The 72089-nt window shown below is 45.6% G+C and overlaps 4 long non-coding RNA genes across 12 annotated transcripts; 3 read left to right on the top strand and 1 right to left on the bottom strand.

Moving 5' to 3' along the window:
- Positions 1-763: 763 nt before the first annotated feature.
- LOC127315602 (uncharacterized) lies at positions 764-6305 on the bottom strand. Of its 3 annotated transcripts, XR_011747891.1 has the most exons (4): positions 6176-6305; positions 5666-5998; positions 3905-4729; positions 764-1386 (listed from the first exon to the last, which is right to left on the bottom strand). It is a non-coding gene; the product is annotated as an uncharacterized lncRNA (long non-coding RNA). The 3 variants fall into 3 exon arrangements; XR_007860143.2 differs by having other exon boundaries at positions 3905-5998; XR_007860142.2 differs by lacking the exon at positions 764-1386 and having other exon boundaries at positions 1873-5998.
- Positions 2404-7334, top strand: LOC127315601 (uncharacterized). The gene is made up of 2 exons (XR_007860141.2): positions 2404-2541; positions 6142-7334. It is a non-coding gene; the product is annotated as an uncharacterized lncRNA (long non-coding RNA).
- Positions 7335-27969: 20635 nt separating this feature from the next.
- On the top strand, positions 27970-31686 carry LOC127315599 (uncharacterized). Of its 2 annotated transcripts, none has more exons than XR_011747893.1 (3): positions 27970-28223; positions 30241-30357; positions 31236-31686. It is a non-coding gene; the product is annotated as an uncharacterized lncRNA (long non-coding RNA). The 2 variants fall into 2 exon arrangements; XR_011747892.1 differs by having other exon boundaries at positions 30315-30357.
- Positions 31687-48013: 16327 nt separating this feature from the next.
- On the top strand, positions 48014-50401 carry LOC127315593 (uncharacterized). 6 transcript variants are annotated; one of them, XR_007860133.2, is made up of 5 exons: positions 48014-48669; positions 48795-48885; positions 48999-49587; positions 49742-49780; positions 49949-50401. It is a non-coding gene; the product is annotated as an uncharacterized lncRNA (long non-coding RNA). The 6 variants fall into 6 exon arrangements; XR_007860134.2 differs by having other exon boundaries at positions 48014-48172; XR_007860136.2 differs by having other exon boundaries at positions 48015-48669; positions 49043-49587.
- The last annotated feature ends 21688 nt before the right edge of the window (positions 50402-72089 follow it).

Below are 72089 nucleotides of genomic sequence, written 5' to 3' on the forward strand. Positions count from 1 at the left end.
GGAGATCCGGAGATCCCCCCAGCCAGAAGTCCTCGAGAACCACACTACTCCCACAAACTTCTCGACGTCGCCGCCGAGATGGGGCTGAAGCCGGGGAGACTTTATTGGAGAAGACGCTACCGCCGCCATCTGAGCGCCACCACACCAAACCTTAACCCTAAAACCGAAAAAATGGAGCCCTCCCATCGATGGAGACCGAGATCCAGCCCGCATCCATGGCCCGAAGGCCACATAATAGGGCCGATCGGTGGCGCCGACGGGAGGCAGTCGGGAACAGAAGCCGCCTTCTTGATCACCTGTGAGAGGAGACGTACGGATTGTTTGTACTCTTTTAAACAACTTTAAAAAAATATTGTTCAGACCGGATGCAGCAACGCCACCCTCGCATAAAACGTTTATATAAAATACATGGAGAGAGGTTGTCGATCAATGGCATGATCAAAATTTCTATACAATACACCTAAGAGAACAAGAAAGTATATAAAAGTGTAATAATAGGCATTGCCTCGAGTTTATTCAGATTTTCTTTGGGGTGAAAACCCACGATCTAATGATCACGCGACCTCCTTCCTGTACACGTCCTCCTTGGAGAACTTTTTTACAGTTCGGGCGTGGCTATTGGTGGTGGTAGTAGTTTATGCTTCTTCATTGACCAGTTCAGCAGGGTTATTTTCTTTTCTTTTGGCAGTGTGCGTCCAGTGGCGGACCTAGAGCCAAAATTACGTGGTGTTATCTAAATGACCACACATAATTTTTCACTAGGATGCATTGGCGCGGCGGCACGCCGCGCCCGTGGTAGCACCTTTTTAGCATGGGCGTGGTTAACTTTCGTAGTTGTTTTGAGTGTTTGCGGAACGGTGACAATTGAGAAATATAGTAGGATAAATTTCTGATACCGATCTAGATATTTGTTTGAAGTAAGATAAGCTAGGTGATATAAAGGGATGATCTAAGAAAGAGGATAATATTTACACTGGATTAAATGGTGGATAGTACGTGTTAGACGATGCCGACGCATATTCACACCGGACTGAGAGACAGGATGCCTATACATGTTCCTGCTGGAGTGAGCCAAACTGCATTGGTGCGAATTCCTACTGGACTGAACCAAACAATGTTGATGTTTATTCATACGGCACTGAGCCAGACAACAGGGATATATACATGTTCCTACTGGATTGCATTGTACAGTGGATAGAGTTGCATGGGGATAGATTGTCAAGTGGTTTTAGTCTACACGCTTGTCCCTGGAAAAGTGAGAACATATCAACGATGGCAGCGTTGTTGCTCCGTGTCTAGGGCTGCACAGGAAAGTCGAGAGCCAGGATGAGCTCGACTTGTTCATCGGAAGGAACCTAGGGCTCGGGCTCATGGCCGCGTACAATTCTGCAAGAATTTCACAGCTGTAAATAAACAAATAAATTTGAAAGAAGTACATCCATTTTTATTGCTGACTATTCATTGCTAACGTAGATAGATCTTATTTTTCAATTAAATGCACCACAATAAGATAACTGCATGTTTATCCTGAAACTCATTTTGTCTTCGCAAATCATGTTTGTTAGACTGAAATAAGCATTCTTATTTTACACACAAGGAAATTGATATATTTATTATAGAATCATAATTTACTTTTGGAGAAATGCTATAGCTATCGCAGAAACACAATTAGAAGGTACATTTATTTAAAAAAATTGAATAATCATTTTGGAAAATCTGATAGGCATCACACAAAAAAATTGTTGGGATTTTATTAACAGAATTTAAGAATCAGTGCAAGCAAATTTATCAATGGATTTAGAGTGGTTTATCATATCTGAAATTATAATTTTGATTTTAACATTTGAAACACATACACATAATATACACAAATTACACGCGGACCCTATCCTTTTCTCACACAGGGTGATCCGGAGACATGCATCAGCATCACAGTCTCACACGCACGAATGGTTTTTTCTGATACATTGGACTATAGGTCTATAGCACACTACATTGAAAAGAAGGGCATTGTCCGCCTGTACAGATAGGCCCCTTAAAAAGAATAGAAAGACCAAACAACCCAGGAGCAATCCTTTGCCAAACCGCGACACAAACACATAGCACTCATGGTTCCGACATCTGTTTGTAAAAAAAAAAAAGTCACCTCCGTTCCCCTTTCTCCTTGCTCTCTCCTGAGGCTACTGCCCCCGAGTCTGCTCCTCGATTCCGTCCGCCGGAGCTGCCAATTGACACAGGCGAGCACAAAATCGTACTCTCTGTAGCTTGCACCGCAGATTCGTTCCCGCCAACATGGCCTTCTGCCTTTACTCGCAGCCTATGTGCCCCTGTATGTCCTGCGCCCGTTGCTCAGAGGAAAGCAGTCACACATCGGCGGCGGCAGCAGGTGGGCAGAAGCTGAGGGGCAGCGGAGCCAGAACTGGAGCTCGATCTGCCACCGTGGCATCCTCAGTGATGGTAACTGCGGCCATCCATCGGCCATGGAGTCGCTGACTGCCTGACTCCCTAGGCGCAGTGGCTGCAGCAGGCTTGCACTTGCAGGTACACCACCCTGCTTGCACTTCTAACTTTTAGTTTTCTTAGATGGCGCTTCTAACTTCTTTATTATGTGCTTGATCTATCATCCGTTGGTCCCGAATGTATGTGTTCATGTGCTGCCCCTTTCTTTGCATTTTCTAAACGTTAGGATATGATTAATTAGTTGTAGCTACCTGCTTGGTGTACGCTTTATTTAGTAGTTGAGAAAAGGGCTAGATGGGTTGTGTGATGCGCATGAGGGTGGACATCATGATCTGCTTGCATATAGAACTGTAGATCATATAAGTCAATGCCATTGTTATTAAAAACTTGTGAACTGTAAGTCCATTGATGAATGCTTTTAGTACCCATTCTCATCACTTGGTAACACTTGAACAACTAAGCAAGTGCTCTGTTCGGATCTTGAAATTAATTAACAAAAAATGGCAAGAATCTGCTAGAACTGACATTTTCTGTTCCTTAATGCCAAAAGTCCAGAACTACAATTCTTATCTATGCAATAGCATAGATTTAGAAAAACCTGGCGACTGTCTGTGCTACTATTTTTGAGTGTCCAATATCTTGTCTAGATTTGTAAAAAGAACAAAGAGGTAAAATCAGGCAGGAAGCTTTGCACAGAGAACAAAATATGACATTAGTTCACATTTGTATGGGAAATATAGGTGTTGTGATAGAGAACTATGTTAGCTTCGATACCTATGGAGGAAGATATTATTGAAGTGAAATATCATTAGCCTGTGTGCTGCCTATTTAGCCTAGTTCCACTTTCTTCAAAATTTTCTTTTATGTCATAATGTATGTGCTCCTGATGGTTCCAATCAATCGTATATCACGACTGAAACGGAAATCTTAACTTGAGTATCTTTGGTACTGCATGTTGTAAAGTATTGTGTAGGTACATGGCTATTTTCCCACTTCTTGTTTCGTATTTGGGGCACAATTAATTAAGAACTATGGCTAAGAGTAGCTGACTAAATGATGCCGTGCGTGTCACCGTGACCAGGGAAAGCCAGTCGGAAGGGAATAAATAAATAAAAGCCATGCGTCTATGTGTCGCCAATGCTTACTTTCCACCGTGAAAGGAGGAAAAGCAAGGTCACCAAACAATCTGATGTCCCCGTAATTATGAAGTTCCACTACTTCTGTGAATTCTAAGAACACATGGAAACAAAAATTTCAAAACTTGATCATTGGAAAAAAATCTTGAGCTTTTTTGTAGATAGGTAATGTAGTCTAACTGGGTGAACAGACCAAAGTCCCTATAAAATATTATATAATGGACTAATGGAAGCTTAAATGGGCACAAACTGCATTGTTCAGTTAGTAAGTCAATGGTAGGTAATTATGCTGCAAGAAAAAAATGCACCTTCTTTGACTTCAGATCGTTTAAGTTCAACGCAATTTCTTCGAGCATAGGCAGTGGTTACATGTAAACTCCCCGGAAAAGTTAACCCCAGGATTAGCCTGGTCAGTACTGAGTAGTATCAAGGAGGCTGATGACCTATGTTATAAATACAATACTTCCTTATATTCAAACATAAATATTACTACACATGACCAAGAACATCAGATAATTATGAATAGAGCTTCTATGTTGGAGACAAATAAAAATTAGAGAGAACTGAAAATGATAGTCAAAAGTAGTCTTTACTGGCCTCTCAACACATGTGATTGGCTTAGATATCAGTTTATCCTTGTACATAAATGCTCTCTAAAATCCCACTATTATAAACAGATATATAAAAGGTTATGCTATGAAAAATATTAAAAAGGCTGCCTACTAAGCATTACCTACATATCGTGTTGCATCCTGTTTGCCAGTATTGCAATAGTAAAATTCTCCAATGAAATGGATGCCATGACATGTACTCCTCCCGATCCAGAATAAGTGTCCGGGTTTTAGTTCATTTCTGGATAAATTTGAACTAAAACTCCAACACTTATTATGGATCAGAGGGAGTAGATCAGTTTGGCACTTGATATTGGCAATTTTGATACTGGCAATCATATGTTGGTCTCAAGATTGTTGATGCACATGTATCTGTATGAACAGTAAAATCAAAGGATACCTTGCAAAATCTCCCTGAAAATCATCTTGTCATCAGTAATTAATCTTGAATGTCTTCTTGTAAATTCATGACAGTTCGGCCTATCATTGACCCCATATTTTCCACCGCTGCCTTCTATAATACTATGTTGAAGAATAACAATGCCTGAGACAGAAATACCTCTAAAACTAACTCTCTATCACCAAAAGATAGGAAATCCACAAAAAAATATTAGTGGCATCTTAATTGACTGGCAGCAACTGCTAACATGATTTGAGTCAAGAAACTAATAATAGCATGCTTTTGCAGCTTGTAGCAATGGGCTACAAAAAAGAATTCACTGCTCGCTGAAAACGCACAATTAAGTTGTAGGGTTCCCACTTTGGAAATCCAAAGGTCTCTTAATACAAAGATACTATCTTTGCTTACACTACGTGATATTTGAAGAATAATGAACTAATTACCTTTCTAGAGCCGCTTAAATCATTAGTGAATGAAAATTTTGTGAAATAAGAAGCTCTATAGGGGCACAAAATTACAGAAGATAACACAATGGTTTCTATAAATAAACCAAATCAAAAAAATCTCAACCATCTGAAGATAAATGATTCAGTGTGAAACTTAACTACACAACTTAGCATCTAACCTTGCTGTTAGGGTTGGGGTTCAAGATGTGTATTCTTCTGTGACAGAACGATTGGAATAAAGAACCTCAATTGTACATGATACAGATTCCACCAATTTCTCAAGTTCAACATAGTGCAGAGAAAGATTAGAACCATGCATCCTCTTGGCGAACCGACCGCAAATGAACAAAGTAGTGAACCCACAACTATATTATTAATAATACATATAAGCTCATATAACTATTTTATTAGTAGTACATATAAGCTTGAACTGGCATATATCCTTTTTCCTATAAACAGGGGAAAATTCAAAGTAATACCCATGATAGACTGGAATAACATGTACGATAGCATCCTCAGTGACAAAGATGAATTACATCAACACATAGCTAGCATTTAATAAGAATTTCCAATTTTCAAAAAAGAATGTTTTATATCAAGCAGAGGAACTACCTGCATGAAATTCGCAGAGAATTATCCAGCATATAAGGTATGTGACCATGGCACCCTAACCCCACCTCTTTGCTTTTTCAACAGTTTCCGTTCCTGCTTGCTCTTATGGAGGGTCTACACTTTTCCTTTCTTCCTTGTAATTTGTTCACTTGCATGGAGGCCCAGAAAGGATATTTAGGTTTGGCAAAATAAAGAAAATCTGTTGTACTTTACAGCATGAATAAGAGTTGTTGATTGACCACTCAGACCACGAGGTCACCAAGGAGAAGGGAGAGTAGCTAGCTTTTCATGTAAGAACCAATGGCTTGGTTGGTTGCTGGTTACGCCTTGCTCCTGTGCAAACAAATCGTTTTGGCCTTCTGAATAAGCTGATTCTAAAGACTTCTCATATCATATGAAATAAAGACTCTAATTTCCAAAAAAAAAATGCCCAGAAGCTCATATGTCCCTGTTTTTTCATTCTTATTTGTATACAGGGACCGAGAAAGACCCAAGAAAATGGCAACTTACTGAATCGTTTCGTTGCTGGCAGAGAAGATGAAGCCGGACCTCCTTAGCTGGCCACTGCTGCCTCCAACTTATGGGAGGGTGTTGGAGGCCGTGTAGTGACGCACTAAGGTGTTGCCCATGGCCAAGTCGACGCGGATGGCGGTGTGGGATATCTCCCCATGGCGCCCTCCATGAGTGTGAGATTGCCGGCGGCACTGTGCGAAGAGCCCTGCACGGAGCCCAAGTCCTCGCCGAAGTGGCTGAGGCGCACGTACAGCAGGAGGAGGCAGGGATCATAGCGGCGCACAGCGGCCGCTCCATCGGCGACGATGCACACACCCTTCCTCCGCTTAAATCCACCAGAAAAAACCTGGAAGAGGAGGGCGCCGAGGCCTCCACCACGCCGCCATCTTCCTAGGGAAGGAGAGGATAGCCCCGAGCCCTTCCTCCACGGCGGCTGTAGAGGAAGACGCCGAGGGGCTCGTTGTGCCGCCATCTGCCTCGGGAAGAAGAGGAGAACCCCGAGCTCATCCTCCACAGCGGCTCAAGAGGAGAGTGCCGAGGTCCCCACCGCGCCGACATCTGCCTTGGGAAGGAGAGGAGAGCCTCGAGCTCTTCCTCCACGATGGTTGAAGAGGAGGGCACCAGGTCCCCACTGCGCCGCCATCTGCCCCGGGAGCTCTTCCTCGACGCCGTCGGCCGCCTCGGTAGGTGGCATGGTGGCCAGAGAGGGAGAAGAGGACGACGACAATAGGGAAAGATGTGAGGAAGAAAATTGGGGCAAAACGACCCCTGGAATTGTTCGATGGTGGGGATCGTGGGGCGCCGCTTTGACCGAATCAACCAGAAGGCAATGGATGTAACCAGGAGCGATCCGTGAAAAGAGGAAGGAGAGAGGCAATAACCGGTAGCCGGTTTCCTATCCATCCAAGGAAAAAAAAAGATGCAAAAAGATTACCTGAGTGGATCACGGAAGGGGCAAAATAAATAGGTACGTGTCAACCAACAATGGAAGGAATAAATAGCATATCTACAGTGCCTCAGTTGTGCAGATTGCGTGAAATCAGCTGTCCTTTATATAGTGTATAATTTCGAGTATGGGGTCACTCACTATAAATACATGTAATATATCAAAGGAAAGTGATTTGGACCCGGTGTCCTCTGACACCTGGTGGCTGAACCTAGGTACGCCCGTGTGCATCCTTATGTCTTTGTCATTTTACGGTTGCATAGGCTAGTAATAGTTGATATATGTTGGATAATTAGGCACAATTTCCATGATTAATTCCAGAATATAAAACATGATAGCAGCAACTACTAACATGTGAAACTCAAACATACTAGATGCATTAATCAACATGAGTAGCAGCAGCGCAAACGGTAAAGCATCCATCGCTAAACAGATCGAGATATGTCGCACGTACCGATCTGGTGGAGGTGGCGGTGGAGGTGTAGCAGATGATGTCGCAACAGTAACGTTGTTGATGACAACGTTGTTGACGACAACGTTGTTGACGACGGGGACGACGGGTCGAAGTAGACGGCGTTGAAGACGACGGTAGGCAGCACCGCTCGACTTGGACGGAAGGCGACCCGTGATGAAGAGCTTGAGCAGTCGCGCACAGCGCTTCCCAAAAACCTAATTCGCCCTCTCCCGTACAGGATCGCAAGGACGAGTGGTTCCGGAGTCCTGCTCTCCCGTTCACCGATGCACGTCGGCTCGCGGGATGGAGTAGGCTACGATGGCGGCTCAAGCAGAGAGAGGTGGAAACCCTAACTCGTGTATTGGATGTGTTTCTGCGGTAGCCGGGCAGGAGATTATATAGGCTCGGGAAATCCTAGGCAACGTGGGCCACGCCCACGTCGCACGAACGTTTCGAGTCGGTTACAGATAGCCCACGATCCGGGAGCGACCCGAACCGACTAACTGCGACGCGTCCGTCTAGGACTCTGTTCGTTTTCCTGAGCTGCAAAAAGTAAGGAAAGTCTCGGCTCGAGGCTCAATCCACTCACCACGAGCGCGGCGCGCGTCGTGTCGTGTCGAGTCGAGACGAGACGAGCGAGCGAGGAGGAGGAGGAGGAGCGCGCGTGTAGCACTCCTATTCTCACTCACTTACTAGTGGTGGAACAACCCACCTTATAAGGTGGTCTAACTTCCTCCCAACTTTCCATGTGGGACTAAACTTCCCACCTCTTGCCACTCCCTAGTGAGCAGCCACCAACTTGGGCTCAAACTCACAAGGCTGCCACTATGTGGGCTTTGAGATTTATAGGAAAAACTGAAATCTAATTTGGGCCACTAAAAGTGGGCCCAATATTTCAACAATCCCCCACCAGATCTCAAATCCCATTTAGAGATTTACCAATACTCGCTGCTTGTTTATATACCAGTGTTTCAGCGGAGACTGTTAAGTTGAACTTCCGCCTAGAACCTTAAGCTACATCCACTCACACTTGAACAATGGACTAAGCCTTGAATTGCAAGTTTTGCGTGAACAGGGTTTCACTCAAAGTCATGACCAGTACATGGCTGCCAGTAGCCTACCCCGCAGGTGAAACATATGCGTCATACTTCATGGTCTCTTCATGAGTTTACTAGAGATCACCCAAATCTCATAGATTGCGACGTTTAACAATCGGACTCATATAGGTGTGTTATTTCAAGAATGCTCTGTAGGACAGCATCTTTGCTAAAATAGCCAACATAAACACATTAAGGCTTGTTGCCAACCTGCCTTACAGCAACTGAGAGTTGTGCATCTTCACATAGAGAGGGTTACATAATACTCTCCTCAATTAAACCACTAGTTTGTTCTTCCCAGGTCCTAATTCACGGGATCTCCGATCACAAAGGTTGGGTTACCACTATGGCGTAACATCAACGGGTCTCAAACCCATCTCCTCGATGCACTTTCTATCACATTACGTGATAGTCCCTTTGTAAAGGGATCTGCGAGGTTTTTGTCTGTTTGAATATATGTAACGATTATTATTCGGAGTTTCGCAATTTCTGACAAACTTCAAACGTCTCTTGACGTGTCTTGATGACTTCGCGTTATCCTTAGAATTGTTCACTTTGACAATTACGGTTTGATTGTCACAATTCAAAAGGATTGCCGGAGCAGGTTTTTCAACCACGAGCAAGTCCATCAAGAGCTCACGCAACCATTACGATTCAACAGTGGTTGTGTCTAAAGCGATAAGTTCTGCTTCCATAGTTGACCTCGTCAATATGGTTTGCTTACAAGATCTCCATGACAACTGCGCCACCTCCAAAGGTAAATACATACCCACTTGTGGCGTACGAGATCAGCTACATCGAGATCCAATTCGAATCTCTATATCCTTCAAGCACGGTGGGTGCCCTGAATAGTGAATCCCATAACTCATTGTACCACATAGGTAGCGCATGACCCTATCAAGTGCATGCCAATGATCGGTACCGGGTTTGACATGAACCTACTCAACTTGCTAACGACAAAAGAGATGTCGGGTCTACTCGCGCCGCTAAGTACATGAGTGAGCCAACGATCCGAGAATATCTCAATTGATCTATGGCAATCCTCCGGTTCTTGCGTAGTGTCACACTGGGATCATAAGGTGTTGAAGAAGGCTTGCTATCAATATAGCCGAACCAGGCTCAAGATCTTCTCAACATAATGGGATTGCGTTAGAGTAATCCCACTCTCGTTCTTAATCAGCTTGATGTTGAGAATCACATCGGCTTCTCCCAGGATCTTTCATATCAAAGCTCTTTGACAAGAAAGACTTGGCCTCGTGTATTACTTTCATGTTTGTACTAAAGATCAGAATATCATCCACATACAAACATAGTATAACACCTTCGCCCCCACCATGGCGATAGTAAACGCACTTGTCAGCCTCATTGACAACAAAGCCTACAGAAGTTAAAGTTCTGTCAAACTTCTCATGCCATTGCTTAGGTGCTTGTTTTAGGCCATATAAAGATTTCAGCGACTTGCACACCTTTCTTTCTTCACCTTTTACTACAAACCCATCGGTGATCCATATAGATTTCCTCTTCCAACTCTCCATTAAGGAAAGCTGTCTTTACGTCCATTTGATGAACGATAAGACCATAGGAGGCAGCCATGGATAGTAGTACTCGAATGGTGGTAAGTCTAGCGACAGGTGAATAGGTGTCGAAGTAATCTTCGCCTTCTCTCTGTGTGTAGCCTTTCGCTACAAGCCGTGCCTTGTACTTTTCAATAGTACCATCGGTCTTAGCTTCTTCTTGAACACCCATTTGCGACCCTGCGGCTTGCATCCATGGGAGTCGTTCGACAACTCCCAAGTTCCATTAGAAAGAATCGAGTCCATCTCATTATGGACAGCTTCTTTCCGATCATCTGCATCACGGAGATGCATATGCCTCCGCAATGGACGTGGGAGTATCATCCACAAGGTACACAATGAAATCATCACCAAAGGATTTTTCAATCCTTCGTCTCTTGCTCCGTTTAGGAGCTTCATTGTCATCCTTCTGATTAACATTCTCATGTGATTGTTCAAAATACTCATTAGATGTCTTGGACTCAGAATTATCTCGCAGAAATTCTAGCAATGCTATGCATATCTTTCATAGGAAACATATTCTCAAAAAATGTTGCATCACGAGATTCCATAATAGTATCAACATGCATATCAGGTACCTCGGATTGAACTACTAAAAATCTATATCCTACACTCCGCGGAGCATAACCTAGAAAGATACAATCCATTGTCTTTGGTCCAAGTTTGCGCTTCTTAGTAATTGGAATATTGACTTTCGCCAAACATCCCCATGTGCGCAAATACGAAAGTGATGGTTTTCTCCCAGCCCACTCCTCGTAAGGGGTTTTATCTTTATTCTTGTTAGGAACTCTATTCAGGACATGACATGAAGTCAGCAAAGCCTCCCCCACCATGCCTTTGATAAACCAGCGGTGGCTAACATGGAATTCACCAAGTCGGTCGGCGTGCGGTTTTTCCTCTCGGCAACCCCGTTTGATTGGGGTGAATAGGGAGGCGTCCTCTCATGAATAATGCCATGTTCCTCACAGAATTCATCAAAGATTTTAGGAAAATATTCTCCACCACGATCCGACCTAAGACGCTTGATCTTTCTCTCTAGTTGATTTTCAACTTCGGCTTTATAAATTTTAAAGTAGTCTAAAGCTTCATCTTTAGTTCGCAACAAATAAACATAGCAGAATCTAGTCGCATCATCAATCAATGTCATGAAATATCTCTTTCCACCTTTTGTCAACACACCATTCATCTCGCATAGATCAGAATGTATGAGTTCTAGAAGTGCGAGTTTCTCTCCTCGGCCGCCTTGTGAGGCTTCCGAGGTTGCTTTGATTGCACACAACTATGGCACTTAGAACCTTTGGCAATGGTGAAATTCGGAATTAAACTTAAACTGGATAGCCGAGACATTAAACCAAAATTAATGTGACATAAACGAGAATGCCAAACACTGGTATCATCACTAACATTGCCACAAATATGGTTCACGGACTTATTACTGAAATCGAGAAGCGAAAAGCGGAACAAGCCTCCGCACTCATAGCCTTTACCAATAAATTGTCCAAACTTGGAAACAACTACTTTATTCGACTCTAAAACAACCTTAAACCCATCTCTGCATAGAAGGGAGCCGCTAACGAGATTCTTGTTCATAGTAGGGACATCTTGCACGTTCCTCGGTGCACGATCTTCCCGAAGTGAACTTGAGATCTACCGTGCCAACACCACGAACGAAGCATGTGACCCATTCCCCATCAAGACGGAAGAATCCCGGGCGACCTGGTAAGAAGTGAACATGGATATGTCGCACACACATGAACATTAGCACTGTATCAATCCACCAACATGGAGATTGAAATACCGAAAGAACGATAAAGAGATTACCGTACCCATCGGCATTGCTAGCGGTCACCGTGTTGACTTGCCTCCCCTTTTTCTTGCGGTCCGCCCTATCTGGACAGTCCTTAGAAAAATGGCCAGCCTCTCCACAGGTAAAGCGGCTGCAGATCTGCTTTGTTTATCATCTTCTTCTTCTTGAAGGTTGTAGTCTTCATAGGCTTATTGAAGGAGGGCTTGTTATTCCCTTTGTTCTTGCTTGTAGGGTTTCTTCGCACCATGTTGGCGCTAGATGACCCTCTCCTTTCTCGGTATTATCCTTAGCCCGAGCTTTCTCCTCAACATCAAGAGACGCTATCAGATTTTCAACCGATATCTCTGTCTCTTGTGTTTGAGGGTTGTGGCAAAGTTCCTCCATGAAGGGGGCAACTTAGCAATGATGCATCCACCACAAACTTGTCGGGTAAGGCACACTTAAGGAGTTCGAGCTCTTTCGCAATGCACCGTATCTCATGAGCTTGTTCGACTTCTGAACGGTTGTTTACCATCCTGATGTCATGGAAGCTCTCCATGATGTACGATTCATTGCTGCATCGGTTGCCGAATTTAGCATTCAAGTGCATCCCAGCTCTTTACCATCTGTTATGTGCATGTACACATCACACGGACGATCGGCAAGAATACTCGAACGCATCCGACGAAGAGAGTATTGTTTTCCTTGAACTTGTTACGATCTTGGTCAGATATAGTTCCTTCAGGTAAACCATCACTAACTTCGAACACTTTCACATGAGTAAGCCAGAGCGTGGCCTTAACCTGCCACCTCTTAAAGTGCACACCGGTAAACTTATCCGGCCTCAGTGCATCAGCAAAACCAGCCATTGTTAACTCAGGAAATTGCCTACAATTAGGTTTTTGGATTGTTGGATAATTAGGCACAATTTCCATGATTAATTCCAGAATATAAAACATGATAGCAGCAACTACTAACATGTGAAACTAAAACATACTAGATGCATTAATCAACATGAGTAGCAGCAGCGCAAACGGTAAAGCATCCATCGCTAAACAGATCGAGATATGTCGCACGTACCGATCTGGTGGAGGTGGCGGTGGAGGTGTAGCAGATGATGTCGCAGCAGTAACGTTGTTGATGACAACTGATATGGATATCCGGGCCTGGTACTCTAGGACAGCCATTGATATGATATTTGGGTCTAAGGTTGTACCAGTAGTTTATTATAATCTTGTTATTAGGAGATAATAATGTAGCCAGGTCATGCTGTGGGCCATCTAGGGTTTTAATAGAGTCTGTTTGACTTGGGCCTGTCCAAGTCGAACTAGGTTAGGCCCAATAGGGGGGCCGGCCGGCCAGCTCTCCCTCTCATATAAGGATATGGCACGTCTAGGGTTAGGGTAGTTCAAGTTTAGTCTAAAAGATTAGGGTTTCCCTATTGCGTGTGATCACGTGTATCATCCCTCCGGGGGTACGGCGCTGCCGTTATCTATTATATCCGCTGCGAAGGTTCTTGTGTTCATCAAGGATTGTCTAGCTCTTGGTTTGAGGCGGTCGTTCATCGATCCGTTGCCTGCTGGATTCGTTCCCTCTTCTCCAGGCTGCGTTCATCGCGTTGTTGGGAGGATTCTCTACCCCAGGTTCTCGCTGTGAAAGATCGGGCATCAACTAAGGAGGATCCAGTGGGTCGATACCGTATCATCTGGTATCAGATTTCTGGGTTGCTCACGGCGAGGTGTTGTTGATCGATCTCTTTGATCGGTTTGCATCGGAGAAGATTAGCTCTAAGATCGGAGGAGTTTGGCTCTCGGTCGAAGGAGGTTGGTTTGGTGAAGTTTGGAGGTCATCCATGACTGTTTCGGAGGTCAAAATCGCGAAAAATCGCGACCAGAATCGGGAAGAAGACGAAATTTCGCGACCAGGAAAAACTTCGTATGAAATCCGGTCAACCGGGCCGATGTGGCCGGGCTGCTCGGCGTAGAACCCGGTCGGCCAAGCGGCAAACCGGGAAGTTCGCAAAAATTCGTCCGGTTGTGTTCGGTGCGATGCATCCGGTTGGCGACCGGTCAACCGGGCCCGTGACCGGGCAGGCCGGTCTGGAGGCCGGTCTAACCGGGCCCTGGGCCGGACGGGCTCAGGCTACTGCGGTTTTTCCTCCGGCGGTTTCTCCTATTGCTGCGGTGGATTCTCCAGTGATGCGGGCTCATGTTGCTGATGTTGTTCCGTCTACAAAAGGGTTAGCTGATGCTATCGCTGTTCTTGCATTGTCTTCCGACGATAAGCTTGGCATACGGTGTTCGCGTGACATGAAATCTAGTAAAGTTTTCAATGACTATCTGGATTGCTTGAAGGGAGAACAACGTCCGCCATCCAGTCTTCGTTGGTATCTACACCCTCTTGCGACAGTTCAGGAGTATGAAGATTGGGAGAGGAACATGGAGTTGGGTTTTGCTCGATGTCGCACATACAAAAAGAAGTTCAATAGTTCTTATGCATTCTATCTTGCTATCCGGCGTGTGGACGAGGCATTGGAACGTGATTGGCAGGATGCGGTGGAGAGAGGTGAATTTGCTGAAATTTGGGAAGATTACAAAATTTTTCTTCGTAGTGGTTTCGTATTACCATATGTGGAGGAGAGTGTGCAGCCGTCCAAAGTTGTGCATACAATGAAGGAAGTGGACAAGTGCATAGTTCCTATTCAGGAGGTTGTCCCACTACCAACGATCATCGAGGACAAGGTGATATCTTCGAAGAGATGAAACCTGGCTCGATACCAAGAGCACTACTGTGGCTGTTGAGGATGATGTACCATTGAGCGGGCTGAATATGCAACTCAAGAAGGTACAAGATGATGCTTGCAAGACAGTTGACAAGGTTCAGCGGTGGAGTTTGTTTCAGACTCAGTGTATTATCAAGGGCAAGGCTTGCAAGTTGATGATTGATGGTGGTAGCTGTACTAATGGCATTAGCAAGGCGATGGTGGCAGCATTGGGGTTGTCTACATGGCGTCTTCCTGAACCTAAACGTCTTGAGTGGTTGAATAGCTGTGGTATGCTAAAGATTACTCAAAAGGTGCGTGTGCCATTTACAGTTGATGATTATGTTGATGAGATCGATTGCGATGTGTTGCCATTGGAGGTGTGTGGATTGCTACTTGGGCGTCCTTGGCAGTATGATCGCAATGTGACACATGTCAAGGCGAGCAAATACATATTCTTTTATGCATGGTGGCAGACAGCGGACTTTGAAGCCTATGGGTGATGATCATATCAAGTCCGATGTGGAGTTAGTGGTGCGTAAAGAGAAGTTGCACAAGCCTAAAGTGCAGCAAGAAGTGCATGATGTTCCGACCATTGATGTTGGTGTTGTTTCAGCCATGCCTGTAGATGACAAGACGATTCTTGTTGGTGACAAGCCGGATGAAGCTACACTTGTTGTTGATGTGGATGTTGCGGCATGTGCTACGATTCCGGTTGTGTTGATGCCAAAGATATCTGATCGATGATATTTGTGCGATGATACTTCAAGACATATGGCGCTGATGCGCGTGGGAGGAGTGGGAGGCGAGAAGGTTCGAGAAACCAGTGTTGATGGGGTTTCCGCCCGGTGCCAGGGCCGGCCGACCGGCTCCAGGACCGGCCGGGCCGGTCAGCCGACCGGTCAACCGGCGCCCAGACCGGCTGTGGCGCAGCGTGTCAGTGGAGACAGTGGGCAGCGGCACTACCGTGCTAGGAGTACTGCAGTCCAGTTTTCCGCGACACCGCGGATGCATCGAGGCAAGGATGGATGTGTGAGACATTTATGTGGCCCAGGCATTACACAACTTATGCAGGGTCATGTTCAGCGACACAGGGTTCCATCAAGACCTCAGAAGAAGAAGGAATTGGCGCCAATGTCCAAGCTCATGTGGAGAAGAAAGGAGGCGCCAAGTGCTGTATCAAGTCGAGAAGGCCGCGAGGGAGGATGTGGTGTGGAAGGCAAGCAAGACTTGAGGACGGCGAGGACGTGTCATGTTCATATCACGTCACCTTTTTCCAGAAGACCCTCACGCGTTGGGGACAACGCTTCTTGAAGAAGGGGAGAGATGATATGGATATCCGGGCCTGGTACTCTAGGACAGCCATTGATATGATATTTGGGTCTAAGGTTGTACCAGTAGTTTATTATAATCTTGTTATTAGGAGATAATAATGTAGCCAGGTCATGTTGTGGGCCATCTAGGGTTTTAATAGAGTCTGTTTGACTTGGGCCTGTCCAAGTCGAACTAGGTTAGGCCCAATAGGGGGGCCGGCCGGCCAGCTCTCCCTCTCATATAAGGAGATGGCACGTCTAGGGTTAGGGTAGTTCAAGTTTAGTCTAAAAGATTAGGGTTTCCCTATTGCGTGTGATCACGTGTATCATCCCTCCGGGGGTACGGCGCTGCCGTTATCTATTATATCCGCTGCGAAGGTTCTTGTGTTCATCAAGGATTATCTAGCTCTTGGTTTGAGGCGGTCGTTCATCGATCCGTTGCCTGCTGGATTCGTTCCCTCTTCTCCAGGCTGCGTTCATCGCGTTGTTGGGAGGATTCTCTACCCCAGGTTCTCGCTGTGAAAGATCGGGCATCAACTAAGGAGGATCCAGTGGGTCGCTACCGTACATTGTTGACGACGGGGACGACGGGTCGAAGTAGACGGCGTTGAAGACGACGGTAGGCAGCACCGCCCGACTTGGACGGAAGGCGACCCGTGATGAAGAGCTTGAGCAGTCGCGCAGAGCGCTTCCCAAAAACCTAATTCGCCCTCTCCCGTACAGGATCGCAAGGACGAGTGGTTCCGGAGACCTGCTCTCCCGTTCGCCGATGCACGTCGGCTCGCGGGATGGAGTAGGCTACGATGGCGGCTCAAGCAGAGAGAGGTGGAAACCCTAACTCGTGTATTGGATGTGTTTCTGCGGTAGCCGGGCAGGAGATTATATAGGCTCGGGAAACCGTAGGCAACGTGGGCCACGCCCACGTCGCACGAACGTTTCGAGTCGGTTACAGATAGCCCACAATCCGGGAGCGACCCGAAAGTCTCGGCTTGAGGCTCAATCCACTCACCACGAGCGCGGCGCGTGTCGTGTCGTGTCGTGTCGTGTCGTGTCGTGTCGAGTCGAGACGAGCGAGGAGGAGGAGCGCGCGTGTAGCACTCCTATTCTCACTCACTTACTAGTGGTGGAACAACCCACCTTATAAGGTGGTCTAACTTCCTCCCAACTTTCCATGTGGGACTAAACTTCCCACCTCTTGCCACTCCCTAGTGAGCTGCCACCAACTTGGGCTCAAACTCACAAGGCTGCCACTATGTGGGCTTTGAGATTTATAGGAAAAACTGAAATCTAATTTGGGCCACTAAAAGTGGGCCCAATATTTCAACAATATATGCTTGGTATTAAAAAAAATTTATTGCCGCTAGAAATAATGAAAAATATTGGACCCTAGGTTGCTCCACAAGCAACAGATAATGGATACTATCATATAGTGTACACTAATGCAATCCATCGATGCTACAAAGTCGCTTTGTAAATTGTACCAACAATCTCAATTAAATTTGATACCCTCATTTTCCACCCAAAGGTCCAGAATTCATGGGTTCAACCGATGCATAGATACGTTCTCGGGTTAGGAAGTGGTGCGCCAAAAAATACCACTTTTATCAGATGTCTTCTTAAAAATCATAAAATTTATTTTGATTTTTTTGGAATAACAAGATCATTGGAGCTCGGGAGCCAAAAAATACCACTTTTATCCGATGTCTTCTTACATAGGATCTTATTATGTTTGCCCGGCAGATTTCAAAGTTCTAATGCCCATAACACTTCCTTCCTTCCTCCACGAGGTGTGGGACATGGCTATTGCATTTCATCAGCAAGATAGCCCCACGCAACATTTTATTTTTCAATATAGACAAGCTTTAAATAGATATTTATACTACTTCTACTATAATTCCCCATCACCAAAAATATGCAAAATCACAGTCGAGGACATCTTCACCATTTGAGACCTGATGGGCATATCCTTAAAGAGCTCTAAGCTCCCAGGGTTGTGAGCCCCTGGGAGTGATCGACAGAGTCTCGCTATCATGGGCTCTACTAGAAGCAATTTAGCGATTGGCTCTGGTTGATTTTTCGGGTCGGTTTGGGTTTGAGAGGCGGTTAGATGGAAATAGGCACACACCATCACTACAGGAAAATCAGGCGCTGCCGTGCAGCATATCATTGCCGTGAGGCACCGCACGGCAAAGAATTCTTTGCCGTGCGCCGCAATAGGCACGCACGGCAAAGAATATGTTCACGGCAAAGTTACAGGGTGGCGCACGGCAAAGATAAAGAGCACGGCAACCTCACCCATGCCGCACGGCAACGTTCCCTCGCACGGCAAAGTTCCTCAAACACGCACGGCAAAGAAACCATGACGGCAAAGCCAACAGAGGCCGCACGGCAAAGAAACTGTGCTCGGCAAAGGACTGGGACATTGCCGTGGGCTTCCCTTTGCCGTGCGGCCAGATAAAATGCACGGCAAAGACGCCTTTGCCGTGCACTCCTTCTTTGCCGTGCGCCATACTTCATTTTATTTGTTTTTCTTTCTATTTTATTTCATCTAATACTTATATTTATTTTTTTATTAGTTTTACTTTTTGATGACTATTTATTAGTGTTACTTAAGACAATGTGCAATACAAAATTAGTCTCCATGCTCATCCCCCACAAATATCAGGGTTCCGGTGCTCGGCGGCCGTCCCCCTCCTTCCCCCAAAAGCAAGCGGGACGGCGGGTCTACCCCGTTGATTTCTCCGCGAGGGTGCACAATGTACTTTTTCATTCTCTTAGGTTTGTTAGGGTAGGTTTTAGGTCCAGTTGCAAGTTTTGGTTGCATTTCGGTGCTCAGGGGGTCATTCCCCCTAAAGCATTTGTCTGTGGGCCCCAGGATGGTCTACCCCCTAGATTTCTCCGCGAGGTTCCACCAATATACCTTTTCATAGGTTTAGGTTTGTTTAGTCCATGGACATATGGAAAACCATGTGTGGCACCCTTTGGCACAGTCTAGCCCCGATATACCCGCGGCGGGACACTTCACCGTACACGTCCGGGAATACGGTAAGTGTTATCGCCCGAAGGTGAGGGATGTCGACCGGGGATCCATGCCATGCACCATTTGGTGAATTACACCTAGCATCACACTTTGACACATATCATAGGTCCACATGCAAGGTTTGGTGGGGTTCGGTGCTCGGCGGTCGTTCTCCCCCTCCTCCCCCAAAACAGCGGAACGCGTGCCCGGCGGGTCTACCCCTAGATTTCTCCGCGAGGGTGCACCAATGTAACTTTTCATTCTTTTAGGTTTGTTTAGTACATATACACATGGAGAACCAAAGATTGGGACCCTTTGGCACATATACCAGCCTAGAGCCATTATCACACGATCGACGGTGTGCTGGTCTCTTGGTTAGGGTTAGGTGTAGGGTTAGGGCTAGGGTTTAGGGGCTAGGGCTAGGGTTTAGGTTAAAGGGAAAGTATTTATGGTTAGGTATAGGTTTAGGGTTTAGGGTTAGGGTTTATGATGCATGGTTCTGCAGCTACGGCGTCGTGGTTTAGGGATTTAGAGGGGTTTAGGGCTCGAAGCCTCCCGATTTAGGGTTTAGGGTTTAGGGGAGCTACTTTTGCACCATTAGACCTTGCATCACACTTTGACACATATCATAGGTCCACATGCAAGGTTTGGTGGGGTTCGGTGCTCGGCGGTCGTTATCCCCTCCTCCCCCCAAAACAATGGAACGCGTGCCCTGCGGGTCTACCCCCTAGATTTCTCCGCGCGAGGGTGCACCAATGTAACTTTTCATTGGTTTAGGTTTGTTTAGTACATGTACAGATGGACAACCAAGTGTTGCACCCTTTGGCACAGTCTAGCCCCCGATATACCCGCGGCGGGACACTTGAGCGTACACGTCCGGGAATACGTTAAGTGTTATCGCCCGAAGGTGAGGAATGTCAGACCGGGGATCCATGCCATGCACCATTTTGTGAATCACACCTTGCATCACACTTTGACACATAGAATAGGTCCACATGCAAGGTTTGGTGGGGTTCCAGGTGCTCCGGCGGTCGTTATCCCCTCCTCCCCCCAAAACAATGGAACGTGTGCCCCGGCGGGTCTACCCCTAGATTTCTCCGCGCGAGGGTGCACCAATGTAACTTTTCATTCTTTTAGGTTTGTTTAGTACATATACACATGTAGAACCAAAGATTGGGACCCTTTGGCACATATACCCAGCCTAGAGCCATTATCACACGATCGACGGTGTGCTGGTCTCTTGGTTAGGGTTAGGTGTAGGGTTAGGGCTAGGGTTTAGGGGCTAGGGCTAGGGTTTAGGTTAAAAGGAAAGTATTTATGGTTAGGTATAGGTTTAGGGTTTAGGGTTAGGGTTTATGATGCATGGTTCTGCAGCTCGGCGTCGTGGTTTAGGGATTTAGAGGGGTTTAGGGCTCGAAGCCTCCCGATTTAGGGTTTAGGGTTTAGGGGAGCTACTTTTGCACCATTAGACCTTGCATCACACTTTGACACATATCATAGGTCCACATGCAAGGTTTGGTGGGGTTCGGTGCTCCGGCGGTCGTTATCCCCTCCTCCCCCCAAAACAATGGAACGCGTGCCTGGCGGGTCTACCCCTAGATTTCTCCGCGAGAGGGTGCACCAATGTAACTTTTCATAGGTTTAGGTTTGTTTAGTACATGTACAAATGGACAACCATGTGTGGCACCCATTGGCACAGTCTAGCCCCGATATACCCAGCGGGACACTTCAACAGACACGTCCAGAACTGTAAGTGTTATCGCCGAAGGTGAGGAATGTCGACCGGGGATCCATGCCATGCACCATTTTGTGAATCATACCTTGCATCACACTTTGACACATATCATAGGTCGACATGCAAGGTTTGGTGGGGGTCCGGTGCTCCGGCGGTCGTTATCCCCCTCCTCCCCCCAAAACAAATGAACGCGTGCCCGGCGGGTCTACCCCCTAGATTTCTCCGCGCGAGGGTGCACCAATGTAACTTTTCATAGGTTTAGGTTTGTTTAGTCCATGGACATATGGAAAACCATGTGTGGCACCCTTTGGCACAGTCCAGCCCCCGATATACCCGGCGGGACACTTCGCCGTACACGTCCAGGAATCTGTTAAGTGTTATCGCCCGAAGGTGAGGAATGTCAGACCGGGGATCCATGCCATGCACCATTTTGTGAATCACACCTTGCATCACACTTTGACACATAGAATATAGGTCCACATGCAAGGTTTGGTGGGGTTCCGGTGCTCGGCGGTCGTTATCCCCTCCTCCCCCAAAACAATGGAACGTGTGCCCAGTGGTCTACCCCTAGATTTCTCCGCGCGAGGGTGCACCAATGTAACTTTTCATTCCTTTATGTTTGTTTAGTACATATACACATGGAGAACCAAAGATTGGGACCCTTTGGCACATATACCGGCTAGAGCCATTATCACACGATCGACAGTGTGCAGGTCTCTTGGTTAGGGTTAGGTGTAGGGTTAGGGCTAGGGTTTAGGGGCTAGGGCTAGGGTTTAGGTTAAAGGGAAAGTATTTATGGTTAGGTATAGGTTTAGGGTTTAGGGTTAGGGTTTATGATGCATGGTTACGCAGACTCAGGCGTCGTGGTTTAGGGATTTAGAGGGGTTTAGGGCTCGACGCCTCCCCATATGAGGGTTTAGGGTTTAGGGGAGCTACTTTTGCACCATGAGACCTTGCATCACACTTTGACACATATCATAGGTCCACATGCAAGGTTTGGTGGGGTTCCGGTGCTCCGGCGGTCGTTATCCCCCTCCTCCCCCAAAACAATGGAACGCGTGCCCCGGGTCTACCCCCTAGATTTCTCCGCGCGAGGGTGCACCAATGTAACTTTTCATAGGTTTAGGTTTGTTTAGTCCATGGACATATGGAAAACCATGTGTGGCACCCTTTGGCACAGTCTAGCCCCGATATACCCGCGGCGGGACACTTGGCGTACACGTCCAGAATACGGTAAGTGTTATCGCCGAAGGTGAGGAATGTCGACCGGGATCCATGCCATGCACCATTTTGTGAATCACACCTTGCATCACACTTTGACACATAGAATATAGGTCCACATGCAAGGTTTGGTGGGGTTCCGGTGCTCCGGCGGTCGTTATCCCCCTCCTCCCCCCAAAACAATGAACGTGTGCCCAGTGGTCTACCCCCTAGATTTCTCCGCGAGGGTGCACCAATGTAACTTTTCATTCCTTTATGTTTGTTTAGTACATATACACATGGAGAACCAAAGATTGGGACCCTTTGGCACATATACCAAATAGCCTAGAGCCATTATCACACGATCGACGGTGTGCCTGGTCTACTGGTTAGGGTTAGGTGTAGGGTTAGGGCTAGGGTTTAGGGGCTAGGGCTAGGGTTTAGGTTAAAGGGTAAGTATTTATGGTTAGGTATAGGTTTAGGGTTTAGGGTTAGGGTTAGGGTTTATGATGCATGGTTCTGCGACTCACGTCGTGGTTTAGGGATTTAGAGGGGTTTAGGGCTCGAAGCCTCCCGGTTTAGGGTTTAGGGTTTAGGGGAGCTACTTTTGCACCATTACACCTAGCATCACACTTTGACACATATCATAGGTCCACATGCAAGTTTTGGTGGGGTTCCGGTGCTCCGGCGGTCGTTATCCCCCTCCTCCCCCCAAAACAGCGGAACGTGTGCTCCGGCGGATTTATGGTTAAGTATTAATGTGTTAGGATTTAGGGTTAGGGTTTAGGGTTAGGGTTATGATTTAGGGTTATATGATTTAGGGTTAGGGTTATGATTAATGTGGCTAGATCAATGGGTTAGGATTTAGGGTTAGGGTTAGGGTTATGGTTAATCACACATTTCTTGAAAAACATGAAACATATAGTATTAAATAATACACATTTTGAAAAACAAGTTTAATATAATTTACAAATAAAACTTAATGTTATTGATAATTTACAAATAAAATTCTTAGTGTTATAGAAGTGGTAAAAAAATGCTTTGTCGTGCGCAGCGCATTAAAGAATTCTGCCAAGACGGCAAAGGCCGCCATGCGCACGGCAAAGAGTGCCCGCACGGCAAAGGCCCTTTGCCGCACGGCAAAGAACGGCGCACGGCAAAGTGTGGGGATAAGGTACCTGGTCGGGGCACCTGAGCCACAAACGCATCGACCTCGCCCTTCACTGCATCCACGCCGCGCCGCCTCGCCCGCATCCACGCCACCCCGCGCCGCCCATCGCCGCTTCTCCCGGCCGCCGCGCGCCCACGCACACCGCCACCCCTCCCCGCCGGCTGCCGCCGACCACGGACACCACCGCCCCTCCCCAACCATCGCCGCCGACCACGCACGCCGCCATTCCCCGTCGCGCCGCTGCTGCTTCCCCGCCCTCCCCCCGCCGGCTGCTGCTGCTCCCTCCCCACCGCTGCTGCTCCCCACCCCCACCCCCACCCCGGCCCAGCTAGGGAGCGAGGTCCCGCCGCCGCCCCCGCCGCTGCTCCGATTCCTGGCGGGATACGGAGGTCCTCCACCCTGCGCCTCGACCCGACGGCCTCCGACCCGAAACGACGACCTCTTGCCCATTCCGCCAATCTGCCAATCTCTGCAGCAAGGTGTGTTTGTGTGTTCCCGACCCGACGGGTTGTTTGTGTGTTACATTGAAATGAACGCTGCTAGATGTAGATAAATTTGAAAATCTGTGAGCTATTTGTGTGATATTTTGACATGAGCTGGTATTTTATTCATATCATGCATGAAGTTAAAATACTTTGCCTTATGCCTTTACATGGATCAAGATAAGACACGTAAAGCACATTGAGATGCATTGATTTTGTGAAATTTGCATACACGAGCGTACGGAAAAATTTAGGTCTCGGTAGGTCAAAATTAGGGCCATTTAGCAAATAGGAATTTGAGGCAGAATTTAGTCTTGACTTGAATGACTAATTTATTTTTCTCGCTATGCAGACGATGTTTCGAGGTGGACACAGGGGCCGGCGTTGTCGGGGTGCTTGAGGAGCGTTGCCGGAGGGTCATTGGTCTTCTTCGCCGCCGTTTGGTCACGCTTCGAGGGTGAGAATCCGTTCGCCTCTCTTGTACCTAGGTTTTTTCTTTATGTCTAGATCACCAAGTCTGTCGCGATACCTAGGCGTCTCTTCCCGACCGTAAGGGTTACGCGGATAAATATGCATTAGTGGTCTCCCCGGCCATTTCACAATCGGCTTGCCGACTATCGATGACATGGTCGTAGACGATGAACAAGAAGACGCGGGCATGGATGGAGACAATGCAGAAGATGAAGCTGAGGATGTCTGTGCCCCGGAAGACCTGAGTTTGCTCGAGGCGTTCAAAGCAGGGATTGACCTCGATGCAGATGGACCACCTCCAGGTTTCATTGATGATTATTGGTTCGCCGAGCCTGATGACGATGAGGAGACACGCGGTCCAATCACGGATGGCGACACAAAGCACGATCTATGTAGTATTAATTGTGAGGCTAGCCTATTTGTAATAACTCCGTGTAATAGAGATTGTCTAGCTAGGTTATTTGTAAGAACTCCGTGCTATATTTGAGAGAACTCTATGGTAGCTATTTGTTGCTTCCACTAATTAATTAATGTTCATCCTTTTGCATTATTTGTTGCTTTCATTAATGTTCATCTACTTATATTTCTGTTGCTTTCACTAATATTTATCTCTTTACAATATTGCGTACTAATAAACCACTCTCTTCATTTGTGTTTGCAGGTGATTGAAGCATGCCGCCAAAAAAAAGGGGTGGCGGTCTTAAAAAGAAGCTCAAGGACTTGGTAGGTGTAGGGACTTCGAGGCGGGGCCCCCACCTAGCCCCCTCCTAGCCCCCTCCCCGTCGCTCCCACAGGGCGGCCGCGTAGGAAGAATGCGACGCGGGTACTCACTCCTAGTCCTAGCCCCCCTCCCGCAGCCGATGATGATGACGAGGAGGAGGAGGTGGGTGGGGAGGACCAGGAGGAGGAGGTGGGTGGGGAGGACCAGGAGGAGGAGGGGGGTGGGGAGGACCAGAGGAGGAGGGGGACGAGGAGGACCTCTCGGAGGATGAGGGGTTGGGGAACTTAGTGTTCGATCTGATCCAAGCCTAGAGTGGTGTGAGCGGAGGATTACGATGCGTTCCGGCTTTGGAGAGGCCGAGGCCACGTGATAGGAAGCCATATCGGCGTGGGATAACACAGCTCCCCTCGCCGAGAAGGCGGCGCTACTGAGGCACGTTGTTCTTGTGCCCTATGGAAGGAGGTACATGTTATTTTTGGCATTTCGTTATCGCAATTTTGTCATTATCAAAATTATTATCACATACATATTGATGTTGTCGTTTCATGGTGCAGCTCGTTCAGTTTGAAGACCCGACGCAGAGACCGCCACGTGGGTACTCGAACATCCTTGGGGGCCTACTTAGGTGGTATTTCCACAGGGATAGTCAACTTCCCTACCGGTGGGCTGCGACGTAGCTTGGAGGTGGGCGCACTACATGCCTCGCGGAAGATCCTCTTGGCCGCGGCACCGCGGCGGATATGGTTGTTGCCAAATTCTCGGGTACGTGACTTTTGACTTCTTACCATTCATACACTCTCCTTGGTTCACAATAATTGCACTAATGCCCCTTGTTTTACCTATGTGCATGGTTGCGAAATACTTCAAGAGGGCCGAGGGCAAGGAGAATGCGTGCGATGATGTCCTACACCGGCTTGCAAGGAAGAGGGTGGCGGCATGCACTACGAGGCACGTATTCAATGCGTCCGCGATCGGGCACGCCGACCGCTTCGTCCACATGAGTAAGGAGGACGCTCGCGACACGCTCATGCGGCCGTGGCGATACTTGCAGGTATTTGCATTTATGTGTTATTGATTTCTTTATCGCCATGTAGTTTATTTTACCATAATGGGTTTATCTTGTGCATGTAGAACCCTCCTCAAGACGTCGGCAACGACGATAGGTGCTTTCGTGCGATGGTCATGTGGTGGACATGCCCCGGTACCTCAAGAAGCACGAGGAGGGCAAGGCGAAGCGGGCAGAGATGCGAGGTGGATCGCATATCCAAGGCGGCATCCCCATCTCTCTTCACTGCGAAGGAGGTGAGCAAATTAATGGTTCCTTCATTCTTTGAATTCATGTTATATATTTGTTAACTCCGCAAGGGTGTGTCACTTCACTCAATTACATGTTCTCTTTTGCGGGAAGTCGGGACGGAGCGAAGCCTAACGTCTTTGCCGTGCTAAAGAAGATGAAGCAAAGGAAGACGCACGATCCTCGAGACGGGGTCCTTGTGGGTTAACCCGCAATCCGAGACCCGAGTGCACGGCGTATGTCTCCAAGTTCAAGCGAAGCACGGCGAGGACGCCAATCCAGAGGCCGAGGACTTTGACCCGAGGTCGCGGTGCTTGCGGGAGAAGGCTTGAAGCATGGCCGCCTATGGTTTGGTGACGGGTGCGTCGACCCGGCCGAGGGTTCCCTCTCTCCGCGAGATCCGTCGTGGTCGTAAGAGCGGCCAGCCCGAGGTAGAGCCCCGGCCACGGGCTTCGGATCTAGTGTCGAGCGGTTACGGGTATGTTCTTCCTCGGGTCTCTACATTTCCTTTACATGCTTTCCATTGAAATGTTAATGACATCGCGGCAACACAACGTAGGAGGAGATGGCAGCGAAGGAGCAAAGGCCTGTGAGCAAAGGCGCGAGATGGAGCAGCAGATTCTGCGGTACCCGGCAGCAGCAGACACGGATGATGCAAATAGATGCAACAAGAAGCGAGATGATGCGGCGGCAGCGAGCACGGATGAGCTGGCTCATGAGCCGACGGCTCTGTCTTCTCCACCGGGGAGTATTCTGCTCCTCCACCTTACTCCATGCCGTGGATGCCGCCACCGCCCACTCGAGCCCGGGGACACCTCTCACCGTGAACAACTTGAACATCATCGGAGCATGAACCGCGGTGAGTCCTCTTGTGCACAACCCGGTACTTGTACTTGTTCAAGTGTTCAATATGCAAATGCAAATGTTCATTCCATCAACCTTATAGATTATATGTCACAAGGAAATGACGATGAGGCCGGCGGAAGCGGAGGAGGACAAGGTTGATGGCATGGTCTTCGTGCACTTTGTCGGATTGTATGCTTGTAATGGATTGTAATATTGGACATTGCACTATGGACTCTATGTAACTTGTGTGGATGGACTATGGACTCTATGTAATGCATGAATATGTGTGTTTGATGTATTTGTGGTGTTCCCGTAGTGTTTGGTGATGTTATGTTGAAGATTATATGAGTATATGCTTTATTGTCAATTGCTATATTTGAAATGCGGGGAATAAGCAAAAAACAGCAAAAAATTGAAAAAAACAGGGCCCTTTGCCGTGCGTGTGCACACGGCAAAGGACATTTGGTCACTTTGCGGTGTGAACCCGCACGGCAAAGGGGCCACGTGGCGACCTGTAGACCTGGGAGGTCCTGGGGGTGTCTTTGCAAAGCACTTTGCCGTGCGAGGCGGCAAGACGGCAAAGCGTGCGCACGGCACAGAGCAGCCGCACGGCAACGTATGCGCGCCGCACGGCAAAGTGTTGGCCGCACGGCAACGCACGTGCGACGGCAAAGCATCCAGCGACGGCAACGCTTGATGCCGCGACGGCCTGATTTTAGGCGCACGGCGAAGAATCGAGCGACGGCAGAGGGCTTTGCCGTGCGAGCGAGCTGCGACGGCAACGTTGGCTTTGCCGTCGCTACCTTTGCCGGGCAAACTTTACCGTGCGCACGCGCACGGCAAAGCCTTTGCCGTGCGTATAGGTGTCTTTGCCGTGCAAAGTGGCGCACGGCAACGCCCTGTTCTCCCGTAGTGCATGTAGGCACGGCGGGCGGTAGCACAATCCAATCCAACAGCTCAATCTGAATCCCCATCCACTCTCCTCTTCCGCGATGAGGAAGGCGGGGACGCGCCGGAGCCTTGAGGAGCGCGCGGACGGTGCCGGAGCTACAGGAGGATGCCGCGGCCCTCGCCGTGTATCGCGCCGCCGGATGAGGGCGCTGCAGTGGCGTTGGACGGGTCGTCCGCCTCTGTAGGGCTAGGTCTCCTATCTCGACCCTGCCAAGATCGACAAGGTGTGCGTTCTGTCCCCTCCACCATTCTCTCTCACACAACTAGATTTGATCTTCGAGGATGAACCATATTATCTCCAAAATGCCTTCAGCGGCATGGGTCGTCGTACGCGGTGGTTCCCGTTTTGTTTCTGTATAGGCTGACTATGCGGTGCGCTTTGCCGTGGCGGATGTTCTAGAGGTGGGCTCGGGCGTGGCTGCGGTTTGCGTTTTCTTATTGATCTGGGGGCAGATGGGGACGTGTTTAGTTGTAAATTTAGTTAGATTGGTGTGATTATGGGTTTCTTATGGCAAAGTGACAACTGTTATCTGGTTTGGGTTAGCTGTGGACAGTGGTGGCTCCTGTATCTTTTACTTACGCGATGTTGCGATTGCTCGCTTTTCAGTCGCGTTGTCGTTTGGCTAGGTGATGCATCCATGGCGTGCCCGTGGGCGGGTGTGACCTATGCTTTGGCTGGAAGGGGTTTGCATGGTGTTTCCTCAGCGTGCTTCTCTTGGAATTCTATTTTGGTTGTTAAGTTTGTTCAGGTGAGTTTGTTTCGGATGGAAGGCTGGTAGCACCCAGAGGGGCATCGTGGTCTGATAGCCTGGTGTAATGTTTGATGCATGCTCAAGTTTTGTTTTCAGTTGTGTTTTTTTCAGCTGGGTACCTTTGCTTGTGTTTGACAGCTTGTTTGTGCGCTATGTCTTGTGGCATTGGAGTGGATGCCTCTGTCCCAACACCTTGCTCTGTCCTCTGAAATATTGCTTTAACCCCAAGTATAGGAATCTGCGAAAAGCTAGCTGTTTAATTGAGGATTCAATTCCATATCATGACTACACCTACAAAAGCTAGAAGCTTATGCAAGTTTTGGGAAACCCCTGCCCTGCTATCCTTCTATCGAAATCTGGGTGGAATGAGAAATCCATTCTTGTTTATATCCAGAAAGTAAGAGGAAACATTGAGTGTTGGGAGCTTAATTTAGTGGTTTCTCTTAGGTCTCTATTTGGATAAGTAAAATGAGGGCTTCTTCAATGTATCTACCACACATTGTTGTTGGTTGTCCCGTGAGCGCTTAATTTAGCGCTTCTTCACTGATATGGATAGTCACACCTCACACGTTAGGCAAAACAGTGTAGTGGTTGGGCCAGGTAGCTTGCAGCTAATGGTTTCAGAACAGTAGTTCTTGAGGGGCATTTAATTATTAATATCTAAACCTATATATTGTATGCAACGTTTGTTTAATTTCCATGGTACAGTTAGGTGCCAGATGGGAGCAGTAATAAAGAAATGGGAGTAGCTACCTAATATAATTTCATTAACTTATTTGAAGTTCTCAACCATTCTTTCGTGTCTTTGCTAGCCGCAAATCAATAGTTCAACATTTGCCGAACAGTCGCAGTTCTTTTTTTGTAGAATGCTAGAGATGGAAAAAAATTATATTGTTTTTGTAGTTATGGGAGTAAAGAAGGATTTCTCATGCATACTTTTGAGGTAGCGTTTCAATGCAGAGAGTGGCCTTACTAATCTGGTACATTTACATGCCTGACAAAGGCCGCGGTATGGATGCCTTCCCCGGTGATGCAGTTCATTCATCACTGTTTCGAGGCACTGAAAGCGAAAACTTTAAAAGGACTACATTATTTTGGAACAGTGATAATGATTACAACCGCAAGATACGTGCCGAGCATGTTTCACTGTGATTTTGGTAATTCAAAATAGTTTGAAACACAAGCTTAGTTCAAAATTCAGTCCAGCTGCCGTCATAATTCTTTTCATGTAAGCATGTTTTGCCTAAGGTAATTCTCTAGCTTAGTTCAGTGATAGTCTAGCTTTCATGATATTTTTTTCTTTAATCATCTTTACCTGTCTGCAAAGCGCTAAGCCTAACTATTGTATTTGCTTTTTCATGCAAAACCAAGTGTAAAGTATGTGAGCAATATGGTTGGAGCATTTACCTTTCTCGGCCGATTGTCCGTCGATTTGTTGTATCACAGATGGTACACAATACTGGCTTCTAATTTACATGTGTGTTTGTAGGGAGGATGCAGGCATAATATGTAGGTTTAGCACCCAAGACTTAACTGATTTCATTTCATGGTGGCCTGGTGCAGGATGTGGCATGATGCTGTGTGAGGTAGGAGTGGATCATCTAAGGTAACATAGGCCTCCCCAACACTTGCTTCATCCTAATTCTTAGCCGTCTTTGCCATTTCTTTTGCGATTATGGTTGCATTATAGCATGTTCATTTGGCGCCAAAATGCGCTTGGAGTATCAATTTTACCATCCAACTCATTTTTGTGCTCAAAATTTTCTATTTTACAATTCCTGGTTTGTACTGTGTAAACAAGAAGAACGAAGATGCACTTACCTGTGATGTATTTACAAGCAGCGGCAGTAACCAGAATCTGAAAAAAAATCTTTGTACCTTTTATTGTTTCGTTTATAAGTAATCACATTTAGAGATTTGTTCCAAGAAACAACATGAAATATATTATTACTGCACATAAATACAGACTCAAACATTCTATAGCGGGGGTTCTCTCCTATTGATTCCTTTGAATTTTATTAAATTACACCAGTTTGCGATGCTTATTTATAATTTTTTTATGAAATCTATTTGGTTTTCTTTTGTTGTGTTAAATAGTTACACCTCTTGAGTATATTATAATGTATGTATTATGATCTATATCAGGTTAGAAAAGCAGGTTGAGCAATGTAGATAAATTCCATCGTTGTATTACTATGTTCTTTAAACAAAAAACTTCTGATTAGTAGTTTCGTTTACCTTACTTATAATGACACAAATGCAGAAGACGATATGTATAGGGAAGTTCAAATTATTATATTTCAAGAGCGTATAGTGTTCAATATTGTTTGGTGCATCTACTGTATAAACTGCTGCAGATAAATTTGTACAAATTTGTATGTATGTTCGTCCAATAAAAAAAATGAGATTACTGATATTGTTTCGTATTTTCCGCGTGTGTTGTATGGACTGATATCTCAGTCCTGCCTTTATGATTAATTGCAGTGCACCTGGAATCGCAACTAATGGTGCGCTTTACTTCTCCACATGGTTTGGGTGCATGTACCATGTTGTTAGAGCATCCATGACGCAAGGCGCTTACCTAGGCGCTGAAGTAATTAGTAGTATAAATAGAACAAAATCAATTATGTAGCAAATTACGTATCACTGCAGCGCTGGGCTCTTATTTGCGGTGCTAATTCCGCCTATCCTTCCACACCACAAGCCAGGGAAAGCACCCGTCAAAAAAAAAAAAAAAAAAAAAAAACAAGCCAGGGAAAGCAAGATAGCGTCGGTGCCATCTTTTTGCATCAATCGGGATTGAAGGCATCAACCGCCAATCATCCAAGATTCTGATCACCCTTTTTAGCACCGTGTTGCGGCTGCTCTTAGAGGCTTGTGATAGTTTACTTGTTCACACGTTGCATGTGCAAAGAATTGAGAGAGTTGGTTGCTATGCTGGGCTACCATGATGTCGATCGCCAACTCATATCATCTCTTCGACTCTTCCCCACCGACCACATGACCCCCTATCAGCCACCTCTTCTCCTTCCTCTCCATATGTGGCTCTTTTTGTATTGACCCGAATGGCTGCCGCTAGAATAACATGTTTCTTCTCTTGAAACACATAAGGGCCACTACTAATATTGTTTGGTGCATCTACTTATAAACTGACGCACATGCATTAATGTTGACTTACAAAATCGATCTCACTATGTATTTTTTTCAAAGGGAAACTCACTATGTATGGGAAAGAGAAAAAGAACGCCAAGAAGAAAAACGGTGCAGCAACGCGCGCCAGGTCCTTCTAGTAGTAAGTGTTTTGCGGTGTCCCCAAAATCACAGTTATTGCATTTTTGCCTCCCAATGTGTTCTCTATGTATGAATCACTAGGATGTCGAATAAGAACCTCTCCACGCATGAATTGCAAGAGCTATAAGAACCAAGCAATGCTTTGTTAAACACTATTTTATCAAGCACATAACTATTCACCACCCCCACATCAAAATAAACACATATCCTCGACTACAGGAAAAACGCTATGCATCACAGCAAGCATTGTAGTTAACATCATACAAGCATATCATGTTATCGTATGTGGAGAACTTTATGCACAAACAATTGTTAGGGAAATATGCTTGTTGTATTACCAGGGGGCCAAAGGCCACAATATATAGTACATGTACAGGTGCACATATGCAGAAAGCCCCCTAACATATGGGGAAACTACAATATACAGATATATACATCTAACACCCCCCCTCAAACTCATGGTGGATCCACAACACTGAGTTTGGAGAGTAAGAAATCATGCTGCGCTCGAGTCTGGGCCTTCGTAAAGAAATTCGCCAACTGCAAATCTGAAGGCACATAATGAACCGCAACAACATCATCCTGCACCTGAGCACGTGTGTAAAAAGCATCAACACCAATATGCTTGGTCAGCTCATGCTTGACCGGATCACGTGCAATACTGATAGCACCTGTACTGTCAGACAAAAGTGGAGTGGGTGTCGTAACAGAGACCCCAAAATCTGCAAGCAACCACCGTAACCAGGTCACCTCAGCAATCAACAAAGCCATAGCCCGCAACTCAGCCTCAACACTCGAACGAGAAACTGCGACCTGTTTCTTCGTCTTCCAAGCAACAAGCGAACCACCAAGAAACACACAGTAAGCAGAAAGTGAACGACGATCCGTAGGATCACTCGCCCACGTAGCATCCGAGTAGCACTGGAGCTGGAGAGAGCTGGAATGGGGAAAGAAAAGGCGACGAGTGATCGTGCCACGAAGATAACGAAGAACACGGAGGAGATGACTATAGTTAACAGTGGTAGGAGCGGAGACAAACTGACTCAGAATATGAACAGGATAAGAAATATCAGGACGAGTGACAGCAAGACAAACAAGACTCCCAACAAGATGGCGATAACGAGTGGGATCAGGAAGAGGATCACCATCAGTAGGACGAAGCTTAACATTAAGCTCCATAGGAGTATCAACCGTGCGCTCATCCCCAAGAGCAGCACGAGCAAGAAGATCCTGAATGTACTTTTCCTGAGAGATAGAAAAGCCATCAGAAGTGGAGGAAACCTCAATGCCAAGAAAATAGCGAAGAGGACCAAGATCAGTCATAAGAAACTGATCGCGAAGACGAGCCTTAACGAAGGCAATATACTCAGGATCATCACCAGTAATGATCATATCATCAACATAGAGAAGAAGAAGAGTACGTCCACGAGGAGAAGTGTGAACAAAAAGTGCTGGATCATGAAGACTAGGAGAGAAACCAGCAGCAGTCACCACAGAGGCGAAGCGCTCAAACCAGGCACGAGGGGCCTGTTTGAGACCATAGAGAGAACGTCGAAGACGACACACCATCCCATCAGGAATAGAATACCCAGGAGGAGGCAGCATGTAAACCTCCTCACTCAACTCGCCATTAAGAAAAGCATTCTGAACATCAAGCTGGGAGACAGACCAGCGGCGAACAGAAGCAACAGCAAGAAGGGTACGCACAGTAGTCATATGAGCCACAGGGGCAAAAGTCTCGTCATAGTCACGGCCGTGCTCCTGCTGAAAACCACGAGCCACAAGACGCGCTTTATAGCGCTCAAGAGATCCATCAGAGCGAGTCTTAATTTTATAGACCCACTTACACGTGATGGGACGAACACCAGAAGGGGGAGAAACAAGATCCCAAGTGCCAGTGCGCTCAAGCGCAGCGATCTCCTCAGCCATGGCAAGCTGCCATTCAGGATGACGCTCGGCATCCCGATAAGAAGTCGGCTCGGAAACGATAGAGAGACCATACTGACTAGGAGAGTAACGAACTGGAGCACGATGCTGACGAATAGGCCGTGAAGGGGGAAGCTCATCTGCAGAAGACAAGTCATCAGAAGAAGAGGAAGAAGGGACACCATCGGAAGGAGCCGAAGCCGGAGAATGAGGAGTACTAGGTGTACTAGACGAACGAGAGGATGGCGCCGAAGGGGGCGCATCAGAAGTAGGAGGGAGGGGAGGAGGGACAGCAGGGGGTGCATCCGGAAAAAGAAGAAAAGAGATATCATCCACCGGGTAAGTACCCGAGGTGGGGCGAGGATAGAAGGGACGCGTCTCATCAAACGTGACGTCACGAGAGATGCGCATCCGACGACCAACGGGGTCCCAACAGCGATAGCCCTTATGCTCATCACTGTATCCGAGAAAAACACACTCAACAGACTGAGCGGTCAGTTTGGTGCGTTCGCGAGGAGGCAGAAGGACATAGCAGACGCAACCAAATGAACGGAGAGTCGAGTAGTCTGGAGAAACACCAGAGAGACGCTCGAGAGGAATGCCACCCTGTAGAGCAGCGGAAGGCTGAATGTTAATGAGGTGGGCCGACGTAGCGACAGCCTCAGCCCAGAAATGTGGCGGAAGAGAAGAAGCAATCATCATAGCACGGGTGGTCTCAAGAAGATGACGATGCTTACGCTCGGCGACGCCATTTTGAGCATGCGCGTCGGGACAAGAAAACTGAGCGAGGGTGCCCTCCTCAGCAAGGACACCACGAAGGTGCTGGGAGATATACTCACCAGCGGAATCAGCATGGAACACGCGAATGGGTGAGGAATACTGAGTGCGGATCATGGCCGCAAAACGCTGATAAATAGAGAGCACCTCACTGTGAGAGCGCATGAAAAACACCCAGGTGTACCGTGAAAAATCATCAATGAATAAGATATAGTATCGATGGCCCCTTTCGAAGCGAAGGGATCCGGACCCCAAATATCTGAATGGACTAAATCGAACGGTCGCTGAGAGACAGACACACTAGTAGGATAGGGAAGCTGAATCTGTTTGCCTAACCTACAACCCTGATAGTGTAACGACCCATCTCCAGAGACAGACCCCAGAAGGCCACGATGAACCAAAGACGACGGGCGAGAGTCACAAAGGTGACCAAGACGATGATGTCACTGCTGAAAAGAGCCGGTGACAGAGGCAACAACCGGAGGAGAACTGGCAGATGAAGTGGCAGCGGAAGGAACACGAAGCCAGTCTAACTCCCAAAGCCCCGGAGACTTACGGCTACGAGGGCCAGCTCCAACCAGGGCCTGTGTGCGACGATCCTGAACCGCACAAGACTCAGCGTCAAGAATGACGCGACAACCAGAATCGGTGAGCTGGCTAGCAGAGAAAAGGTTCATCTGAAGGCGAGGAACATGAGAAACATCAGGGACAGAGAAAGAGGGAGTAGAAAGGGTGCCTCTACTAGAAATAGGAATAGAGGTACCATCAGCCGTGACAACACGGACAGGAGAAATAAGAGACCGAAGAGCAGACAGAATAGAGGACTCAGAGGTCATATGAAAGGAAGCTCCAGAATCCAGATACCACGGAGACGTACCTGACTGTGTAGAAAGTGGTGGTCGCGCGATGCGGAAGAGCCGATCCACAGAACCAGCGCCCGGCGAGGAAGAGTTTGTAGTAGCGAGCAGACCACGAAGACCCCTGAGAATGTCCTGATCAGAGAGTGCAACTGCAGAAGATCCTGAAGAGCCAGCCTGCTGACGATCCTGGAACTGCGGACGTAAACTGGGATCCCGCGTCCAGCATGTGGAGGAAGTGTGTCCAACCTTGCCACAGTAGGTGCAATGAGGACGAGGGCGGAGACTCGGACCGCGAGGCTGCTGACGTAAACTGGAATCCCAAGCATCAAGCAGGCAGTGAAGCTGCGCTATCTCATGCGCAGAGAGGGGCGCGACTGGAGAGGAGCTATCACCCACAAGCACAGAGGCCACCAAAGGGGGCGACAGAGAGCAACACGCCGATGAAGACAGAGTCGGCAAAGCGCGGTCATAACTGATACGTCTCCAACGTACTTATAATTTCTGATGTTCCATGCTTGTTTTATGACAATACTTACATGTTTTGCTTGCACTTTATAATGTTTTTAAGCATTTTCCGGAACTAACCTATTAACGAGATGCCGAAGGGCCAGTTGCTGTTTTCTGTTGTTTTTGGTTCCAGAAAGGCTGTTCGGGCAATATTCTCGGAATTCGACGAAACGAAGACCCAGCATCTTATTTTTCCCGGAACCTTCCAGAAAGTCAAAGGGGGACCAGAGGGGAGCCCTGGGGGCCCCACACGTGTGGCCGGCGCGGCCCAGGAGGGGGGCGCGCCGCCCTAGTGTGAGGTGGCCCCGTGGCCCCTCCGACTCCAACTCTTCGCCTATTTAAGCCGTCCTGACCTAAAACTTCGAGACCAATTTACGAAACTCCAGAAAGACTTCAGGGGCGCCGCCACCATCGTGAAACTCCAATTCGGGGGACAGAAGTCTCTGTTCCGGCACCCTGCCGGGACGGGGAAGTGCCCCCGGAAGCCATCTCCATCGATGCCACCGCCTCCATCATGCTCCGTGAGTAGTTCCCCCATGGACTACGGGTTCTAGCTGTAGCTAGTTGGTATTCTCTCCCCCATGTACTTCAATACAATGATCTCATGAGCTGCCTTACATGATTGAGATTCATCTGATGTAATCGGTGTTGTGTTTGTTGGGATCCGATGGATTGTTACATTATGATTAGTCTATCTATAAAGTTTGTGAAGTTATTGTTGCTGCAATCTTGTTGTGTTTAATGCTTGTCACTAGGGCCCGAGTGGCATGATCTTAGATTTAAGCTCTATACTTATTGCTTAGATTGTATCTACAAGTTGTATGCACATGTCTATGTCCGGAACCAAAGGCCCCAAAGTGGCAGAAATTGGGACAACTGGCGGGGAAGGCTTAGATATGAGGATCACATGTTTTCACGGAGTGTTAATGCTTTGCTCCGGTGCTCTATTAAAAGGAGTGCCTTAATTTCTAGTAGATTCCCTAGAGGCCCGGCTGGTAGGACAAAAGATGTTGTACAAGTTTCTCATTGCGAGCACGTATGACTATATATGGGAAACATGCCTACATGATTAATAATCTTGATGTTCTGTCTTAATGCTATTTCAATCCTATCAATTGCCCAACTGTAATTTGTTCACCCAACACTTGTTATTGGAGAGTCACCACTAGTGTAGATAGCTGGGAACCCCGGTCCATCTCTCATCATCATATACTCGTTCTACATGACATTGGAAGTAGTATCAACTATTTTCTGGTGCCATTGCTCTCATATTATCGCTATCGCTGTGTTACTGTTACTACTGCTCTCATATTACTGCTGCTTTCACATCACCCCTGTTACTAGTGCTTTTCCAGGTGCAGCTGAATTGACAACTCAGTTGTTAAGGCTTATAAGTATTCTTTACCTCCCCTTGTGTCGAATCAATAAATTTGGGTTTTACTTCCCGCGAAGACTGTTGCGATCCCCTATACTTGTGGGTTATCAATAACCACGTGAAGAGGCCGCGAAAGTCGATGTAGAGCGGCAGGCCGACGTCGACGAAGTCGACGAAGCGCGGCCATAACCGCGAGAAGAGGCCACAAAAGTCGAGGTAGAGCGGCGGGCCGACGTAGACGAAGTCGGCGAAGCGCGGGCAGAACCGCATGAAGAGGCCGCAAAAGTCGATGTAGAGCGGCAGGCCGAGGGAGACAAAATTGGCGAAGCGCGGCCAGAGCCGCGGGAAGAGGCCGCGAAAGTCGGTATAGAGCGGCGAGGCGACGTAGACGGAGTCGGTGAAGCGCGGGCAGAGCCGCGTGAAGAGGCCGCAAACGGCGACGAAGAATGGCTAGCCGTTATACACGGAGGCAGCGGACAAAGACCAAGTACCGAAGGGAGGCCCAAAGATAAGGCGGGATCAGCGGAAGAAGACATCGGAGAACAACAGCCGTCGACAGTAATTTTTTTTCGCTCCTTTTTTTTAACGGGCCGGCGCTCCAAGGAGATCGAACGAGGGAGGGCGTCGGGCGGCGTCCTGGCGCTCGAGATCGAGCGAGGCGAGGGCGTCGGGCGGCGCTGGAGATCGATTACTGGCGCTTAGAGCGGGTGCTGGAGGCGGCCGAGCGGGGCTGGAGGCGGCCGGTTGATTCCTGGCGCTCGAGAGATCAGGAGATCAGGAGATCGGGTGAGGCGGCCAGCGTCGGGCGAGAGCAGAGGGAGATCGGCAGCAGCCACACGCGGGCGGGCGGAGAGCAGCCAATCAGAGAGCAGCAGCGGGCGGAATCTGGAGGGCGGGCGGAATCGGGAGGATGAGCGGACGGGGACGAGAACGGCCACACGACGGCCGGGAAAAAGAGGTCTGTACGGAGAGGAGAGAGGAGGATCAATTTCGCTCTGATACCATGTTAGGGAAATATGTTTGTTGTATTACCAGGGGGCCAAAGGCCACAATATATATTACATGTACAGATGCACATATGCAGAAAGCCCCCTAACATATGAGAAAACTACAATATACAGATATATACATCTAACAGCAATGAGGTTCCTTCAGATGATTCAGTCAGTTTCTTAACACCATTCAGATTGTCTACAAACTCTGATACATGTTGGCGAAATACAGAACCATGGTACTAAGAACTAACATATGTAATAAACCACAAATACTTTTCCATATGCTATCAATCATCCAATTCTGAGTCACAATACGTGTTCCATGTCCACTCATGCATGCAACGACCTCTGCATAAATGACAATCGTTTCCCCAAAATATAGAGTATTAAGTATGTGTCATACAAAATTATATAATATCCAGGACATAACCTATAAGCTTTAGAAGCAATGTACGAACAACCTAAGCTCCAGTTCAAAAAAAAAAAAAAAAAAAAGAACAACCTATGCATCCATGACTAAACATATAATAGTAGGGGCTATCACAATATAATAGTGATGCCGGGTTGTCGATGCAGTCTTAGACGCGGTCGATGTCATCATCGCTGTCATGTCGTAGGACGCGGACAATGTCAGCGTCGTTGTCGATGTCGATGATGACCATGATGATGTAGACCTTGGCGGTGATATGTCGGCGATGAAGCAGCAGGCGTTTCGCTCATGATTTTCGCTTGAAGGCGTCCCTCGCGGTGACGATGATGTCAATGCCATGTTGTCGAAGAAGTCGATGAAGTCCACACCGGCTTGTGTGTGGTTGATGTCGCTTGTCGAGAATGTGCTCGACGAAGATCTCTTTATTGTACGGCAGATGTCGTGATGTTCAGCGAAATGGTGTCGGTGCAGGCAAGTCCGGCTCCGTAATCTCCTGAAGATGCAGCGGCACTATAGATGGTGTGTCGCGATGCAGGAGATCGCCCTGGCGTGATCGGTGCCGTGTTGAGAGTGGAGACGCGGGTGAGCTGATGAAGATTGAACCTTGGCCTTGACGCACAAGGATGGCGCGATGCAAGCAATGGTCATCCAGCTCATTCGTACTATGCGTCTATGCCTGTATGCATCCGTTTATTTTGAGTAAATTACATAAAACTATCACAACTAGCACATTAGCCCTCGCAAATGCGAGGGCATCACTTTAATATATTAAAAGTATTTTTTTCATCTTATGCATATATTTTGTTCTTTTGGTTATATCTTGTACTTAGAAAAAACACGACCGTTCAAACATGGATAGGTCCATACATATATAACTTTGACTTTATGTTTATGAAGTTGCGATTAGGTTGATATATAAGGAAGAAAAAAAAATTAACATTTTCTTAAGAAAAATCTACCGATGTGGATCTAATTTTCTCATTAACGGATTTGTTGTGGACGTATAAGAGCACAGACGAAACTAATGCCAATGCACACCTCCGGTAGATCGATTGTTTGGTCAATAACATATTTCTACAACTATAAACCCCTCAATAATTAAAAAATATATCCACATTATATCGTTCTTCAATCAAGGTGACCACATGTATTTTTTGTGTTTCATGTAATATTACTACGTGACCAATATCATAGGTCCAACCTCTTGAGCAATTGTCCCTTCCATTGTGTAATTTAATATTTTAACAGCATGTGCTTTTAAGTTGAATTCACTCCATTAAATGGTTAGGCTGGTGCCAATGCACCACCCCACTCTCACCCGCCACGTCAGCTTTTTCCCTCACTCTCACCCCACTCTCACCCCACGGTGCCAGTGCACGGGCTATAGTACCAGCTCTCACTTCTCTCTCCTCCACATCAGCTTTTCTCTCTCCGCGACATCAGCATTTCTTTTTGAGATTACAACATTAAAAATAATGCAAGAAAATTATTTTATTGAACTAAAATTGTTACCGATTACATCATAAAAAAATTACATAAAAATTTGCACTAAAAAGGTTTGCAACAATGTTGCCAATGTGGTTGTTTGCTCTATTTAAATTTTTGTGCAAAAAGCCCCTCAAAATTTGGCTCAAAACACCCTAAAATGCCAAATCCTACCATGTTTTTATTTTTCCTAAGCAAATCCTAAAGTCCAGGGGGTTTTCTGCAAAACCCCCTTTGTCTTCTTCTCCACGCACGCAGCCAAGCTGCTGCTTGTCGACGTCTGCGCCGCCGGTCTCCGCCGCTCGCCGGCGATTCCGGCCCCCCCCTCTCTCTCTCGCCCCGCCTCTCGCCCCCCTCTGCCAGCGCGCCGCCCCGCCTCTCGCCCCGCTCTCGCCCCCCTATCGCCTCCAACGCGGGCGGGAGCGGGCGATACCACCGGGCGCCCCCACCGTCACCTGCCGCTCTCGTCCCGCCCCTCTCCCGCCCGCCTCCCGCCCCGCGCCGGGCGATACCGCCCCGCCTATCGCCCGCAATGGCACCAGCCTTAGGAGGGAAGTGGTAACCCCAGACCATCAAGGATAAAACCCTAAGTTTGACGTTTTGGTGTCTCGTAGAGATGAAATATTCTATTAGTAGAGGCGACGTTTTCATTGATAAAGAGTGTGTGGTGACTTTGTCAGTCTCAAGACCCATCGGCTTAGTTTCTCAAACTCGATCTCGCGATGGTGCTCACATGGGTAGGATGTGACTGCGTTCATAGGGATAAGTGTTTGTACATATTACAATTTTTTGTGTATGTACTATACATTTTTGAAAATGACACACAAAAATCCAAAGATGTTTATCATACAAAACAAATAATATTTGTGTTGGCAATTGTAAGAGTTAATATTGTACACTTTCAAAATCCTCTAAATATAAATATTAGTGAGACCCGCTTGTTCTTTTGTAGGCACATAATACATTGAAGGCATGCTCTACAATGTGTATGTCTATCGTTGTGTTTCACGTGTAATACTAAGAGCTAGTTCTAAAAAATAAACTTTAGGCCCCCAAAAAATATATATATGTAGTAAAGGTGGACGTTGTTCCCTTGTGTTCACTTAAACTACACGCATTGGTTTTTTTTATATCAACAATAAGTAGGAGAGAGGGACTCTTATCTCCTCTTTTATTTGAACTACACGGACATAAGACTTTTATTTTTGTGTGTGGCGGCTTTTGTACATGAATGATTGCAGTCTGTGCTATGTGAAACTGAGATGACTAATTATTCTCATTATATCTTAGGCATAAATTTCAGATCCAACACTTCAAAAAATTAAGATGATGTGGATTTTCCTGGTGGCGCGTCTAGCTATTTACGAATTTAGACAAATTCGTCATACTTTTTTTCGAACTGATGTTAATATATTATAAGTTTAAATCATAGTAAATTTTTCAGAAAATTGATCATATTTTGAGCTTTCTATCTAAAATACCAGTTTTACCGTGCAAAGAACTCGGCTATTTTATGGAGGTAGCAAGGCAGCCCAATTTTTTTTAATGAATCTAGCTAGCAACGTTTGGGGTATGTATCGATCGGATTTCCTGGCAAATTTCCTTCCGTTCCTTTGAGTGGTTATGTGCAATGAAAGGAAAATTTTAATGGGATACAATGGACAGCAAAGGAAACAAAGGAATGACCATCTAGGATAGAAAATATTGGGATTTGTTGGGAGGATGGTATCTTTCTTACGGGCTAGCAATGAAACAGATATGGAAAGCAAAGTCATATTATTTTAGCATAGGTGGATTAATTTGGTGTCTCTAAAACAACCTTATTTTGCTTTTAGTATATAATAGATTCGAGTTAGGGTAACAACTCAGTACCTTTTTGCTACGGAGTAATTTTTTCAAAAATGTACTAACTTTGAAACTGTCGACTGATAACAGCAGAGGGCACACTGCCAGCGCTAACTAGGACAAGGAAAATGCTTACGATCCGGCGACCGATCGATGGCGCGGGATCGGTCGTCCTCGCTCGCAGGCTCGCGGGTCCTTCATGGGCCTTATTTTGGCCCATATTCTCTTGCTTGCATTTATCACCACGTGACAAGCTGGGCTTTGATTATAAAAGCAAGGGCCCGCGCCGCCGCTGTAGATCACCACGCCGCTGTCCCAACCTTACTATTATTGTAAATGCCCAAAAGAATTATTGTTTTTGTTGTTAATATTATTGTAAATACATCTGTGATTTGTTGTAAATATATTTTTTCCCATGTATTTTTTTAGTGTTGGAACTGTTTTCTTGTTGTAAATGAGAGTATTGTTGTGAATACCCATTTTTTGTTGGTTTTATTGTTAATATATTGATGCTTTGTTGTAAATATATTTTTGGCATGTGATTTTTTAGTGTTGGAGTATTGTTGTGAACACCCAAAATTTTTATTGGTTTTGTTGTTTATTATTGTTGTAAATATATTGGTGATTTGTTGTACATATATTTTTAGTTGTAATGGTATTTTTTGTGAATATATTGGTGAATTTTGTTAACTCTGCTGATGATTTTTGCTGTAACCAAATCTGTCGTGAAAAATATTGTTCTTTAAACTTTTTGTAACAATACTTTTCAAAAATATTACGTCAATTATGTTGTAATATTACATATATTTTGTACGCGGGAGAGAGGATTTTGTTGTAATACTCTTCACATTTAGGGGAAATCAAGAGTATGGCTAGGCCCAAAGGGATATGCCCAGTCATTTTAAAGTGGAGTAGCTGGACTGCGGATTGATTTCCATAAAATAGAGGGTGGTAAATGTAAAACTACATTTAAACTAATTCTGGACATCGGATCTCGATCGGACGGCGCGGAAACAACCGATTTTGGATCCAATCGGTTGGCCGACGCTGAGCGTTTGCCCCGCCCCAGCGGGGTCAAACAAATACGCGGACACGAACGCAAAGCAAATTTTCCTCGGCGGCGAGTCACGGGCCGAACATGAGACATATGGAGACAAAATACAGAGCCACATGCCACAGCAGACCAGAAACAATACCCCTACGAGACCCATATGATTTGCAAACTAGACCCCACGCAGCCATTGTTAACCAGCGCCAAATTACCTAGCACGTGAACCAGCGACACTATTCACATGCACGGATCTACGGCGCAGATACGCGTGCGCGGAGCGCACCTGCGCTGAAAAACCACTCTCTTCCTAATATCATCGCCCACCGGCAGCACCTGTAGCTCTATGCGGCACCAGACTGCCAACCCTGATGGATAACTAGCTGGCTATTGGAACACCGCCGCTAGATATGGATACGCGCATGAGCGCACCATTGCATGCAGAGGAAGAAACCTGCATGCCCGCCGCCGCCCGCCGCCATGGAACATGTGCATGATACGATCTCAAGGATGATACCTAGCAGCCGATGGGTATCTATCTAACGGATATATGGTAGGTGTACTTTTTGTTGTTAGATTTCACATGTGCGTTGGCTTGTATGTGCTTGATAAATCTCCACCATTCCTAAATCTTAGTTTTAGGGTGATAATTTTTTTGTATTGCTCTTGTAAGATGTTGCGAATAATCTAATAAAAAAAAGTTGTGTGCATCTCTTGGATGCAGAAGTTGGGGCGATTTTTTCCCCATTTCAAAAAAATAATTCTTCACCATTGGTTGGTTGTTGTTTTAATAATATAATAGATAGATAAGAAACCAAATAGGATGTCAAACATCAGCACTGGTTTTTCTGTTAATATATGCACTCTGGGGATAGATGCAAATTAGCACCATGAAGCCTCAGTCCTGAAACATAATTATTTTTAAGTGAGCTTTGGTTGGTTATTATGTTCAATGGAACAAGAAGAATTTTGTAAACCACTCGCAGATCCATCTATTGTGGGCACTCCAGGTTACCTACAACCTACTTGGGCCATTTCCTTCTCGTACTCATTCAGTTTCGTTGACAACCTTGTTTGCAGCCCTATGCCCATAGCTAACCTAAGATGCGACCACACGACATGACCCCCTCTGTTTGCTTTGGATAGATACTGTGTCCCTGTTACCAACTACTATCTCCGTCCCAGTTCATAGGGCTTATATGTATCTCTAGGTTCTCAATTTAGCCAACATAGTATTAGGTATACAATATAAAAATTGATTATTAGAATCAGAGCATTCTTTGACTGTGTTTTGGAAGCCATTTTGGGTTCTAACCCTTCCCAAGCTATACCATATACTTATGTCAAATATAAAGCTTGTAACTAATATTGATTTGCAAGTTACAATGTCGGCTATTGTAAACCAAATCAGAGAAACTAATGCTTTCTTGTCCTTTCTACGATGCATGCTTTCTTAGCCTAGAGTGGCGGTGAGGGTGGAGACTACACTGACAGACTTGGGATCCACTGGAGTTCTGATTCAAAGGCCTGACATCAATTTTACATGTGCAAGATAAGCAGCTACAAAAATAGTATAGGACTCTTCGTTACTTTCTGGCAGATGGAGGGAAGTAACGCTATAAAATCCATGCGAAGGAGCGAATGAGATACCTTGTGAGGGCATGTTTTTTGTATGGCAACTTCGACAAGAACCCGGTCTACCCCAAGTTTGAGATCTCACTCGCGGAGACTCATTGTTCCATTATCGTTATAAATGATGCAAGCTCGGTTGAATCTTGTGTATTCATTAGAATAATTTATATCAATGGGTCTTATATCCTTACATGGGGGAGGGGGCCATTGCCCCCCCCCCCCCCCCGCACAATAAATGTTGTTGTTGGTCCATTTGCCGATTTAGCGAGGACGGGCCTTTTTGTACTGACCCAATGGATGTCAACTACAGAACCAATTTCTGTCGGTACCCAGGAAGAGCCACCTGTGAAAGTCATGAAAACTGCAGTGATTGGCCAAAGCAGCTATCTAACATTTGGAAGACTCCATTCAAAATGGATGGGCATTCACATATTTTGCTGAAATTCAAGATCTGACTCCAAATAACACTAGAAGTGTCAAATGGGAGATGTTAGGCTCGCGAGTGTACTATGGCGCAGTTTTGGACCCATCAAAGAACGCTCAAGCTAAGTTCCGTGCATATGAACTAGAAATCAAGATCGTCTCCTTTCCTCGTCTTCTTTATCTTGGGATTATGAAGATCGATGATTCATCAAAAGGACCTACATCAATGCACTAGAGATCTACAACTACATACCTATTGCTACGGGGTCTCGGGATGGTAAAAAATTATCTCTTATTTCTGTGCTGCGGAATAACCAATACGTTTACATTTTAAGTTATAACATTGTATGGACATATCACTGGAAGCGACGCATACGCACCATAACTATTGCAACATCTAGTTTATCCGGAGTGGTTCTGCTACTTATTTTTGCTATTGGATGCTGCTACCTCTTTGCACGGAAGAAAAAACCCTTCAAACGGTGTGTCCTTTAACTACTTCTTGTTTTTACAAAATAGGAATTTAGGTTGAACTTAATCAAAGTTAAGTCCTGACATTTACTTAGAAAAAGTCTTGATAGACTATACAACTTTCATGGGACAAACCCTGTTCCCTTCTATTAACAAAAAGGACTATCTACTTGATGGTGCAATAATTTACCTCGTTTGACAAAAGTTTGTTATTGTCGCTCTAGAGCAAGGCCTGGTCGGAGCAGCTACAACCAGATTTAACTTGTTAGAGATTGAACACGCTAGAACTGGCGCTACTTACTGTATGTCGGGGGGTGCCCCCCCCATGATTTGGTACATCTCTGAAGGAGAAAAAAAGGTTAGATTACAAATTTTTGTGTGTTTGGCCCCCTAGAACTCCTAAATTCTATTTTGTCCCCAACCATCTTTGGCAAGCTCCACCACTGCATGCTACCAACAGATTTGAGCGAACAGTGGGATTCGGAGGGTTTGCCACAGTATACCACGGGAAGCTGGCAGACGGGAGAGAAACCGCGGCAAAACTTGTAACAAGCAACAACAGTGAGGCAATTGACTATTTTTTGACGGAGGTAAGCTTTGTGTACATACTTTCTTTCGAGTTTTTCAGAGATAGCATGACATGATTGTCATGATTAGTTAATTACTTAAATGTATGTCTTTTTTCAAATAGAGGATACATCATAGGAAGTTGCTGAGAATGCTGAGCTTCATTGGATATTGTCAGAAAGCTGGCAAAAACATACTTGTATATGAGTTCATGCAGAATGGCACGTTACAACAACACACCTGTGGTAAGTTTCCTCGTATATAATGTTACATTTGGGTTTATGTAATCTAAAACAAAACTTGGCAGTTCGACCGTAACGTGCCATTAGGTCTACTTGCGACCCTTCTGTAATTAACACTCTATTTCTATTCAATCGATTGGCAGTTCAACTGCCCGTTCCGCAAAAAAAAACTTGTAGATAGCGAGAATTATAAGCAGCGTAGAAGGGAGAGCATATGGAGGATGACGCAAAAAGTATCTCCATAGATGGTCATCTCTACTATATTAAATGGTTAGAGATGGCGGGATGGTTGGTAGGTCCTAGATTTCTAATCTCAAAGTGTGGGAAAAACAACGGAAAAAATAGTGGTGCCGCACGTAGGCACGGCTCATCAGGCAAACCTCCGCCCACGACTCCAGTTTCTATTTCTACAGCGTTTGAGACTGTTTCTAATAGGATCAGCCAGCCCTGCGCCGATCCGCCTAGTCCGTGGATGGCCACAGCAGGCACATCGTCTCTTGCCCTTGCGACGACGACTTCTTCTGCGCGGCGGCAGTCCGACTGGAGGAGAAAGACAACGATAGTGACTAGCAGGAACACAGGCTCAAGCTACCGCCCAGGCGCTGATGCCCACCTCCTCCTCCAAGCTCCAACTCCAGCACCAAGTTTTTCTACCTCGTCATCCTCAACAGTACTTTTGCGGACAAAAGTAATAGCTTATCCTGTACTTATATATTTAACATGCAGTTCTCCTCCATGCTTCTCAAAAAAAAAATCCTGTGTTAATTTTTTCTTGATTCCATCGGTCATTTTGCCGTGGTTGTAATTTTGCGGGACGGGTGCGGGACGCCGCTTGACACCTGACTCAACAGCCCTTCTACACGCCTGCTACCCGACCTCTCATCTCCTCCCTGGGTCGCCGGAGGTCCGCTCGTCCCACGCACTGGCCCGTCCTCCGGCGTGTTCGGATCCCGCAGCTCCGTCCCTCGACCCATGCACCCTGCCCCGCGCCGCCGGGCAGCACCTCGTCACTCTCTCTCCTCACTATTGGACTTGCTCCATACCCGTCTACATCCGCCCACCGTCCACGCGTCCACCCCGCAAGCCAGCGGCAGACTCCCAACCATCAACCCCCAAGCGAAGGCTGCCACCGCCAAAACTGATTCAATCGTGGAGCTCCTCCGTGATTGTTCCACCGTTGTCAGCTGCTCCCTCGGATGAGGACAACGACTCAATGTGGTGGTACAAGTCCCAGCCTCTGCAATTGGACAAGATCAAGCCCGTATCTCTACTATACTTAAAAAGAAGGAACATGTTCCCCTTTTCCCCTGCTTTCGTCGTCTCATTTTCTGGTAGCTTTCGTCGTCTCATTTTCTGGTAGCTTCCGCACTAGGTCGCTCCACCAAGTTGGGCCAGGCCCATCACAATGCATCCGTCGGCGCGTCCCTGGTTCCATCTTCCAATTCCCTAGGATACCACGACCTGCTGCCCCGCCGCCGCCTCCCATCAACCTCCAGCACCGCCCCACCGCCAGTTCGCCCCCCACGGGTCCGATGAGACGCGCAACGGTACATCGCCTGACTGCTCCCTCCTCCACCTCCACCTCGGTCGCCATGGCCTCCTCCTCTTCCCAGTACCCTCCCTCAAGTCCCTCCTCGCTGGTCGTCGACATGGAGACCGGCCGGGCGGCATCATGAGGGCCCTCACCTGCCTCCACGCCCACGAGGGGCCCCGATTCAAGAGTCTACCCAGGACTACGGCCTCGGCTAACCCTAGCCGTCTCAGTCTCCGGCGGCCATGGAGGGCTCGGATCCGTCCTCTGTGACGCAGCGCCGCTCTCGGCCGACCTCCCGCTGCCGCTGTGCGCGCATAGGTATCCTGCTGCCAGGGAAGACGCGCGTCGCCCCTCGAATGACCAACTCTCTGCTCGCTTCAGCCTCCACTACCCCAGATATGGCCACGAAAAAGCTTCACTCAGCTGTAACCGTCGGGCGAAGGGATGCGGTGGTGCCTGGCCTCCAACCGTCGGCCGTGGAGAGCCCAGCTCTCTTGATTCTGAAATTGGGTCCGAGGATTAGATGAGTTTTTAGGATGGAAATTTCATCAAGGATCTTGGATCGTTTTTTTTTTTGTTTATGATTTGGATCCAATTGTCCTGTTCATGTTTTTTTCTGATGGAAATCTTTTCAGGCCAGTCAAGCAGCTCTGCTCCGCCATCACGCATTGCAGGATGCTTGTCCCCATCCTCGTCCCTAAGCTCTATCCCCGACCAGGGCAACAGGTAAGGTCGCAGACTACCCCTCAGACGTCGCCTCTAATTTCCACCTCGCACTAGAGTTAGGTCTATTTGAGTTTTGACTCTCAATCTGGAGTAACGATAGATATATGCATTAGGAGCAATTGCAGTAGCATCACGTGAGTTTTGGAGTCGCTGACAGGTGCGGCATCATGCTCGGGAACGAGGTGTCCCAGGTGATCTTAATTTCAGCGCTTTTTTTGTGGCCTCTGACCTTGAGGATGAAGAGGACATCTACACACTTGAGCTCGGCCAGAGAACCTCAATGGAGGAGATACGTTTCTATCCATTCTCCTTGATTTCTCCCTTCTCGCTTGTAAATTTTGCCACTCACATCTCTATTTTGTCTTTCTCAGATCAACCACCATAGCCAGCAAGGATAGGTCGAGCAAGCAACCTCCATGGCCAGCGGAGCAAGAGCACAAGAAGCATCAAGCAGTGGATAGAACCATCAGGCCACTCTCGTCTGTCATGCACGCACGGCATATGCTGGCAGCACGGTTTTAGGCTGCCTCCCCGATGAGCAGTGGCGGCGTCGATGCGACAAGCTTGCGGTGCTCGGTTTCCTTGAGTCAAGTTATGGTGCGATTGGCGGCGTTGCCTGCACGTGTCCTTGCTGGCAACCTCTCCATTGACATCATCAGCTGCCTATGGCGGGCTGGCGGGAGCAGAGGCGTCGTGACGAAGGTTAAGCTCATGGTCTGCTTCTACTTGGCGCTTTAAACAATGTTTTGTAGTTGATGCCTGTAGTTTGGTATCGTTTTAAGTTGAATGCTTGCTTACTGACTGCAAGGACATGATGGAATTGATTTCATAGAAGAAGTTTGCTCTGCTTTTTCAGAATTTTTCTTAGCATTGGAACAATCTGCATCTTGAAAAGGTAAAAAAATTGTTGATGTACTGCTGCATTTTATTTCAACCTGTAGCTTACTTTATCCTCTCTATGAAGCTTATATATACCTTGGTTGTGCATATTGAGATTGATTTGTTGAAACCATTGTATTCTATAACCAGTAAATCTTCTCACATTCTTTTACCATCCACACAGTTAAAGGTACAAAAGGTACTAAAGGGGTGTCCTGCACAACCAGTACGCGGCTGTTATGTTCACATTCTTTTACCATCCACACAGTTAAAGGTACAAAAGGTACTAAAGGGGTGTCCTGCACAACCAGTACGCGGCTGTTATGTAGATGAGGGAGAAGACAAGAACAAATGCTGATTGAGGTAGGGTGCTCAGGGTAGTTATGTCTGCAAGCAAGGAGGAAGGGGGCAAGGTGGTGAAGACAAGGGTTGTGGTGTTGGTCGACTGTGCCTGCTCGTCGCCGACTGGTCTGAGTAGCACTACGGCTGCGGTATGAAAGCTCCTCTGGTGTGTCTATGTTCCTCAACATTTTTCATTGATGCCCGCCTTGATGTTGCTGGATACATGTCATTTCTTGGTCGTGCATGACTGAAATTATATTAATATTAAAGCCTGTGTCACGTATTATTTGAGTCCCATGTTTAGTGCTTCTGGCTAGCTATTTCATGAATGTGTAAACACAGTACCTCTTACTCAAGTAGGGCCTCACTCCGCACTTTATTTGTTTCAGCAATTTCTCCGGTTGATGCTACTTATTTTACGAAATCTTCTTTTGCTATTACACTATGTGCTGTGTCACTAAGTTCCAATTATAGCCTTCCCATGCAGTATCATTATGCAGTATACCGTGGAGTATCATTATGCAGTATCCCATGAAGTATATGCAAATTTATCTTTTTTGGATTGTATAATGCATATTACGGCATCACTTTTTCCGCCTCAACCAACTTGCTTCACATGTGATCGTAGTGTCCTCTTTCATTTTCACCAGCGACAAATGACCTAACAAGTAATGATACTGCAAATCTTATATTATTGCACCACTAGAAGATTAATTCAGTGATCACAGAACCTACCATAGCTTCTTTCAGATACATTAATTCAGTTTGGAACACTGGAAGCTTAATTTAGTTTGGAACATCAACCAACTTGTCTCCAAACACACTTAGGACGGTACCCATAAAGATTACGGTGGCATCCCCGAACGCTTTATCCTCTTCAGGAGTAAGCGTGCCTCTGGGAGTACCTTCCGCAACTCGGTGCACGCCCATAGAAGTGAGCCACAAGAGGGTCTTATTGCGGTGACCCAGCATACCACTGCATGTTGTAGTATACAAGTCGTTGATATGATCTTTGCGAAGGGACTTCTTCACAATTCGCCATATCCCTCAGAGTGGTACAACAGAAACATTGCAGGTCATAACACTCCATACTTTATTACAAACATTGTCTTAACAAGTTGGTATTCTCACAGGTCCTATGAGAACACCCTAAGATACTACTTAAGTACGATTACAACTCATAACCAATATAAAGAGCTCAACAACTTATTTAGGTAAGTTCTACGCTGCTCGGCTCTATGATGCTAAGGTATGTCACTACTCCTCCACCTCCGTGTCATCTGGTCCGTAGACTATCCCATAGTCTACGCCTTCCACTCCGCCGGTAAGATCAGGTTCTTCGTAGACCAGCTCGTAGCTTCCTTCTGGTGCTCCATCGTTGATAGCCTCCACTTCCGGATCACAGTCTAGCAAGGGTGTCGAAAGAAAGTGAGTACAGAGGTACTCAGCAAGTTCTAAAAGAGTAAAAGGTGTTTGATGCACTAGCTACGACCATTGATCAGGAAATCGCAGGTCAATGCATGTTTTTGAAATCATTTCTTCAAAAGGTTGCTTTTATTATGAAAACTATGCCCGTCAGTCTTCACAGGTTGACTAGAACTTCACGGAGTTCCTTTCCTGCCGCGTTCGCAGTTTCCTTCCCGGAATAAGGAGTGACAGCCACAATTTGATACACTCTGCAGAGGTGCGTTACTTTTCCCACAAGAGATCTCACCCTTTTTGCCATCCGCAGGGACTTGCTCCCGTTCACACTTCCTTTGGTGTGAGGCCAGGTATAAAGATCCAAGCCCACACCGCCTTCTCCGCGACTGCAAACCCACCCTTTTGTCCAACCGTACACCTTCCGTAGACTTCCCCCGATAAGCCGGCTTTACTCATGGTGGACTCCGGACAATCCCGCATAGATCGTAGAGCTTATCATCACTAATGGATGGGGATTTAAAAGGATTTCCCAACCTATTGCGGTGCCTCAAAGACCCCACCGGCTCTCCGATCCGTTGGCGTGCAGAAGGGAAAAGATACAGCTGGCTTTTCCAGAGCCATTATAGATCTCATGGTCAACGCGGTTTGTACGGCACTAGAATCACTGGACGGCATTGGTAATTAATCCTAGGGTGATATAACCCATTGCAATGGAACCTCCACCATATCAACACATACCATGGTTCCATTGCCAGCCACATAGTCATATTCATAGTTGGAAAATAACATTTCATTTGCGATGCAGGAATGATAAGTATATAGCTTTGCATTAAAGTAGTAGAAAATAATCAAGTTGACATGAGCAAGGGTGAACTTGACTGTGGACTGCGAGATAGTGCAGTTCAATGCAGTTGATGGAACCTGGACCTCGGGTTCTGTAAGAAGCATCATTGTCCGGTAAGGACAATGTTATAAAATCCAAATGATGCAATCATGGATGGATTATTTTATGTTGAATCCCTTTACCCCAATGAGTTATTACAATTTAGGGTTGTATTTAAGATTTATGTCTTTGACGGTAATTTACAATTGATTTAAAAGTATTGATCATTGTAATTCACACAAAGTACAACAATTCAAAGTAAAATTATTTTACTTGATGATTACCTTAATCATTCCAAAAATAAATGAAAATTATAGAGTTACCTCTATAGTTTTTGGAATAAAAGGGAATATAGTATTTTTCTGAGAAAAATACCCTTTTCAAAAGAAATGACTTGGATTAGTAGAATTTCATTTTTGAAATGTTTGAAAATAAGTATTTGAACTTATTTGAGATTTTTCCTTGAATTTTAATTACAAGGAAATAATAATTTTAAATTCCAAGTTATTATTTAAATCCTGAAAATTCATAATTTTGAATTTGTTTCATAAATTCCATTTCATATTTTATTCTTGTGAAGATTTATTTTTCATTCATAAATCCAATTTTTATTGGATTTTTAGAGTTGTTTATGATTTATTAAAATTTGGTAAAGTTTTGGTCTTTTATTAAATGTAAAAAGACCAAAATACCCCCTGGACTCATATTGGGCCCACCTTTCAATAACTTAAACCCAGTGGACGTCCCAATAAGGTGGCCCCTCTTTTGGGTTCGGTGGCGCGAAGCGGCCCACCTCACTCACTCTCACTCGGCCCTCTCACTCACTCGATCTAACCCTAACCTCTCGGCGACTCCCGTGGCGATGGCGTCGCCGCCATGGCCGCCGCCTGCTCCGCCATCGCCGGGCTCCTCCGCCGTAGCCACCTACCGAACTCCGAACCGCCGCGAGCAGATCTATCGATCCGTCCGCGCAGCTTTCCCTCCTCGTCTTCTCCCCGGCGAATCGCCTCCGATCCGGATCTCGGGAGAATCGCCTCGACGAACTCCGGCGAGATCTCGTCCCCGCCGACGATGGTACGTGCACAGGGGTTGACTCGGCGCGGGTGCTGCTTGCAGACTCGTGCCGTCGCCTCGTGCTACGGTGGTGCCGGTTCGTGTCCGGTTCGCCGGCGTAACGTCGGCGCCTACCCCGGACTTGCAACAGCAGGGCCGCGCGAGCACCGCCTCGCCATGCCCTAGCCTCTGCTTCCGTGCGCAAGTAAGTTGCCGCACTTCCTCTTCCTCTTACGTGCGCCTCCCATGCTTCGTTCTTCTTCCTCCTCATGTTCTCGCTTTGCTCTCCGGTGATCCCGTGATCACACGAGCTATGCTATTCCTATGCAATTTGCACTGCGCTTACGTTAATTGCAAGCTCATGGCCCAATTACCATTTCTTGATCTTGGCACATCTTTGCTTTGCTTCTTGTTCTTCTTTGTGCTTGCTTCTCTCGTCGCTCCTTGCATGCTCTATACTTGCCATGCTCTACTGTGCTTGCTCAAGAGCTAACTATGCCATGCTATGACTTGCTTGTGCTTACTGGTATATCATACTTGCTTGTCTAGGTGTACTTGTGTTGCATCTGTGACACTTGTGTGTGTGCCAGAGGTGACTGTGATATGCTTCAGTGCTTCCTATGCAAGCCAATGATCCATTGGATCATTCCTTGCTTGTTGGCTAACCTCTCTGTGTAACTTGGCTTGCTATGATTGATCCATTTGATCAATTCAATTATCAGTGATAGCTTACTGGTTAATATGGTGACTGAATGATTCACTTATCTGGTGATGCTGATGCTCAAGCATCACTGTGTTGTTGCTTACTTGTGCTGTTGCTTATTTTTAGCTATCTAGACTTGCTCTAGTGGCTATGAATTAAATTGTGTTGCTTAACAGTATGCTACTGTCATGCTTAGCATGGATCTGTGATAAATTCATACTTGTATTACTTAAATTATGATGAACTGCTTATGCAGTGATGATTTAAATGACTTGCTTGTAAATGATTTGACTGTTCATGATTATCTAGCAAGCAAATAGAATCTGAATCCATTTCTGGATAGTGATGTGATCTATTTGGCTTTCTCTTAATTGGTGCTAAGTGTGATGTGACCTCAGTAGCCTTGCTACTGACTGGTTGCTCACATAGTTGGTTGGATTTTTGTTGGCTACTCATCTTTGCTTGCATATTTGGGAATCATAGTAACTATGAATGCCAATATGCTTGCCTGTGAAGAAATCTAGGGTTTCTGATGGTTGTATGCTTAGGGTTTACTGTATAGTCTTAGGTACTAATCTGTGCCATCTACTGGTGCTATCTATGCATCAAATCTGGCTAGTGTGTGCATCTGTGCATATGTGCTAGTTTCTGTGTATAAGATCTGTACCTAGATGCTTTCTATTTTAGTGGCTTTTGACTGGCAGTAATCCTTGGTGAAAACCAAGTGATGATCTACCCATATGAGCATCTGCTCATCCCATGCTTATTTCATGCATATGATGGATTAGATCCATTTGATCTCTTCCAGGAACTAGGTATACCTTGTTCCAGCTCCTAGAAAGAAATGTTTTGTTGATGCAGACTTGGGTTTGTGTCACAGCCCTTCACCTCCAGGTCTTGGATGATCTTCTCAGGTCACCATGATTTCTGGTGGTTAAGTGGGTGTGTGTGTTGGTTCTGTTCTTGCTCAAGAACTGGATGAACTGAGCTTGTTCTTGCTTCACCCTTACCTGGTGAATCTTTATCTGGTCGACTGGTTTTGATTTCTAGGGTTTGTGCCCCTTTTATATGAACCCTGCTTCTATCCTAGCATTGACACACAAGCCTGGCTTGCTTGGTGACTATGCTGTTGCATGGCCTTGCTGTTGCTGCCCAGCACACTTGAGCTGTGTGCTCTCATATGCTGAAACTTGAGCCCCTGGTGTGTGCTCAGGTTTGGTCTGCTGCTGCCCTTATCTTGTGCTGTCCATGGTTTTGGACAAGCACAAGTGTGTTGTGATAGTTTGCACTGTCCAAACTGAATCTTGTGTTATTGCTAACTGTCCAAACTGAATCTTTGACTAACTCTAACATTCTGGCTAGTGTTGATTCTTTGTTTTGCAGGTTTTGAAGATGGCGTCGTATCTTATGAATCCACGTCCTTCCTGCACCCCTGCATCCGAAGATCTTCCGCCATCCGATCTAAATCGCCCGTGCCGTCTTAATCCCATACAGTTTTGCAGTTAACCGCCCGCATCTAGCCAATGCATTGCAAAGTACCCCTTGAATCGCGTCCCACCCAACCAGCCCTTTGTCTTATCCCTAAACAACACGGCAACGGCGGCGAGCTCCACAATCGTACTCGCCGTCGTCGGAAACATGATGCCGTTGGACCGTCCGGCGTCAGCGCCCACTTACAGGCCTATGTTGACGGCCCCGAATCGATTTTCAATTACCTATACAGGCCCCTTACGCGCATGTTCTCCTGGCCGGTCTACGGCGCCAAAGCCGCCGGCGTCCGCAGCCTCCGCACCGTCGCTGTCTTCTGGTGCCCCACGACGCCGGCCTTGTACAGACTCGCGTGGACTGCGAGCATACAAGGGCTTGGGAGATTGGCCAGCTACGATAGAATTTTGCTTCTGTGATAGCTTTGGGAGATTGACCAGCTACAACTTAAGATTCCTTGTTCTTGTTTACTGTATCTTGTACTTGCTAATTGGCTTCTTGAGTAATCAAACGATTGCCATTAATTGCTCTTTGTTGTATGTGCGTATAGAGTTTATACTGTGAATCTACTTACATACATCTCCGATGAATACTGATATTTCAGAAAGAAGTGATTGTAAGTTGTTTTGAATGTAAATATTAGAAAGAAACAAGTTCTTATTGCCCTGTGAGTATTTGCAATTTGAGGTGTTCTTACGTGACTGAATCAGGCCATACACACATTTAGATCTGTTAACAAAAAACTTACTGCTGCGATGAAAACATTGTAAATCAAGACTGAGACGTATGAAATTGTTCAGAACATTTTGGAGAGCCTTTTAGAAGAGCTCACAGTACTGAAACAAGTACTTACATAAAATGTTCAGAGCATTTTGTAGTGTCTACACTCAGGTAAGAACTGAAAAATTAAGCTATAATCAAAGACCAAAACTCACTAAATCCTAAAAGAGGCCACGATTCAATATAAAATTCATTGTTTGGAATGGAGAATTTCCATCATCATTCATGTCAATTAACTAAATCTTCCTAAAACAAGCTGTTGGACAAAACAAGCTGTTCTTCCGCGTTTATCACATTTTCTCCACTTAGCCTTTTATTTCACCATTTTCTTAGTACAACCGCTTGTTTTATCATAAGTTCATACATTGTCCATTCAGTTCCCTATTTGATAATCATAAACTGAATCTGCTTTATATGCTTGACAGAAGGAACATAGATCAGTCATTGTTTAGTCTGATACTATGGCCTGACTGTTATAATAAGATCACGCCAGGACATCAGATTGCAACTACAGCAAAGCATAAGAAATTTTTTCTTTCTGAAATTTCCATTTACAACAACTTACAATCAGTAAATTCAGATTGTAAACTTACAAGCTATACACACCCAACAACGAGCAAATACAGTCGATTAGATTCTCAGGAGGCTAATCTACAAGTATCAGATACAATGATACATACAGTAAACAACAACTAAAAATTCAGAGACCAATTTCTCGATCTAGCCTGGTTGCTCGGCAAGGGGGTTACAGCCGACGCGAGTCTGTAACAGCAGATGTCGTCAGAAGTATTCAGGAGGACACCGTCAAGATGACCATGTAGCCATGTAGGGGACGCCGGCAGCGAGGAAGCGGCGGACACTAGCGGCCTTGGCGTTAGGGACCAGCGAGGAGGAAGTGCGCCGAGGCGGATAGTGGACTGTATAGAGCAGGAAGATCGCGTCGAGGCCGTCAAATGACATCTCGCTTCCGGCGATGGCAAGTACGATGGATTTTATCGGCGATTGCAGAGCTCGCCGCCGTTGCCGTGTTGTTTAGGGATAAGCAAAGGGCTGGTTGGGTGGGACGTGATTCAAGGGGTACCTTGCAAAATGCATTGGCTGGATGCGGGCGGTTAAGTGCAAAACTGCATGGGATTGAGATGGCACGGGTGATTTAGATCAGATGGCGGAAGATCTTCGGATGCAGGGATGCAGGAAGAACGCGGATTCATAAGATACGACGCCTTTGAAGATGGACATGACCAGAAGAAATACTTCCAGTCATATAGTCTAGGTTTTAGTTTAGGAATAATATTGTAATCTTCATTTTTATTTCGGTTTATTATTCATCAATTCTTGTATCCAGAATTTTGTAAAGACAATGTAATTTGTGTTGTGATATCAATAAAGCCCAAGTTTTTGTTTATGAGCTTTTGATTTATGTAAAATTTATATTCTGAAATAAACATTGTATTTATAATTCACTTTGAAATTCAAAGTTGTTTGAATTCATAAGTTGTGTTTAAGTTATGAATTCCATTTTATATTGTTCAATGCTTATTGTTAAATGTATTAATACTTGTCAAATGACATCAATTCCCCAAATCAACAAGATACAAAAGAGATCATGTCGAAATTTCCCTAACTCACATTGCCTAACCCTAAGTGCAAAATGAGAGAGAACCTCGATCCCTCTTAGGTTTAGTTGCAATAAAGCGCGAAAATTTCCCCCGTTTTGCGATGAAATGCACATCCCATTTCTAAATCTACCCTTCGTTGTTCCTATGTTCTGGGTTATTACACTTATTCTGCCATCTCTTGAAATGAGAGCCCGTAAACGGGCTCGGTTTAAGCGCAGCAGCAAAACCAGACGGTGAAAATTGCCTAAGCATATAAGGTTTTTGGATTGTTGGATTATTAGGCAATTTCCGTGTGAGATTAATTACCGAAAACAACATGACAGATGCACAAGCATACTTAACCACACACATCAGACTAAGCACATGCATCAGATCTGAACATGGAACAAGTAGCAGTGCAAGGTAGGAGAGAAAAAGCACGTACATCGCGACCGGGAAGGTCGCACCAGCAGCACCACCACCACCACCATGGGTATTGTTGATGTCGCCCATGGTGTAGTCGGATCTGTCGATGAAGCAGTCGAACCGTCGAAGAAGAAGACGAACAACAGCGAGCAGTCGCGCCGAGACGCTCCCCAAAAACCTTATCGCCCGTCTCCCGGTGCAGGATCTCAACGGAAGGAGTTTCGGAGGCCTGCTCTCCCAGACGGCTGTGCACGCAGTCGCCAGGATGGGGAAGATTAGAGAGTAGCGCAGCAAAAGGAACTTCGTGAGAGAGACGGACTAGAGAGTTCTCAGAACTGTGTACTCTAGATCTGATCTGTCTCCTGGTATAGCCTGGGAGGAGAGCCGACCCGACCGCGTTGCCACGCGTAGGAAGCCAGGGACACGCGGCGAGCATGCACATGCAGGTCGACACGTACCCAACTCAGTTGGTGCACCAAGCAAAAATTTAGGCTTCCATGCGGGGCGGGCGGAGGAGGAGTGCGCGAGGGCTCCTTCTATTCTCACTCACTTGGAATGACTAGAACAGCAGCCCTTATATACCACTCCAACTCTCTCCCAACTAGCAATGTGGGATTAAACTTTGTCCCCCAAGGCTGTCCCAATTGTAGACCACATGGGCTGCCTTATTGGGCTGCAGCCCATCTACATTCAACAGTAACCACTTCTTACTGTGTCCTTGCTCGTGTCTAGGAAAAAGAGTTCACTCTAAAATCACAAGGTAGGATGAAAGACCTCATTTTAACAATGACCGATGTGTATTTTCTAGAGGTATAATCAAGTTTTCCTAATGCAATCATAGTTCCATGTAGATAACATTTCAATACAGAGAGAAAAATATGACAATTTGTTTTCAAGTAATACCCTCCTGTTATGTAGGTTTTGGGGTATGTGTTACGAATAGTATGAGGTTCCACAATGATTTTCTTAATTAATTTTCAGATTTTGGTACCTTCAGGTTTGTGTCCTAATTAGACAGTTTCTATCTCCATCTGGTTGTCTCTCAAGTTAATCATGCATGTATTCAAATAAAACAATTCTTTTGTCCATTTGGATGGCTTCAATTATGTTGAACATTATTGTTCGGATATATAGGTGCAAACGACAGTGCTATAATATTCGAAAACATCTCAAATCACTATGAAAATTCTCTATCTGTATATGGCAAATGTTTTGATCTGGTGCTTCAGCGACAAATGATGGTCCATACGTACACTGGATGGGATAAGGGGTACGACGATTCAAATCCCTCTGGCCTACGAGGTAATGGTACAGTCTGTGGCCTTTTCATCTGCATTTGATTAAGTGGCCTTCATTTAGAGAAATAGAATGCAATTTTTTAAATTCAGAAACTCTTTGTTTTTTCTGTGGTGCTACAAATTGTGAAGTTTGAAGCGCATAAACTTTCTGCTTTTTTTTCCACTTTTCTCAACCTTACATTTTTGCAGCAGATATTCAGTACCAAGTTGAAATTTGAATAGGAAAGGTAACTCAGTTGCAGTTGTCTCTTTGCAAGAACAATTATGCCTCAGATGCAGGAGGCACAATGATGAAAGTACTGTCAAGCTGGCAGTCAGATTACAATATATTTAGAATGTAAAGTCAGTGTTCTATTTTCATGTGCTGGCAGAATTTGCTGAAATTGCTGTCAAACACTTCCAAAGAGGTATTCAGTTGATATCTTTTAATGTAAATTATATTGTAATCTGAGAGCGAGCTTGACAGTACTTCCATTGTTGTGCCTCCTGCACTCTACGTGGCCGGCTAAAATGACTTTCTCAGCTATTTCCCTGGCATGCATTGAGAAGGTGCACCTTATCATTTATTCTCCTTAATGTTTTTACTTCCAACAAGGTAAGTGCATGTAGAAAAAGAGGAGATGTGCCCGCTACAATGAGAGAGATGCAATTATATCTACTTTAAAGTATATTAAAAAGTGAGAAGTACACTTTTTATGGACAAATTTAAATTTTAAAGCTAAATATTCACTTATTTAAGGACCGGAGAAGTATAACCGTACGGAAACAGAGACTAGGCGTGATGGTCCTGATCATGGCGGCTCTGCTGTCGTTGGTAGTGACGCTTGTAGCGGCACCTGCTGTGGCGGCCGCCGATTGCCGGCTGAACGATTTCTCCTACCCGTTCGGCATCGGCCCTGGGTCATCACAAACTATCTGAATTAATTCTTCTTCAGTTGACTTGAGCAAAACTGAACCTGGTCTCTGTCTTTTAGTAAGTTCCGATGATGTTTGCAGTTAACCAAGGTCCACGTGAAGTTCCGCGCTTACGCTTGATGATAGGGAAACCAGCTTTGTACGCTCGCAGTCAGTTTTTTCGGCAACTGCGGCTTTCACGGGACAACAGTTAGGAAGTGACTGACAGGTATTGGCGTATTGCTTCGATGAATTAACAGAACGAGGAGGTTGCTCAGTTGTCTTTGAGCTATCCTGAGGTCCAGGGTTCGATTCTTCTCTCACGACCAGTAATGATGAAACTGCTCCTTGACACCATGGGTCATCATGTATCCACCTGAATCATCAGGTGAAATCGAGCAAATCTGAACCTGGTCATTTCTTTTTTGCTGGTACTGCTGCACTTTCCTCGGTCCCCGACGTATACCATGTCAAGTTTCAGCTCACAACACGATTTTCCTATCTGTACCAATCACCTGCCATTTACTCAAAATACTTATCGATCTATATTTGTTATATAACAAGTTAGATTATGGAGGAGTTCGCGAGACGCTTCAAAGGCAAGGTACATGAAGACGTCCTGGGAGCGATGCGCGCTCTGTTTAAGCTAGACTCCGTCGAGGATAAAGAAATGGTTGATGGCCTGATTGGGATTGGTGGCGCTGCGGCTCTGGACCATGAACAAGACTCAGGCAGCAACACTGCCAACGTCTGATGGCTTCGTCCCGGTTTTAGTTGCTGTTCAGTTCTGATGTTAAGTACAACCTTGTTTGCTGTTGCTGCTTGGGGCCTGGCTTGCACGCCAGTGACGCTCCTCATGTTTTCTGTTGCTCCTCATGCTTGCCTGATGCATGTACCAGCTAGGGACACTGGACTACCTGTTTCACCTATGTACGCTGCTATCTCAGTTCATTCCAGTTTCAGTTTGTCTATCTCAGTTCACTTCAGTTTCAGTTTGTCTGCCTCTGCTGGGGCTTTGCGAAGGGATTTTTTGTGTTTCCAATGATCGAACAAACAGTGAATATTCTCGGTTGGAATACCATGGGACTAAACGATCAGGATCGGAAAGATACGATACATGAGACTATTGCTTTTTCCTCATGCCATATTGTTTGTCTCCAGGAGACAAAGTTGCAGGTTCGACGCTTGTTACATTGGGGGCAATCGCCTCAAGAGCTACGTGGAGAGACCGGCCAACGGAACTAGAGGGGGTATCCTTGTGTTGTGGGATGATTCCGTTGTGTCTATTTCAAACGTTGTCACCACGGAGTTTTGCTTCTCCGCGGATGTGCACATCATCAATTCTACCGTCAACGGTGATTTCAAGATCACTGGGGTCTATGGTCCGACGTCGTATAACCGCAAGGATGACTTCTTCGCCGAGCTCGTTGCTCAAAAGCCGCCGCAAGGCGTCCGTTGGCTGGCTCTGGGTGACTTCAACCAAATACGTCGGGCGCGTGACAAAAACAAGCCAAATGTCAACCGATCCCGCATCAACCGCTTTCGTGCCGCCTTGCAGACTTGCGGCCTTCATGAGATCCACCTACAAAACAGGCGATTCACTTGGTCAAATGGACAGGCAAACCCCACTCTTTGCAAGCTTGACGCTTTTTCCTGCAATTCGGAATGGGACCTACATTTCGACACCCATGTCCTTCACGCCCTCTCTTCGTCCCTCTCGGATCATTGCCCTTTGTTGCTAGCGGACGATAGCGGCCCTAGGAGACCAAGAAGCTTCAAGTTCGAAAATTATTGGGTGCGATTGCCTGGCTTCAATGACATGGTACCACAAGCTTGGAATGCTCCGTCCCCACATGTCGAGCCCTGCCAAAGGCTTTTCCATAAGCTTACTGGGAAAATTCTCGCCAAATGGGGACGCCGGTTGTTCTCCAACACCAAGATCACGATGCACGCGGCACTTCTTGTGATTCTACACTTCGATATGGCCCAAGAAGTGCGCCAACTTTCGGTGGGCGAGTTGGACATCCGAGCCAAGCTAAAAAACAAGGTAGTCGCGTTGGCGGTGATTGAGAGAGCCGGCAAGAGACAATGTGCCCGCATTGCCAACATCAAAGAGGGAGATGCCAACACGAGATTTTTCCACATGAAAGTCAATGCAAGAAGAAGGAAGAATCACATTCATAGGTTGAAGCACAACAATGGGTGGGTGACCGAGCATGAGGCCAAAGAGGAGATTTCTTATAACCATTTTCATGCGGCTATTGGGAGAGGGGGGCGTAGAAATTGTGATCTTAATTGGGACGAGCTCCTCTTTGAGGATCCGGGTTTACAAAGCCTTGGTGACCCCTTCTCCGAGGAGGAGGTGCGCAACGCCATTAACCTTATGCCTAGTGACAAGGCCCCGGGTCCGGACGGCTACACCGGAGCCTTCTTCAATAAATGTTGGGATATTATCAAGGTTGACGTCATGGAGGTGGTGCACCTTTTTGGGGACCTTCATGCAGAAAACTTCCATTGGCTCAACTCCGCCAACATTGTGTTGTTACCTAAGAAGGAGGGCGCCGAGGAGATTGTTGACTACCGGCCTATTAGCTTGATTCATGCCATTGCGAAGATCATTGCCAAGATGCTTTCCATTAGACTTGGGCCATACATGGATAGCCTTGTCTCTAATGTTCAAAGCGCTTTCATTAAGAAGAGGAGTATTCATGACAACTTCCTCTATGTCAAGAATCTTGCTACTAGACTACACAAGAGCAAGACTTTGGTGCTTCTTTTTAAACTCGACATTCGCAAAGCCTTTGACAACGTGCGGTGGGATTACATTGTGGAGCTCCTTCAAAAGAGGGGCTTTCCGAGTAGGTTCCGTAATTGGATCGTGGCTCTCCTCACCACCTCCTCTTCGAGGGTCCTCCTTAATGGGGTTGCCGGGCTCCCTATCCGGCACGGACGGGGCTTGAGACAAGGCGACCCACTATCTCCGCTCTTGTTCGTGCTCGCCATAGACCCGCTTGCCCAAATCCTAGAGAGGGCAACTACATTCGGGCTACTCCACAAACTACGGGGGGCGGAGGGATATCTTAAGGACGTCCCTCTATGCGGATGATGCTGCCGTTTTCGTGGCTCCTTTCAAAGAGGATATCCAAAACTTAGTAACTGTTCTTGGAAACTTCGGGGATGCAACCGGCCTTTGCACCAACTTCCAAAAGAGCGCTGATACGTCTCCAACGTATCGATAATTTCTTATGTTCCATGCCACATTATTGATGTTATCTACATGTTTTATGCACACTTTATGTCATATTCGTGCATTTTCTGGAACTAACCTATTAACAAGATGCCGAAGTGCCGCTGTCGTTTTCATTGCTTTTGGTTTCAGAAATCCTAGTAACGAAATATTCTCGGAATTGGACGAAATCAACGCCCAGGGTCCTATTTTGCCACGAAGCTTCCAGAAGACCGAAGAGGAGACGAAGTGGGGCCACGAGGTGGCGACACCATAGGGCGGCGCGGCCCAAGCCCTGGCCGCGCCGACCTAGGGTGTGGGCCCCTCGTGCCCCATCCTGACCTGCCCTTCCGCCTACTTAAAGCCTCCGTCGCGAGACCCCCAGTACCGAGAGCCACGATACGGAAAACCTTACTGAGACGCCGCCGCCGCCAATCCCATCTCGGGGGATTCAGGAGATCGCCTCCGGCACCCTGCCGGAGAGGGGATTCATCTCCCGGAGGACTCTACGCCGCCATGGTCGCCTCCAGAGTGATGTGTGAGTAGTCTACCCCTGGACTATGGGTCCATAGCAGTAGCTAGATGGTTGTCTTCTCCCCATTGTGCTTCATTGTCGGATCTTGTGAGCTGCATAACATGATCAAGATCATCTATCTGTAATTCTATATGTTGCGTTTGTTGGGATCCGATGAATAGAGAATACTTGTTATGTTGATTATCAAAGTTATGTCTATGTGTTGTTTATGATCTTGCATGCTCTCCGTTATTAGTAGATGCTCTGGCCAAGTTGATGCTAGTAACTCCAAGAGGGAGTATTTATGCTCGATAGTGGGTTCATGTCTCCGTGAATCTGGAGGGGTGACAAGAACCTCTAAGGTTATGGATGTGCTGTTGCCACTAGGGATAAAACATTGGTGCTATGTTGAAGGATGTAGTCACTGATTACATTACGCGCAATACTTAATGCAATTGTCTGTTGTTAGCAACTTAATACTGGAGGGGGTTCGGATGATAACCTGAAGGTGGACTTTTTAGGCATAGATGCATGCTGGATAGCGGTCTATGTACTTTGTCGTAATGCCCAATTAAATCTCACAATACTCATCATAATATGTATGTGCATGGTCATGCCCTCTCTATTTGTCAATTGCCAACTGTAATTTGTTCACCCAACATGCTGTTTATCTTATGGGAGAGACACCTCTAGTGAACTGTGGACCCCGGTCCAATTCTCTATACTGAAATACAATCTATTGCAATACTGTTCTACTGTTTTTCTGCAAACAATCATCATCCACACTATACATCTAATCCTTTGTTACAGCAAGCCGGTGAGATTGACAACCTCACTGTTTCGTTGGGGCAAAGTACTTTGGTTGTGTTGTGCAGGTTCCACGTTGGCGCCGGAATCTCTGGTGTTGCGCCGCACTACATCCCGCCGCCATCAACCTTCAACGTGCTTCTTGGCTCCTACTGGTTCGATAAACCTTGGTTTCATACTGAGGGAAAACTTGCCGCTGTACGCATCACACCTTCCTCTTGGGGTTCCCAACGGACGCGTGTTGTACGCGTATCAAGCGCCGTCGCTCCGATACGTTGTGAGGCTTTGGACCTTGACGCCATCCTTGAGGACATGCCGGCCACTCGCACCACCTTTCCGATGAGATATCTTGGGCTTCCGCTTTCGGTTCGGTGCTTGAAAAGAAGGGATATGCAACACCTTGAGGACAAATGTGTCGGAAAGCTCCCAACTTGGAACGGGAATCTAATCACCACGGCGGGTAGGAACGCGCTAGTGAAAACGGTCGTTGCTTCCCAAGCTATCTACTACCTCACTCCCCTTGCCATGCCTCCGGGCACTGATACGTCTCAAACGTATCTATAATTTCTTATGTTCCATGCTACTTTTATGATGATACTCACATGTTTTATACACATTATATGTCATTATTATGCATTTTCCGGCACTAACCTATTAACGAGATGCCGAAGAGCCAGTTGCTGTTTTCTGCTGTTTTTTTGTTTCAGAAATCCTAGTAAGGAAATATTCTCGGAATTGGACGAAATCAACGCCCAGGGTCCTATTTTTCCACGAAGCTTCTAGAAGACCGGGGGAGAGACGAAGTGGGCCACGAGGTGGCCAGACACCAGGGCGGCGCGGCCTGGGCCCTGGCCGCGCCGGCCTGTGGTGTGGGGCCCCCGTGAGGCCCCCTGACCTACCCTTCCGCCTACTTAAGCCTTCGTCAAAGATAGTTCCAGTACCGAGAGCCACGATATGGAAAACCTTCCAGAGACGCTGCCGCCGCCAATCCCACCTCGGGGGATTCAGGAGATCGCCTCCGGCACCCTGCCGGAGAGGGGAATCATCTCCCGGAGGACTCTACACCGCCATGGCCGCCTCCGGATTGATGTGTGAGTAGTTCACCCCTAGACTATGGGTCCATAGCAGTAGCTAGATGGTCATCTTCTCCTCATTGTGCTATCATTGTTGGATCTTGTGAGCTGCCTAACATGATCAAGATCATCTATCTGTAATGCTACATGTTGCGTTTGTTGGGATCTGATGAATATGGAATACTATGCTATGTTGATTATCAATCTATTATCTATGTGTTGTTTATGATCTTGCATGCTCTCCGTTGCTAGTAGAGGCTCTGGCCAAGTCATTGCTTGTAACTCCAAGAGGGAGTACTTATGCTCGATAGTGGGTTCATGCCTCCATTAAATCTGGGGGAGTGACAGCAACCTCTAAGGTTGTGGATGTGCTGTTGCCACTAGGGATAAAACATCAATGCTATATCTAAGGATGTATTTATTGATTACATTACGCACCATACTTAATGCAATTGTCTGTTGTTTGCAACTTAATACTGGAGGGGGTTCGGATGATAACCTGAAGGTGGACTTTTTAGGCATAGATGCATGCTGGATAGCGGTCTATGTACTTTGTCGTAATGCCCAATTAAATCTCACACTACTCATCATAACATGTATGTGCATTGTTATGCTCTCTTTATTTGTCAATTGCCCAACTGTAATTTGTTCACCCAACATGCTATTTATCTTATGGGAGCGACACCACTAGTGAACTGTGGACCCCGGTCCATTCTTTTACATCGAATACAATCTACTGCAATACTCGTTTTATTGTTCTCTGCAAACAATCATCTTCCACACTATACATCTAATCCTTTGTTACAGCAAGCCGGTGAGATTGACAACCTCACTGTCACGTTGGGGCAAAGTAATTTGGTTGTGTTGTGCAGGTTCCACGTTGGCGCCGGAATCCCTGGTGTTGCGCCGCACTACACTCCGCCGTCATCAACCTTCAACGTGCTTCTTGGCTCCTACTGGTTCGATAACCTTAGTTTCTTACTGAGGGAAAACTTGCTGTTGTACGCATCACACCTTCCTCTTGGGATTCCCAACGGACGCGTGCTGTACGCGTATCAAGCTCTTTTTCTGGCGCCGTTGCCGGGGAGATCAAGACACGCTGCAAGGGGAGTCTCCACCTCCAATCTCTTTACTTTGTTTTTGTCTTGCTTTACTTTTATTTACTACTTTGTTTGCTGCACTAAAACAAAACACAAAAAAATTAGTTGTTAGTTTTACTTTATTTACTATCTTGTTCTCCATATTAAAAACACAAAAAAATTAGTTACTTGCATTTACTTTATCTAGTTTACTTTATTTACTATTGCTAAAATTAATACTCCTGAAAATACTAAGTTGTGTGACTTCACAAACACAAATAATAATGATTTCTTATACACACCTATTGCTCCACCTGCTACTACAGCAGAATTCTTTGAAATTAAACCTGCTTTACTAAATCTTGTTATGAGAGAGCAATTTTCTGGTGTTAGTTCTGATGATGCTGCTGCCCATCTTAATAATTTTGTTGAACTATGTGAAATGCAAAAGTATAAGGATGTAGATGGTGACATTATAAAGTTAAATTTGTTTCCTTTCTCATTAAGAGGAAGAGCTAAAGATTGGTTGCTATCTTTGCCTAAGAATAGTATTGATTCATGGACTAAATGTAAGGATGCTTTCATTGGTAGATATTATCCTCCTGCTAAAATTATATCTTTGAGAAGTAGCATAATGAATTTTAAGCAATTAGATACTGAGCATGTTGCACAAGCATGGGAAAGAATGAAGTCTTTGGTTAAAAATTGCCCAACCCATGGACTGACTACCTGGATGATCATCCAAACCTTTTATGCAGGATTGAATTTTTCTTCACGGAACCTATTGGATTCAGCTGCTGGAGGTACCTTTATGTCCATCACATTGGGGGCAGCAACAAAGCTTCTTGATGATATGATGATTAATTACTCTGAATGGCACACGGAAAGAGCTCCACAAGGTAAGAAGGTAAATTCTGTCGAAGAAACCTCTTCCTTGAGTGATAAGATTGATGCTATTATGTCTATGCTTGTGAGTGGTAGGACTAATGTTGATCCTAATAATGTTCCATTAGCTTCATTGGTTGCTCAAGAAGAACATGTTGATGTGAACTTCATTAAAAATAATAATTTCAGCAACAATGCTTATCGGAACAATTCTAGTAACAACTATAGGCCATATCCTTATAATAATGGTAACGGGTATGGTAATTCTTATGGGAATTCTTACAATAATAATATAAATACACCCCCTGGACTTGAAGCCATGCTTAAAGAATTTATTAGTACACAAACTGCTTTTAACAAATCTGTTGAAGAAAAGCTTGGGAAAATTGATATACTTGCTTCTAAAGTTGACAGTCTTGCTGCTGATCTTGATCTTTTGAAATTAAAAGTTATGCCTAATAAGGATAATGAAAATAAAATTGTTACTACAGCAAATGCCATTCAAGTTAAAATTAATGAGAATATAAGATTAATGGCTGAATTGCATGCTAGGTGGGAAAGAGAAGAAAATGAAAAACTAGCTAAAGAGAATAATGTAGCTAAAGTTTGGACTATTACCACCACTAGTAATGCTAATTCTCCACATGTTGCTGCACCTCCTACTATCAATGTTAAAATAATTGGTATTAGCAATGTTTCTACTCCTAATGCAAAGCGAGCAAAACTGCCTGAAACTGCTAAAACTGCTGAAACTGCCTGTGATAAAACTGCTGAAATTTTTTCCAACATTGGGAACAATGATCCCATTGCTTTAGATCATAATGGTTTAGATTTTGATGATTGCCACATCTCTGAAGTTATAAAGTTCTTACAAAAACTTGCTAAAAGTCCCAACGCTAGTGCTATAAATTTGGCCTTTACAAAACATATTACAAAAGCTCTCATAAAAGCTAGAGAAGAAAAACTAAAAATTGAAACTTCTATTCCTAGGAAGCTAGAAGATGGTTGGGAGCCCATCATTAAGATGAGGTTCAATGATTTTAATTGTAATGCTTTATGTGATCTTGGTGCAAGTATTTCTGTTATGCCTAAGAAAATTTATGATATGCTTGACTTGCCACCATTGAAAAATTGTTATTTGGATGTTAATCTTGCTGATAATGCTATAAAGAAACCTTTGTGGAGAGTTGATAATTTTCGTATTATGGTTAACAATAACCTTGCCCCGTTGATTTTGTTGTCTTGGATATTGAATGCAATGCATCTTGTCCCATCATATTGGGAAGACCTTTTCTTCGAACTGTTGGTGCTACCATTGATATGAAGGAAGGTAATATTAAATATCAATTTCCTCTCAAGAAAGGTATGGAACACTTTCCTAGAAAGAAAATGAAGTTACCTTTTGATTCTATCATTAGAACAAATTATGATGTCAATGCTTCATCTCTTGATAACACTTGATACACACTTTCTGCGCCTAGCTGAAAGGCGTTAAAGAAAAGCGCTTATGGGAGACAACCCATGATTTTACTACAGTACTTTTATTTTATATTTGAGTCTTGGAAGTTGTTACTACTGTAGCAACCTCTCCTTATCTTAGTTTTATTGCATTGTTGTGCCAAGTAAAATCTCTAATCGAAGGTTCATACTAGATTTGGATTACTGCACAGAAACAGATTTCTTTCTGTCACGAATTTGGGTTGAATTCTCTGTAGGTAACTGAGAAAATTATGCCTATTTACGTGCGTGATCCTCAGATATGTACGCAACTTTCATTAGTTTTGAGTTTTCTCATTTGAGCAAGTCTGGTGCCCCAGAAAAATACGTCTTTACGGACTGTTCTGTTTTGACAGATTCTGCCTTTTATTTCGCATTGCCTGTTTTGCTATGTTTGATGGATTTCTTTGTTCCATTAACTTTCAGTAGCTTTGTGCAATGTCCAGAAGTGTTAAGAATGATTATGTCACCTCTGAACATGTGAATTTTTGATTATGCACTAACCCTCTAATGAGTTTGTTTCGAGTTTGGTATGGAGGAAGTTTTCAAAGATCAAGAGAGGAGGATGATACAATATGATCAAGGAGAGTGAAAGCTCTAAGCTTGGGGATGCCCCCGGTGGTTCATCCCTGCATATTTCAAGAAGACTCAAGCGTCTAAGCTTGGGGATGCCCAAGGCATCCCCTTCTTCATCGACAACATTATCAGGTTCCTCTAGTGAAACTATATTTTTATTCCATCACATCTTATGTGCTTTACTTGGAGCGTCTTTATGTTTTTGTTTTTGTTTTGTTTGAATAAAGTTGGATCCTAGCATTCATTGTGTGGGAGAGAGACACTCTCATCTGTTGCATATGGACAAATATGTCCTTAGGCTTTACTCATAATATTCATGGCGAAGGTTGAACTGCTTCGTTAAATTGTTATATGGTTGGAAACGGGAAATGCTACATGTGGTAATTGGTATAATATCTTGAATAATGTGATACTTGGCAATTGTTGTGCTCATGTTTAAGCTCTTGCATCATGTGCTTTGCACCTATTAATGAAGAAATACATAGAGCTTGCTAAAATTTGGTTTGCATCATTGGTCTCTCTAAGGTCTAGATATTTTCTAGTAAGGGTCGAACAACAAGGAAGACGGTATAGAGTCTTATAATGCTTACAATATGTCTTTTATGTGAGTTTTGCTGCACCGGTTCATACTTGTGTTTGCTTTAAACAACCTTGCTAGCCTAAACCTTGTATCGAGAGGGAATACTTCTCATGCATCCAAAATCCTTGAGCCAAACACTATGCCACTTGGGTCCACCATACCTACCTACTACATGGTATTTCTCCGCCATTCCAAAGTAAATTGCTTGAGTGCTACCTTTAAAATTGCTATTCTTTATCTTTGCAATATATAGCTCATGGGACAAATAGCCTAAAAACTATTGTGGTATTGAATATGTACTTATGCATCTTATTTCTTATTAAGTTGCTTGTTGAGCGATAACCATGTTCCTGGGGACGCCATCAACTATCACTCTGTTGAATATCATGTGAGTTGCTATGCATGTTCGTCTTGTGTGAAGTAAGGGCGATTTACCATGGGTTGAATGGTTTGAGTATGCATATTGTTAGAGAAGAACATTGGGCCGCTAACTAAAGCCATGATTCATGGTGGAAGTTTCAGTTTTGGACAAATATCCTCAACCTCATATGAGAATATTATTTGTTGCAAAATGCTTATGCATTAAAGAGGAGTCCATTATCTGTTGTCTATGTTGTCCCGGTATGGATGTCTAAGTTGAGAATAATCAAAAGCGAGAAATCCAATGCGAACTTTCTCCTTAGACCTTTGTACAGGCGGCATAGGGGTACCCCATTATGACACTTGGTTAAAACATATGTATTGCGATGATAATCCAGGTAATCCGAGCTAATTAGGCCAAGGTGCGGGCACTATTGGTATACTATGCATGAGGCTTGCAACTTGTAGGATATAATTTACATGATACATATGCTTTATTACTACCGTTGACAAAATTGTTTCTTGTTTTCAAAATAAAAGCTCTAGCACAAATATAGCAATCCATGCTTCCCTCTGCGAAGGGCCTTTCTTCTACTTTTATTGTTGAGTCAGTTTACCCATTTCCTTCTATCTCAAGAAGCAAACACTTGTGTTAACTGTGCATTGATTCTTACATACTTGCATATTGCACTTATTATATTACTTTATGTTGGCAATATCCATGAGATATACATGTTACAAGTTGAAAGCAACCGCTGAAACTTAATCTTCCTTTGTGTTGCTTCAATGCCTTTACTTTGAATCTATTGCTTTATGAGTTAACTCTTATGCAAGACTTATTGAT

Source organism: Lolium perenne, chromosome 7 (assembly GCF_019359855.2).
Source record: "Lolium perenne isolate Kyuss_39 chromosome 7, Kyuss_2.0, whole genome shotgun sequence".
NCBI lineage: Eukaryota > Viridiplantae > Streptophyta > Magnoliopsida > Poales > Poaceae > Lolium > Lolium perenne.